This window comes from Chelonia mydas, chromosome 2, assembly GCF_015237465.2.
Source record: "Chelonia mydas isolate rCheMyd1 chromosome 2, rCheMyd1.pri.v2, whole genome shotgun sequence".
Classification (NCBI taxonomy): Eukaryota; Metazoa; Chordata; order Testudines; family Cheloniidae; genus Chelonia; species Chelonia mydas.
In genome coordinates, this window is record NC_057850.1 from 141,028,429 (window position 1) to 141,100,517 (window position 72,089).

Consider the following 72,089-nt stretch of genomic DNA (forward strand, 5'->3'; position numbering starts at 1 on the left):
TTTTGTTGCCCTCCGCTGGATGTTTTCCAGTTTCTTAACATCCTTCTTGCAGTGTGGGGCCCGAAACTGGACACAGTACTCCAAAACGCTGCATGAGAATTTGGGAGAGTTTGATTTAAGGGGACTTACTTTGTATATTTTGCCATGTGATGTTGACAATTTGTGTTTTAACAGTAAAAAACTCTCACTTTTTAAATCTCAGCATTTACTGTCATTAAATAGTTGTCTGACCCCCTCCCCCAGCCCATAACTTCCTGCAACTGTGCACATTTAAATAAATAAAAAATTTAAAAATGCTTAAAAATAAATATTGATATTATCCATCAAAATTATTTTAAAAAATTGAATTCTGCCAAGCCAAGGCACAGTCTACTGTGGTTTTTTTCCTCAGTCTCTCCATTTGAAGCTGTGCCACTGGGTATGAATAGTTAAATAGTCATTGGAGCAGGGACATGAACTTGCATCACCTATGTCCCAGGCGAGTGCTCTAACCACGAAGATATGTAGTCATTCTTATTTACACTCTTGGGCCCTCTGATTATTTATTTACTCATAAAAAGTATAACTGTATCAATAGGAGAGACTGAGAATGATCCACCCCAGACTACCCTATAACCCATGAATTACGGCACTCTCCTGACATGTGCAAGACCCACATCGCAAATCCCTGCTCCTAGTGAGTAGTTCACCCAGTTCCATTCACAAGGGTGACCAGTTTACCTACATGAGTGCTTCCAATGAAGTCAAGAGGACTGGTCACATGAGCAACTGCTCATCAATGTGAGTTAGAGGTTCCCAATATTGGCTATGATTGCTAGTGAACTTAGCTATGACTGGTTTCAGAGTGGTAGCCATGTTAGTCTGTATCTGCAAAAAAAAAAAAAAAAAAAAGAGGAGTACTTGTGGCACCTTAGAGACTAACAAATTTATTTGGGCATAAGCTTTCATGGGCTAAAACACACTTCATCGGATGCATGCGTGGAAAATACAATAGGAAGATATATATGTACACAGAGAACATGAAAAAATGGGTGTTGCCGTACCAACTGCAATGAGACCAATCAATTAAGGTGGGCTATAATCAACAGGGGAAAAAAAAACCTTTTGTAGTGGTAATCAGGATGGCCCATTTCAAACAGTTGACAAGAATGTGTGAGTAACAGTAGGGGGAAATAGCATGGGGAAATAGTTTTTACTTTGTGTAATGACCCATCCACTCCCAGACTTTATTCAAGCCTAATTTAATGGTGTCCAGTTTGCAAATTAATTTCAATTATGCAGTTTCTTGTTGGAGTCTGTTTTTGAAGTTTTTTTATTGGAGAATTGCGACTTTTAGGTCTGAAATTGAGTGACCAGGGATGTTAAAGTGTTTTCCAACTGGTTTTTGAATGTTATAATTCTTGATATCTGATTTGTGTCTATTTATTTTTTTGCGTAGAGAATGTCCGGTTTGGCCAATGTACATGGCAGAGGGGCATTGCTGGCACATGATGGCATATATCACATTGGTAGATGTGCAGGTGAACCAGCCTCTTATGGTGTAGCTGATGTGATTATGTCCTATGATGGTGTCCCTTGAATAGATATGTGGACAGAGTTTGCAAAGGGCTTTGTTGCAAGGATAGGTTCCTGGGTTAGTGTTTTTGTTGTGTGTTGTGTGGTTGCTGGTGAGTATTTGCTTCAGGTTGGGGGGCTGTCTGTAAGTGAGGACTGGCCTGTCTCCCAAGATCTGTGACAGTGACTAGATCTGATTTTTCCTGGTGTAGGGAGAAATTATTCTGATAGAAAGAAATTACAAGATTAGTATAATTTCTATCTGATCAAAATTTTCAGTTTTGTCATTTTAATTAAATGATAAAAAAGATTGAAGATGTAGTTACACAAGCTAAAGCCTCAAACCTACAAAGATTTGTGCACATACTTAATTGTGTGTATTGTGTGTGAGCAATTGAATTCAGTGGGAGTATACACAATATGTAAAGGTAAACGTTTGTGTAACTGTTTGCAGGTTTGGGGCCTAAATTAGTAGCTATCAAATCTTAGTTTTCAGAATATAAATTATCACATGTGGGGATGAGGATTGAATTTTTAAAGTCTCCCGTTTTCAGTCATATATATATATATATATATATATATATATATATATATATATATATATATATATGACATTTTCATCTTCTATATAGGAAGAAGTATTGGTTAGTGGTAGACTAGATGGAACCAATCATTTGAGAAGTAGAGAAAATCCCTGGTTTTTTTAGAGTAAGTAATATTGGCTTGAGTTATATAAAGACACCTCATATAGCTTAGAGATCCCCCAACACAAGATAAAATGACTTCATTTAAGGCTTGTTACCACTAGCATAAAATTAAAGTAGCTTTGGAAATAGTTTAACTAAACAGTCAGATGTGCTTTGCAGCAGATAGAGTAATGGGCTAAGGTAAGATCCTATCCCATGATTCCTGACACTTCCTATACTGAGCTGCACTGCACTATGAGATCATTCAGATAAACACAGATGCATTTGGTTGTCTGTTTAAAACCTCAAACACAAACACCTGCACTTATTTGAATGATTGCCTATTCATATAACTGCAGGTGCATGTCAGCAATTATCCAGAAGTATGCATATTCAAGTATACAGAAGTGAAATCATTCAAGTGCATGCACCTGGGGGATATGCATCTTTAGAGGAGTTCATATTCAGATGTATTAACTTGTACACTGTACTGTTTATTTGATTAGACAGAAATTGAATTTTCTCAGATAAAGCACAGAGGTGTTGTTCTGTTTCTGAAGTATAATTGTACAGTTTTTTCTCACTTATGTAAATCCCTGAACTGTGTTTGGCAGAGTTTGCCAGAATTTCATGCTCACTGTACTTCTCAAGAACCATACAGTGTGCAAATCACTGAATTCTGATTGAATGAAGCCTATTATTATTCAGATACAAGGATTTACATAATGGCTGTATGCTTATTTTTCTTCCCTGAAGGTTCTCAAATGCATGATATCATAAGGTTCCATCTTGTCAACGCTCCTGTTCAGTGTAAACATCATATGGTCACTAGTGGAGAGAGTGTGAAATGCTGTGGACTGCAGTATTCCCAACATTCAAATGAGACTCATATTTAATTTTTTTGTCAAATCTGGATGCTACATTCTAAATCTGTCAGCTCTGCTGATACTTCAGGTGTCAGCTGTGACATGCAGAACCTTTTCCATCTATGTCTGGCCAGAGAATATGGTTCTGTGCAACAACTAGCAATTTAAAATTTCTGAATCTCCTAGACTGTAATAGCTTCATTTTGGGGATAAAATGTAAATTATTTCACTTTTACCTTTCCCCCTCTTTCCCCATTAGTAGCCCTTACAGAAATTTGAGAGTATATAATAAAATCCTGGGATTGTCACCTGCCTATGTAAACAACAAGGAGTCTAGTGGCACCTTAAAGACTAACATATTTATTTGGGCATAAGCTTTCGTGGGTAAAAAACCCCACTTCTTCAGATGCATGTGTCACTTCTTCACTACCTATATGTCATTATGTGTCAGTATGAAGTGATGGAAACAACTAAAAGCATGATCAAGATCTCTTTTTTTCAGAATATCACCTGGTTCAGTCATCACTGGGATTCACAGTCTGTTGCCATCCAGTTTTTAATTTCTCAGCCACTTGTACTTTACAGATTACAACTGTGCAGTGTGCTGCTACAGTAAGGCATACCATGCCAAGAGTCCTAGACCACTGTGGTTGAGATCAATCAACCAGTGATCACCCTTACTTTTCAGCTAATTTGTTATATGAGGGAGACTGCACAGACGGTGGATTACTTGGCCCAACTGCCACACCCATGTGACAGCACGGGCGTTCAGCTACTAGTGAGAAAACAATTAATGGAGGCTGCTAGGAGATCAGCACTTTCTGATCACTGTTTGAGGTATCTTAGCCAAATTTTTTATGTACCCATTTTTGAAATTTGTAGTCAATATTTCCGAAATACAAAGTTATCAATTATTATTTATATTACAATGACACCTGGAGGTCCCAGCCAAGGTTATGGGCCCAATGTGTTAGGTGCTATACAAATGCATAGTAAAAGATCATTCCTGTCCCAATGAGGTTTTCATTCTCACTAGACAAGACAGGTAAAGATTGGGAGGGAAAATACAGAGACTGGTGAAGTGACTTTTTCAGATCCAGAAAGTCTATGGTGGAGTACCCAGGAATACAACGCAGTTTTCTTGACTCCCAGATGAGAGCCCAAAACAAAACAAGCATAAGTAGTACTTTTTGTTATTTTGTAAAGAAAGGCATTCTGATTTTTTTCTTGCAAGTTCATAATTTTGTATATTAATATACATATTTTGTGACAATATGGTTTGTATACTTTGTGTAATTCTGTACAAGGCAGTGTGTATATATATACATATATATATACCACGGGTGGGTAAACATTTTGGCCTGAGGGCCATATCGGGTTTCTGAAACTGTATGGAGGGCCAGTTAGGGGAGTCTGTGCCTCCCCAAACAGCTAGGCGTGGCCCAGCCCCTCCCCCTATCTGACCCCCCCTGCTTCTTGCCCCCTGACAGCCCCCCCCAAGACCCCTGCCCCATCCACCCCTCCCTGTCCCCTGACTACCCCTGGAGCCCCCACCCCTGACTGCCCTCCTCCCCCCATCCAACCCCTCTTCTCATTCCTGACTGCCCCCCCGGGACTCCTGCCCCATCCAACCACACCTTCTCCCTGCCCCCGCCCCCTTATTGCGCTGCCTGGAGCACCGGTGGCTGGCAGCGCTACAGCTGCGCCGCCCAGAGCACCAGGACAGGCAGCCGCGCCGCCCGGCTGGAGCCAGCCACTGCACAGCACAGAGCACTGGGTCAGGACTCGGCTCTGCAGCTGCGCTGTCCGGCAAGAGCTCACAGCCCCGCCATCCAGAGCATTGTGCCGGTGGCACAGTGAGCTGAGGCTGCGGGGAACAGCGGGGAAGGGGCCAGGGGCAAGTCTCCCGGGACAGGAGCTCAGGGGCCGAGCAGGCGGGGCCCGCGGGCCGTAGTTTGCCCACCTCTGATATATACAAATTTCAGCTACATTGTGATAATATAACTGTTCAGTTTTGTAGAGTTCCTTGAAAATGTAACTGTAAACAGGAAATACTCATTAATTGGATGTGTTTCTAGTGAGGTCTCTCAAAAATCAATTCTTGGCTCTATGCTATTTAATATTTTTATCAGTGACCTTGGAGAAAACATAAAAACTTCACTGATAAAGTTTGCTGATGACACAAAAATTGGAGGAGTGGTAAATAATGAAGAGGACAGGTCACTGATACAGAGCAATCTGGATCTCTTGGTAAACTGGGAGCAAGCAAACTGTGCATTTTAGTGCAGCTATATGTAAATATATGTAACAGTTCAGGGCAATTGCAATTATATTTCCCCTTAGTGATTCAGCAAGGGCACCCACTCTCTGGCTTCTGGCTCCTTATCTATTGCCTTTTTGGGTGGAGACCTTCAGACAGCTGTAGTGGCACAGGAGGCAGCAAACTGAGCTGTAAACAGGGGAGTTTCAGTGGGAGTTTGAAAGGGGAGTTTGTCTTGTGGTGCTTGTTTGGGGTTTGTTTTTGCTGTGGGTGGTGGTGTTTTAGTGTGGTTTGTGTTTCCCAGATTAACAGGATTTAGGTGGGAAGGCTATTACAGAGGCAGCAGTGGGAGTGACCCATGTAGTGGAAGACACAATGAAGATGACTGGATGTGGAAGCTGCGGTATGTACATGATCCTGGAGGGGGTACCTGGTAAGAGTTCTGTCTGCATGAAATGCCGTCTGATAGAGCTGATGGAGGAAAAGATCCGAGGTTTGGAGATGCAGATGGAAAGTCTGGTTGAGTTTAGAAAGGGGTTCAAGCAGATTATGGAGCAAAGACATGAGGATCTGAAGGGAAAAGCTCAGACTTGCAGACGGAAGCAGGACTGAGGAATTCTGAGGGGAGACTGCTGGGTGAGGAAAGTGGTCAGTGGAAGCATGTGACTAAAAGAACCAGACAGAGGAAAAGACGGGCTAGTGAAGGAGAAATAGAGCTCAAGAACAGGTTTGCAGAGTTGGAAAATGAAGAAGGGGCACAGCAGGTGGTCACTGAAGGTGGAAGGGCAAGGAAGAAGAGAAGAGCGGCTACTCCTATAGGAAAAGGGGAAGAGTCAATGGAGACTACACCAAATGTGAGCCCCAGGAGGATACAGGAGAGGTTGAAGAGGATTACAAGGGAGAATAGGAATGGAAAGAACTTGCAGCCAGAGGGAACAGGGGATAGACTGGAGAATAGCACTGTCACCAGGAAAAGGCAGGTCTATGTGATCGGGGACTCTTTACTGAGAAGAATAGACAGGCCTGTAACCAGAGCTGATCCAGAGAATAGAAGGGTGTGCTGTCTTCCAGGTGCTAAGATAAGGGATGTAGACCTGAGGTTGAAAAGGATCCTAAAGGGAGCGGGAAAGAATCTCCTAATTATCCTTCATGTGGGAACAAATGATACGGCTAGATTCTTGCTGGAAAGTATTAAGGAAGACTATGCTAGGCTGGGGAAGACGCTTAAGGAAATTGAGGCTCAGGTGATCTTTAGTGGGATTCTGCCTGTTCCTAGAGTAGGGCAACAAAGGTGTGACAAGATTATGACCATCAACAGATGGCTTAGGCAGTGGTGCTATAAGGAGGGCTTTGGGATATATGGCCACTGGGAGGCATTCATGGACAGAGGACAGTTCTCTCGGGATGGACTTCATCTGAGTAGGGAAGGAAATAGACTTCTAGGATGGAGGCTGGCACAACTAATTAAGACAGCTTTAAACTAGGAATTTGGGGGAGATGGTTGGGAGATGTGCAGGTAATCTGCATGCCGGATTTTAGCATTGAGAGGGAAGAAAACGAAGTAAGAAAGGATACAGCCATGGGTAGGAGAATGTATATAAGGAGGAAAGGCAGTGTAGATACCAGACTAACAGATTATACTGGCTGTAGAATGACAATGCCTAATAGGGTACAGAATGTCAGCGAGGCCAAACAGCAAAAATTAAGATGTCTGTACCCCAATGTGAGGAGCCTAGGTAACAAAATGGAGGAACTAGAGCTATTGGTGCAGGAAGTGAAACCAGATATTATAGGGATAACAGAAACATGGTGGAATAGTAGTCATGACTGGACTACAGGTATTGAAGGGTATGTGCTGTTTAGGAAAGACAGAAATAAAGGTAAAGGTGGTGGAGTAGCATTGTATATCAATGATGAGGTAGACTGTAAAGAAATAAGAAGCGATGGAATGGATAAGACAGAGTCTGTCTGGGCAAAAATTACATTGAGGAAGAAAACTACTAGAGCCTCCCCTGGGATAGTGTTTGGGGTGTGCTATAGACCGCCGGGATCTAATTTGGATATGAATAGAGCCCTCTTTATTGTTTTTAATGAAGTAAATACTAATGGAAACTGTGTGATCATGGGAGACTTTAACTTCCCAGATATAGACTGGAGGACGAGTGCTAGTAATAATAATAGGGCTCAGATTTTCCTAGATGTGATAGCTGATGGATTCCTTCATCAAGTAGCTGTTGAACCCACTAGAGGGGATGCCATTTTAGATTTGGTTTTGGTGAGTAATGAGAACCTCATAGAAGAAATGGTTGTAGGAGATAATCTTGGTTCAAGTGATCGTGAGCTAATTCAGTTCAAACTGAACGGAAGGATAAACAAAAATAAATCTGCTGCTAGGGTTTTTGATTTCAAAAGGGCTGACTTTCAAAAATTAAGGAAATTAGTTAGGGAAGTGGATTGGACTGAAGAATTTATGGATCTTCAGGCAGAGGAGGCCTGGGATTACTTCAAGTCAAAGCTGCAGAAGCTATCAGAAGCCTGCATCCCAAGGAAGGGGGGAAAATTCATACGCAGGAGTTGTAGACCAAACTGGATGAGCAAGCATCTCAGAGAGGTGATTAAGAAAAAGCAGAAAGCAAACAAGGAGAGGAAGATGGGAGGGATCAGCAAGAAAAGCTACCTTATTGAGGTCAGAACATGTAGGGATAAAGTGAGAAAGGCTAAAAGTCAAGTAGAGTTGGACCTTGCAAAGGGAATTAGAACCAATAGTAAAAGGTTCTATAGCCACATAAATAAGAAGAAAACAAAGAAAGAAGAAGTGGGATCGCTAAACACTGAGGATGGAGTGGAGGTTAAGGATAATCTAGGCATGGCCCAATATCTAAACAAATGCTTTGCCTCAGTCTTTAATAAGGCTAATTTTAGGAGCTTAGAGATAATGGTAGCATGACAAATTGGAATGAGGATATGGAGGAAGATATTACCATATCTGAGGTAGAAGCAAAACTTGAACAGTTTAATGGGACTAAATCGGTGGGCCCAGATAATCTTCATCCAAGAATATTAAAGGAATTGGCACATGAAATTGCAAGCCCATCAGCAAGAATTTTTAATGAATCAGTGAACTCAGGGGTTGTGCCATATGACTGGAGAATTGCTAACATAGTTCCTATTTTTAAGAAATGGAAAAAAAGTGATCCGGGTAACTACAGGCCTGTTAGTTTGACATCTGTAGTATGCAAGGTCTTGGAAAAAATTTTGAAGGAGAAAGTAGTGAAGGACACTGAGGTCAATGGTAAATGTGACAAAATACAACATGGTTTTACAAAAGGTAGATCATGCCAAACCAACCTGATCTCCTTCTTTGAGAAAGTAACAGATTTTTTAGACAAAGGAAACGCAGTGGATCTAATTTACCTAGATTTCAGTAAGGTGTTTGATACCGTGCCACACGGGGAATTATTAGTTAAATTGGAAAAGATGGGGATCAATATGAAAATTGAAAGGTGGATAAGGAACTGGTTAAAGGAGAGACTACAGCAGGTCATACTGAAAGGTGAACTGTCAGGCTGGAGGGAGGTTACCAGTGGAGTTCCTCAGGGATTGGTTTGGGGACCAATCTTATGTATTCTTTTTATTACTGACCTCGGCACAAAAAGTGGGAATGTGCTAATAAAGTTTGCGGATGATTCAAAGCTGGGAGGTATTGCCAATTTAGAGAAGGACTGGGATATCATACAGGAGGATCTGGATGACCTTGTAAACTGGAGTAATAGTAATAGGATGAAATTTAATAGTGAGAAGTGTAAGGTTATGCATTTAGGGATTAATAACAAGAATTTTAGTAAAAAGCTGGGGATGCAGCAATTAGAAGTAATGGAAGAGGAGAAGGACCTTGGAGCATTGGTTGACCACAGGATGACTATGAGCCGCCAATGTGATATGGCCATGAAAAAAGCTAATGCGGCCTTGGGATGCATCAGGTGAGGTATTTCCAGTCAAGATAAGGAGGTGTTAGTACCGTTATACAAGGCACTGGTGAGACCTCACCTGGAATACTGTGTGCAGTTCTGGTCTCCCATGTTTAAGAAGGATGAATTCAAACTGGAACAGGTACAGAGAAGGGCTACTAGGATGATCCGAGGAATGGAAAACCTGTCTTATGAAAGGAGACTCAAGGAGCTTGGCTTGTTTAGCCTAACCAAAAGAAGGCTGAGGGGAGATAGGATTGCTCTCTATAAATATATCAAAAGGATAAATACCAGAGAGGGGGAGGAATTATTTAAGCTCAGTACCAATGTGGACTCAAGAACAAATGGATATAAACTGGCCATCAGGAAGTTTAGACTTGAAATTAGATGAAGGTTTCTAACCATCAGAGGAGTGAAGTTCTGGAACAGCCTTCCAAGGGAAGCAGTAGGGGGAAAAGACCTATCTGGCTTCAAGATTAAACTCGATAAGTTTATGGAGGAGATGGTATGATGGGATAACATGATTTTGGCAATTAACTGATGTTTAACTTTTCAAGGTAAATAGGCCGAATGGCCTGTGATGGAATGTTAGATGGGGCGGGATCTGAGTTACTACAGAGAATTCTTTCCTGGGTATCTGGCTGGTGAATCTTGCCCATATGCTCAGGTTTTAGCTGATCGCCATATTTGGGGTCGGGAAGGAATTTTCCTCCAGGGCAGATTGGAAGAGGCCCTAGGGGTTTTTCGCCTTCTTCTGCAGCATGGGGCATGGGTCACTTGCTGGAGGATTCTCTGCTCCTTCAAATCTTTAAACCACAATTTGAGGACTTCAATAGCTCAGACATAGGTGAGAAGTTTTTCACAGGAGTGGGTGGGTGAGATTCTGAGGCCTGTGTTGTGCAGGATGTCGGTCTAGATGATCATAATGGTCCCTTCTGACCTTAGTATCTATGAATCTATGAATCTCACTCCCTTCTGACCAGAGTATATTCAGCCTGAACAGTTCCCTGCCTTTACTGTATTATTGCCAGTGTGTTGCCAAGTCTGAAAAGAGAACAAAGCTGCACTACCTTTCACAGCAAGCCCAGAACAAACCAAACCATTGCAGAGGCACCGTCCCCTACCAACAACCCTCCCCCCCACAGCCCAAACATCATAGGCATAGTTTTTGACTTCTATATTTGGGAGGGGTGGCTGTAGTCAAACCAATGGGGCTGTGCGGGGTTGGGGGGGTGCAAATTCTGTGCTGGTTAAAAGGGGCACCATATCAGATTTTTTTGGGGGGGAGGGGTCAACTTTAACCGTGATTCCAAGGGCTACTTAGGAAACTGAAAACTCTAAAAAAAATTTGCAGATAATGTAGAAATGATCTCACAGGAGCACTGTATCTAATTCCTACATCAAGAAAGAAAATTAAATAAATATTTGATTCACTCAGCTGTAATATAACATGTTCTGACATCTTGTGGCAAGGCACTTAAGGGACTCTGGTTAGGTTTAAAATTGTAATATATATTCTTACTCAGATGCTCTTACTAAAGTCAGAACACGTAGGCACTGACTTTTGTTTTTGCCGGTGGATGCTTCTGAAGAGGTGTGTGTGTTTTGGGGGGGCACTCTGCCAGTTTTCGGGGGACACTATTTTCAGCATATTTATACACTTCTTTCATATTCTAGTTATTGAATGTGACTATCATTGGTATCTTTACTATTTTAATAATGATTAAATTGTTATGAACTGCATAATTCATTATCATGAATTACAGTATATTAAAATCATTGCAATCACAAGCAGTCTTCACTAACATCCCAGTTTAAAGACATTATGTCTCACTGTAGCTTTCTGGATGAAATCGTCAGCAATCTTATTTACCTCTAGGTTCCCTGGTATTGTTTTGATGCACGTTAAGGACAGTTACGTTATTCAATTGCGTCTGTCCCATTGATGATGGGAGATAATTTTTAGTCTTCAGAAGCTGGAGAATGAGTTCAGGATGAGGATACCGGCTCATTGAGAAGGATTCTTATGAATTTGCAGAGTACTGCAGATTACTCCAATATCTCTTTTTTGATGGGTAACATTGAATTTCATCTGCCATTTTGTTGCCAAGTCATCCTGTTTTGTGAGATCCCTTTGTAACACTTTGCAGTCTGTTTTGGACTTAACTATCTTGAGTAATTTTGTATCATCTGCAAACTTTGCCACCTCACTGTTTACCCATTTTTGCAGATCATTTATCAATATGTTGAACAGCACTGGTTCCAGTGCAAGCCCCTCAGGGGACACCACGATTTACTTCCTTCCATTCTGAAAACGGACCATTTATTCCTACCCTTTTTTCCTATCTTTTAACTGACGTGCCTGGCAATGCTTTCAAGATCATCTAAAGATTCTTCATTTAATTTAATGACACGCATTTTGTTATATGAATCACCCTGCCTCTGTTTATAAACAAACTCCCTGCCCCAAGGACAGAAGTTGTTAGCAGCACAGAACTCATCACATTCCACAGTCAAGCTCTGGCTCCTGGGTGTTGAGCACCCACTATTTTTTTTCCATGGGTGCTTGAGCCCTGGAGCACCCACACATGTAGTCGGTGCCTATGAATGGGAGACCAGAATTGCACACAGTACTCTAGGTGAGGTCTCATCAGTGCCTTGTATAATGGAACTAACACTCCCTGTCTCTACTGGAAATACCTTGCCTGATTCAACTGAGGACCATGTTAGCCTTTTTCATGGCCGCATCACATTGACAGCTCATAGTCATCCTCCTGTGATCAACCAATGCACCCAGGTCTTTCTCTTCCTCTGTCACTTCCAAATGATAAGTCCCCTGGTTATAGCAAAAATTCTTGTTATTAGTCCCTAAATGCATTACCTTGCACTTTGCATATTAAATATCATCCCATTTCTATTACTCCAGTTTACGAGGGTCATCCAGATTTTCTTGTATGATATTCTGGTCCTCCTCCGTATTGGTCAACTTTGTGTCATCTGCAAATTTTATTAGGACTCCCACTTTTTGTGCCAAGGTCAGTAATAAAAATGTTAAATAATATTGGTCCCAAGACTGATCACTGAGGAACTCCACTAGTAACCTCCTTCTAGCCTGACAGTTCACCTTTCAGTATGACCCATTGTAATCTCCCCTTCAACTAGTTCCTTATCCACCTTTCAGTTCTCATATTAATCCTCATATTTTCCCATTTAACTAACAATTTCTCATGTGGAACTGTATCAAATGCCTTACTGACATACAGGTAGATTAGATCTACTGCATTTCCTTTGTCTAAAAAATCAGTTATCTTCTCAAAGAAAGATATTAGTAACTTTGTTACCACCTCTTCAATCCAACAATTGAGAAATTGTAGAAAAATCTTCAATTATTTTCTATCATTTAGGCTACTCACTTTTTGCAGTTCACAAGCTTGGAACAGGTCATTTAACTTCAGAAAACATCCTAACAGCCCTTTCTTATCTTAATCACCCATTAATCACTCTGTTTATAAACGCAATTCTGACTCGGAGCCAGTTAACGGTGAGACTGTCCATACTTATAAATTACAAGTTATAAATTACCAGCCAGTTATTTCAAAGCAAGCTTATTTCATTCTAAAGGTAACATGCATTACAGAAAAACATATTAAAAACAAAAGAACCTACATGATTGCTAATAAATAAGGCTATGATTATGTCACAGAGGTCACAGAAACAATGACTTCCATTGACCACCGTGACATTTTCTGCCCTGGGTTGGAGCTCCAAGCCATCCCCGCCCTCACAGCTCCCAGCACCCAAACTGGTTGGGGGACTGCACAGCTGCCCATCCGCAGTCAGCAGGCAGGGGACCCTGTAGCTGCCCAGCTGCAACGGGCAGCTGGTGGGATCCTGTGCAGTTGCCCAGTCACAGCGGGCAGGGGGAGCCCTCACAGCTGCCCAGCTACAGCAGACAGCAGGGGGTGTGGGGAGGGATAGCTCAGTGGTTTGAGCATTGGCTTGCTAAACCCAGGGTTGTGAGTTCAATTTGGGATCTGGGGCAAAAATTGGGGATTGGTCCTGCTTTGAGCAGGGGGTTGGACTAGATGACCTTCTGAGGTCCCTTCCAACCCTGATATTCTATGATTCTATTACTCCCCGGAGCTGACCAGCTGCAGCCAGGGCCAGCGGCTGGGGTACCCTGCAGCTACCAGCTGCCCAGGTGAGGGGACCTCACAGCGTCCCAGTGCCAGGGGGACCCCAGAACTCCCATGTACCGCATCGGTGGGGGACCCAGGAACCTTAGGTGCAGGGGGTGCTGAACCCACCTAGCCCTTTTGTCAGGGATATTGTTAGTGAAAGTCAGGGACCGGTCATGGGCTGCTGTGAATTTTTGTTTATTTCCTGTGATCTGTCCATGACTTTTACTAAAAATATCCGTGACAAAAACTTAGCCTTACTAATAAACTTACCAGAGATCGCCCCAACTCTAACATGGGCTCTGGCTGGAGCAGTCCTTCCAAACCCAACCAAGGGGTTTCCTTGTGATTTCAAGTTCATCATAGCTTCATCTCAGAACAAGCATCCAGTCTTTGGCCCAGTAGCCCCAGTCCTTCCATTGCTTCCCTAAGGGCTGGGGCCTTGCCTATCCATTGGCTGGCTCAGGAAGAAGGCCCTGTTTAAAACCAGGCTATTATCAAAAAACTTTTCTTTGTCTGTTAGTTCCTGGAGAATCCAGTTGAACTAGTATATGTGAACCTCTCCAGTGGGGGCTTCAAAATGGCTAATAAATGACATAATTACATTTGCATGCCCCTCGTCCTAGATATAACATTTCACAATAACACATACACAATTGTATTTTTAATAAGTAAATCCCAAACATATTAAACCAAATTCAGTAAGGTTTAATTTAAATTCAATAAAGTTTATCTTAATTCCATAAATCCATTATCTAGGGTGTTGCAGGATATTGACAGTCTGTCACAGTATAAATCTAGGGAAAAAAATGTAGACAATATTTACACAATTGGGGGCTCTAGTCTGGGAATCAGTGACTTTGAAAAAGATTTGAAGGTCATGGTGCATAACCCCATGAATCTCTGGCATGGCCCTGGGTGCAGCGCCAAGTAAAGCCAGGGCTGGAGAGTTTTAAAGAGCAGTGTGCTAGGGTGTTTTTGTCCATCCTAGCAAAATGGCCAAAGAGCGTGCAATGCCATTTTTTTATATAATGAATAACGACTGAAGGGAGGCCAGATCTTTGAGCAAAATGTCACTATCTCATGAAGTCAAACCACTCTATACTCAGAATCTGGCACTGATAGTGCCTACGGAAGGAATCTAACTCCCACATGTCTGCCTGTAGGAGGGTCCAGATTTCTGACTCATGTAGCAATACAAGTGGACTTCATGCAGGAAGTGGCAAGACTAAAAAGAACATCTGGTTTGCTACAACCATTTGAACTCTACTGGCAACTTAAGTCAATTAACTTGTCAACGCTTTCCACAGTACTCAATCTCACTTACACCGGGGGTGGAGGTTGGTCTTGGTGACCCAAATCTGGGTTTCTGGACCTTAGTCTTATGCCATGAGATATTCAATCCTATAGTGTAGGTGGTATCTGTCAAGGTTCCTCCCCTACTCTGAACTCTAGGGTACAGATGTGGGGACCTGCATGAAAACCTCCTAAGCTTACTTTCACCAGCTTAGGTTAAAACTTCCCCAAGGTACAAATTAATTTTATCCCTTGTCCCTGGATCTCCACTGCCACCACCAAACTCTAACTGGGTTTACTGGGAAATGTAGTTTGGACACGTCTTTCCCCCCCAAATCCTCCCAACCCTTGCACCCCACTTCCTGGGAAAGGTTTGGTAAAAATCCTCACCAATTTGCATAGGTGACCACAGACCCAAACCCTTGGATCTGAGAACAATGAAAAAGCATTCAGTTTTCTTACAAGAAGACTTTTAATGGAAGTAAAGAAATCCCCTCTGTAAAATCAGGATGGTAGATACCTTACAGGGTAATTAGATTCAAAACAGAGAATCCCTCTAGGCAAAACCTTAAGTTACAAAAAAGACACACAGACAGGAATAGTCATTCTATTCAGCACAGTTCCTTTCTCAGCCATTTAAAGAAATCATAATCTAACACATACCTAGCTGGATTACTTATTAAAAGTTCTAAGACTCCATTCCTGTTCTATCCCGGCAAAAGCAGCATACAGACAGACACAGACCCTTTGTTTCTCTCCCTCCTCCCAGCTTTTGAAAGTATCTTGTCTCCTCATTGGTCCTTTTGGTCAGATGCCAGCGAGGTTACCTTTAGCTTCTTAACAAGTGCTTGTATACAAATGCACAAAGCCTTGGAAACAAGCAGGGAGAACTGGAGGTCCTGGTGATGTCAAGGAATTATGATGTCATTGGAATAACAGAGACTTGGTGGGATAACTCACATGACTGGAGTACTGTCATGGATGGTTATAAACTGTTCAGGAAAGACAGGCAGGGCAGAATAGGTGGTGGAGTAGCACTGTATGTAAGGGAGCAGTATGACTGCTCAGAGCTCCGGTATGAAACTGCAGAAAAACCTGAGTGTCTATGGATTAAGTTTAGAAGTGTGAGCAACAAGAGTGATGTAGTGATGGGAATCTGCTATAGACCACCGGACCAGGGGGATGAGGTGGATGAGGCTTTCTTCCGGCAACTCGCAGAAGCTACTAGATCGCACGCCCTGGTTCTCATGGGTGACTTTAATTTTCCTGATATTTGCTGGGAGAGCAATACAGCGGTGCATAGGTAATCCAGGAAGTTTTTGGAAAGCGTAGGGGACAATTTCCTGGTGCAAGTGCTAGAAGAGCCAACTAGGGGGGGAGCTTTTCTTGACCTGCTGCTCACAAACAGGGAAGAATTAGTGGGGGAAGCAAAAGTGGATGGGAATCTGGGAAGCAGTGACCATGAGTTGGTTGAGTTCAGGATCCTGACACAGGGAAGAAAGGTAAGCAGCAGGATACGGACCCTGGACTTCAGGAAAGCAGACTTCGACTCCCTCAGGGAGCGGATGGGTAGGATCCCCTGGGGGACTAACATGAAGGGGAAAGTAGTCCAGGAGAGCTGGCTGTATTTCAAGGAATCCCTGTTGAGGTTACAGGGACAAACCATCCCGATGAGTCGAAAGAATAGTAAATATGGCAGGCGATCAGCTTGGCTTAACGGTGAAATTCTAGCGGATCGAGCAGATCAAGGGACGTGATCGTTCCCCTCTATTCGACATTGGTGAGGCCTCATCTGGAGTACTGTGTCCAGTTTTGGGCCCCACACTACAAGAAGGACGTGGATAAATTGGAGAGAGTCCAGCGAAGGGCAATAAAAATGATTAGGGGTCTGGAACACATGACTTATGAGGAGAGGCTGAGGGAACTGGGATTGTTTAGTCTGCGGAAGAGAAGAATGAGGGGGGATTTGATAGCTGCTTTCAACTACCTGAGAGGTGGTTCCAGAGAGGATGGTTCTAGACTATTCTCAGTGGTAGAAGAGGACAGGACAAGGAGTAATGGTCTCAAGTTGCAGTGGGGGAGGTTTAGGTTGGATATTAGGAAAAACTTTTTCACTAAGAGGGTGGTGAAACACTGGAATGCATTACCTAGGGAGGTGGTAGAATCTCCTTCCTTGGAAGTTTTTAAGGTCAGGCTTGACAAAGCCTTGGCTGGGATGATTTGATTGGGGATTGGTCCTGCTTTGAGCAGGGGGTTGGACTAGATGACCTCCTGAGGTCCCTTCCAACCCTGATATTCTATGATTAACCCTTTACAGGTGAGAGGATTTTTCCTCTGGCCAGGAGGGATTTTAAAGGGGTCTACCCTTCCCTTTATGACACGCCCCCCAAATCTCGGCTAGGGTGAAACGCTGGCTGGGATTTCTTCCTGGAGCTCTAGGAAAAACAGAGTTAATAAGCACATGCACCTCTAAATATACTACCAAGCACATAAAGACTAACAATATTTTCCACATCTCAAGGACGATTTTTACCAGTTGATTCTGGGAAACTTTCATGGGAGAGTGCATCAGCCACTTTGTTAGAAGCTCCTGAGATGTGTTGGATGTCGAAATCAAAATCTTGGAGAGCTAAACTCCACCGAATAAGTTTTTTGTTATTTCCCATGGTGGTATGAAGCCACTGTAGTGCAGCATGGTCGGTTTGCAGGTGGAAACGCCGTCCCCAAACATATGGGCATAGCTTTTCCAGAGCTTAGACAATGGCGTAACATTCTTTCTCACTGACTGACCAGTTGCTTTCCCTCTCAGACGGTTTTTTGCTGAGAAACACTACAGGGTGGAATTCTTGATCAGGTCCTTTCTGAATTAAAACTGCTCCCACACCACGCTCGGACGCATCTGTGGTTACTAGGAACGGTTTGTCAAAGTCTGGGGCCCTTAGTACAGGGTCAGACATGAGTGTCGCTTTAAGCTTGTTAAAGGCCTTCTGACACTTTTTGGTCCACTGAACAGCATTTGGCTGTTTCTTTTTGGTTAGGTCTGTCAGTGGGGCGGCGATTTGGCTGTATTGTGGTACAAATCGTCTGTAATAACCGGCCAAGCCTAAGAAGGATTGAACCTGTTTCTTTGACTTTGGGACAGGCCACTTTTGGATAGCATCCACTTTGGCCTGTAGAGGGCTGATAGTTCCTTGACCCACCTGGTGTCCAAGGTAAGTCACTCTGTTTAGGCCTATTTGACACTTCTTACCCTAACAGTTAGTCCTGCCTCCCTTATGCGCTCAAGGACTTTTTGTAGATGTTCCAGGTGTTCTGCCCAGGAATCCGAAAATATGGCCACATCGTCAAGGTAGGCGACTGCATATTCTCCTAATCCCACTAGGAGAACATCTACAAGTCTTTGGAAGGTGGCGGGTGCATTTCGCAGCCCGAAAGGGAGTACATTAAATTCATACAGCCCGAGATGTGTGGTGAAGGCTGACCTTTCCTTGGCAGATTCATCTAGCGGTACCTGCCAGTACCCCTTGGTTAAGTCTAAGGTAGAGATGAACTGGGCCCGTCCCAGTTTCTCTAATAGTTCATCTGTGCGTGGCACTGGATAGTTGTCTGGGCGAGTTACAGCATTTAGCTTACGGTAGTCCACGCAAAAACGTATTTCCCCATCTGGTTTGGGAACTAGAACCACTGGAAATGCCCATGCACTTCCAGAGGGGTGGATTACACCCATCTGTAACATATCCTGGATCTCCTGTTCTATAGCAGTTTTAGCTTGAGGAGACACCCGGTAAGGCTGGACTTTAATTGGGCGAGCATTACCTGTGTTAGTGGAGTGGTATGCAGGTTCAGTCAGTCCTGGGGTGGCTGAGAATGTCGGCGCATAGCTAGTGCACAGCTCCTTGATCTGCTGTCGCTGCATACGCCCAAGGGTCATGGAGAGGTTCACCTCTTCCACACCACTAGCACTTTTCCCTTCGTAGTAGACACTTTCAGGCCACTCAGCGTCGTCTCCTCCCTGGGCTGTAAACTGACAAACCTTTAATTCTCTGGAATAAAAGGGCTTTAGAGAATTAATATGGTACACCTTAGGCTTTCGGTTGGAGGTGGGGAATGCTATGAGATAATTAACAGCTCCCAGGCGCTCCTGGACCGTGAATGGCCCTTCCCACGATGCTTCCATTTTATGGGCCTGGAGCGCCTTTAAGACCATGACCTGGTCCCCTACTTTGAAGGAACGCTCTCTGGCATGTTTATCATACCAGGCTTTTTGCTCTTTTTGAGCATCCGGTAAGTTTTCTTTAGCAAGGGCTAAAGAGGTTCGGAGGGTGTTTTGTAGGTTGGTTACAATGTCCAGAATGTTAGTTCCTGGAGAAGGTGTAAATCCCTCCCATTGCTGCTTCACCAACTGTAATGGCCCCTTAACCTCACGGCCATATACAAGTTCAAATGGGGAAAACCCTAAACTGGGGTGTGGTACAGCTCTGTAGGCAAAGAGCAACTGCTGCAACACTAGGTCACAATCATTGGAGTGCTCATTTACGAATTTACATATCATGGCCCCCAAAGTTCCATTAAACTTCTCCACCATGCCATTTGTTTGATGGTGGTAAGGAGTGGAAACCAAGTGATTTACCCCATGAGCTTCCCAGAGGTTTTCCATAGTTCCTGCCAGGAAATTAGTCCCTGCATCTGTGAGGATGTCGGAGGGCCAACCTACCCTGGCAAAAATGTCTGCTAGTGCCTGGCACACACTTTTAGCCCTGGTGTTGCTTAGAGCTACTGCTTCCGGCCATCGGGTGGCAAAATCCATGAAAGTCAGTATGTACTGCTTTCCTCTGGGTGTCTTTTTTGGAAAAGGACCCAGAATATCCACAGCTACTAGCTTAAATGGAACTCCAATGATGGGGAGTGGCTGGAGAGGGGCTTTGACCTGGTCTTGGGGTTTTCCCACTCTTTGGCATACTTCACAAGACCGGACATAGGTAGAAACATCCTTGCCCATTCCATCCCAGTGGAATGACCCCCCCAAACGGTCTTTGGTCCTGTTCACCTCAGCATGGCCACTAGGGTGATCGTGGGCTAAGCTCAAGAGCTTGGCCCGGTATTTAGTTGGAACTACCAACTGTCTCTGAGGGTGCCAGTCTTCCTGGTGTCCAGCAGAAAGAGTTTCCTTGTATAAAAGTCCTCTTTCTACAACAAACCTGGATCGATTAGAAGAGCTGAGAGGCGGTGGGTTGCTCCGTGCCACCATCCAAGCTCTCTGGAGGCTTTCATCTGCTTCCTGTTCGGTCTGGAACTGTTCCCTTGATGCTGGAGACATCAGTTCCTCAGTGGATTGTGGACCTATGCTTGGTCCCTCTGGAAGCAATGTAGGGGATGGGGCTGTTTCCGTTGACTGTGAACCGCTTTCCGCTGGGACACTCTGTTGGGGTTCAAGCTCTGGCTGAGCCTCTTGTGTAGGGTTATGGGCTGCTGCCGGTTCAGGTTCTGTGGGGCCCTCTGGTGTTGAGGTTGCAAGTACTGGATTCAGTGCTGGCAATGGGTCTGGTGTTGGTTCTTCGGCTGGTTCCGGTTCTGGGACTGGTTCCGTCTGGGTCTCTGGGACTGGATCCACTACTGCTGTTGCAGACATTGACCTGGGGTCCGGGTCCATCACCTCTGACCGGGTCCTGATAGAAGTTTCCGGAACAAAGCTAGCCTCACGGCTTGTTTAGCCTGGCTGCGGGTGACCATTCCCACCCTCTTGGCCCACTTCACATGATTGGCCAAGTCTTCCCCCAACAGCATGGGGATGGGATAATCATCATAGACTGCAAAAGTCCACGTTCCTGACCAGCCCTGGTACTGGACAGGCAACTTGGCTGTAGGCAAATCGAAAGAGTTGGACTTGAAGGGTTGAATTGTCACTTGGATCTCTGGGTTGATTAAATTGGGGTCCACTAAGGAAGCATGGATAGCTGACACTTGTGCTCCGGTGTCCCTCCATGCGGTGACCTTCTTCCCGCCCACACTCACAGTTTCCCTCCGTTCCAAGGGTATCTGGGAGGTATCTGGGCCTGCGGACCTCTGGTGTGATTCCGTTGCAATGAACTGTAATCTGTTGGGGTTCTTGGGGCAGCTGGCCTTTACATGCCCCAGCTCGTTACAGTTAAAACGTCGTCCAGCTGACGGGTCACTGGGGCGAGGTGGGTGCTGGAGAACCGGGTGGTGGGATGATAAGGGGTCTGGAGGGTTCTTTGGGAGGTAGGTGGGGCCTTGGACGGCCCCCCGGTAATAGGGTGTGGTCTGGGGTTGTCCCTTCTGGTCTCCGCTCCAACTGCGACAAGTTTTCTTCTTCTCTGCCACCTCCACCCATCTGGCTCCAATCTCTCCTGCCTCGATTAAGTTTTGGGCTTCCCATCTAGGATGTATCTTTCTATTTCCTCAGGAACACCCTCTAAGAATTGTTCCATTTGCATTAGGAAGGGCAAATTTACTGGAGATTCAACACTTGCTCCTGATATCCAGGCATCCCAATGTTTCACAATGTGGTAGGCATGTTGGGTAAATGACACGTCTGGTTTCCACCTTAGGGCTCTGAACCTCCGACGAGAATGCTCGGGTTTTATCCCCATTCTGACTCTCGCCTTGGATTTAAACAGTTCATACTTGTTCATATGTTCTTTAGGCATTTCAGCCGCCACCTCAGCTAAGGGTCCACTGAGCTGCGGCCTCAGCTCTACCATGTATTGGTTGGTAGAGATGCTGTACCCAAGGCAGGTCCTTTCGAAGTTTTCTAAGAAGGCCTCAGTATCCTCGCCTGCCTTGTAGGTGGGGAACTTTCTGGGATGGGAAGTGGTACCTGGAGAAGGATTGCTAGGGTTTGTTGGCATATTCTGCTGAGCCTTTACCTTCTCCATCTCCAGTGCATGCTTCCTCTCTTTTTCCCTCTCCTCCTCCACATGCTTCCTCTCTTTTTCCTTCTCCTCCTCCACATGCTTCCTCTCTTTTTTCTTCTCCTCCTCCACATGCTTCCTTGCCTCCATTTCCCTCCTGTGGGCAGCCTCCTGTTCCTCCTTCTCGAGCCGCATGAGTTCTATCTGTCTTTCATGTTCCTTTTGTTTTTCCTAAGCCAGAAATCTGGCTAATTCCAGCTTTTGTTGAGCCGTGGATTTTGTCATCCTAACCTCTCTGTTTTTAACTAACTTTACACCCGAGGTTTAGAAATAAAATAAACAAAACTTGGCTTTAAAATTTTGCTGTGCTGGAATAGGATACCTATTTTCTGATAAAAAGAAAAGGAGTACTTGTGGCACCTTAGAGACTAACCAGTTTATTTGAGCATGAGCTTTCGTGAGCTACAGCTCACTTCATCGGATGCAAGCTGTAGCTCACGAAAGCTCATGCTCAAATAAACTGGTTAGTCTCTAAGGTGCCACAAGTACTCCTTTTCTTTTTACGAATACAGACTAACACGGCTGTTACTCTGAAACCTATTTTCTGATAGTGATTGTCAGCCTACAGAAAAAGACAATTCCCTTTGTCTCTGCTCTGGCCCCAAATCAAAGCAAAAAACCTCCAACTACTTGGAAATCTGCTTACCAGCAGCCTAAAGGAAAAAAAATTCCTTTTCAAACCTGTGCTCCTTGTAAAAAAATCAAAATCCTAAAAAAAAACCCTGCCACTTTTGTCTCCAGGCAAATGGGTAGAACACCCCTCCCTGCTTACTTTTAGGGGAAAAAAAACCTCTGGGTTGGAAGACTGTGAATTTCCCTGCAGGAGTTAAGTACCCTGCCTCCAGGCAAAGAAAACCTGCAATTCACAAAGATAATCCCCTATTGTCTCTGCTCTGGCCCCAAAGCAGAGAAAAAACTAGCTGCTTTCCAGCAGCCCCAAAGGAAAAAAATATTTCCTTTTTAAAATCTGTATTTCTAGTTCAAAAAATCTCAAATTGATCTCAAAATGATTTCAGGTTAAACCCACCACTCTGCCACCATGTCAAGGTTCCTCCCCGACTCTGAACTCTAGGGTACAGATGTGGGGACCTGCATGAAAACCTCCTAAGCTTACTTTCACCAGCTTAGGTTAAAACTTCCCCAAGGTACAAATTAATTTTATCCCTTGTCCCTGGATCTCCACTGCCACCACCAAACTCTAACTGGGTTTACTGGGAAATGTAGTTTGGACACGTCTTTCCCCCCCAAATCCTCCCAACCCTTGCACCCCACTTCCTGGGAAAGGTTTGGTAAAAATCCTCACCAATTTGCATAGGTGACCACAGACCCAAACCCTTGGATCTGAGAACAATGAAAAAGCATTCAGTTTTCTTACAAGAAGACTTTTAATGGAAGTAAAGAAATCCCCTCTGTAAAATCAGGATGGTAGATACCTTACAGGGTAATTAGATTCAAAACAGAGAATCCCTCTAGGCAAAACCTTAAGTTACAAAAAAGACACACAGACAGGAATAGTCATTCTATTCAGCACAGTTCCTTTCTCAGCCATTTAAAGAAATCATAATCTAACACATACCTAGCTGGATTACTTATTAAAAGTTCTAAGACTCCATTCCTGTTCTATCCCGGCAAAAGCAGCATACAGACAGACACAGACCCTTTGTTTCTCTCCCTCCTCCCAGCTTTTGAAAGTATCTTGTCTCCCCATTGGTTCTTTTGGTCAGGTGCCAGCGAGGTTACCTTTAGCTTCTTAACTCTTTACAGGTGAGAGGATTTTTCCTCTGGCCAGGAGGGATTTTAAAGGGGTTTACCCTTCCCTTTATATTTATGACAGTATCTTAGAGACCTTGCAGGACTGGTCTGAAATTTGCAGAATTCTTCACAAGCAAGGCAGCATCATTGGAATAGTTTTGATCAGTAATCACTTCTTGATCAACCTTGATTCTAATGTGTGGAGCAGCAGTCCTAATATCCAGTTGATAGCTTGACAGAATGGTTCTGGGGCAAGAATGCCTCCCTGCCACATGTCTGAGGTTGTGCAGAAATGCAGCAAAAGCACACTGTGCCACTGGCACTGGCATGAAGATTGTGCACCAGATTTAGCAAAACATTTGGAACATCACCCCTTTCAGTATGAGCCAAGGTGCAGACCTGTCAATTAAATCAAAAGCTGCTTTGATGTAGATGTATGCCACATGAAGCAAGCTGCTCCCTTAGAAGCTGGAGGGTACGGACTCATCCATTGCTGACCACCATACAGTGAAACCTGATTATTCTGGATTATGATGTCTGTTAAGGAGTGGTTGCATCCTACCAAGCAGAATGAACAAAAACCTTCCCAGGGACAGACAACAATGAGATTGGCTTATAGTTGCTACACTTGATGTGAGAACCTTTGGCCTTGTAGAGGGACACTATAGTGTCATCTTTCCATTCTGCTGGTACTTTGCCTGATGCCCACACTTTTAAGAACAGTTGATGCAGACCAATGCTCACTGGTTCCAAGGCCCCTTTGAGCAGTTCAGGTGGAATTCCATCAGGTCCAGCAGTTCTTCCTTTACACAGTTTTTGAATGATCAGCATTTGGCCCTGGATCTGCAGTAAACCAGGTCACGTGACTCTGGACAGTCATCAACAGGTCTATGGTTCACCATGCTTTCATAATGTGTCTTCCATCTGTCCAAGACCTCATCTATTGAGGAGCAGGGGGTGCCATCTGGTTTTGTAACAAGGATGATAGAGAGCTGTTTATGATTGCCAGCCAGATGCGTGAAGATTCTACACACAGGATGAAGCTTGTTGTTATTTACGCTGTCCTCTGCTTTGTCAGCCAGGGAGTTGACTTAGATCTCACAGTCATATTTTGCTTGGAAAATATCTTTCAGCTGTTTACATTTTTGGACATCTCCCTACCAGTGTTCCCTCTAATTTTTTCCATCCATGTGTGGAATTAATTTTGTTATATGCACCAGTATCGAGGTAATGTGTGGATGTGCGCCACCAGTAGAAATAAAAAAATCTATATATAATATAGATTTTTAGAAAGTAACCATAGGGATAATTACTCCAGCCAGGACAGATTAGGCATTTTAGAACTGACTACTCAAAGAATTAAATTTAAGCATAAGAGAGAAATCAAATTATGAAATGTATAGACCAGTCAAAATAAAATAACAGTGCTTTGAAAGAATAAAATTACAGAGAATATATGTGCATTGAAGGAAGTATCAAATAATAATAAAAACAACACAAGTATGTGTTGGAAGGTAAGTGTGAAAGAGACAGTGTGTGTGTGTGTATGAGACACAGAATGTGCATGTGTGTGTGAAACAGTGTGTGTGTGTGTGAGAGAGAGAGAGAGACACACACACACACACAGACAGTGTGTACGCTGGCTGCGGGAGAATTCTATGAGAGACCATGCACTGTTTCTTTAAGGCATTCACATCAGAAGGCCCAGACTACAGCAGCTGAGCTCTCCTGCTCCTGAGCCCTGTCCCCTCTTCCCCACTCTGCGGAGATGGGGTACATGGGCAGGGGTGGAGGCGGGGAAGGGGGAAACCCTGACATCAGAGGCCCCCCCCTTTGCTCTGCACAGCAAGCAGGAGGGTCCCGGGAGCAGCTGGCCAGGGCCACCAAGGCAAAGGGCAGGAGCAATGTGGCGCAGAGCAGTGGGGAAGGGGCACCTGAACACACGCCACTGGCTGTGCATGGATCTGCTAATCAAGTGTGTGGCACTTGATTCTCTCCTGAGCAACCATGCGACCATGCAGGTTAGAGGGAACACAGATCCCTGTAGGGATCTGTGTTCCCTCTAAGCTGCATGTGTGATTCCATCTTTTTTGCTCATATATCATAGGCCTCTTCAGAAAGCCAAGGTTTCTTGTGCAGTCACCTGAAGCCAATTGTTCCAGTGGTGGCATGTGATATCGTGTTATATATACCACTCCAGGTGATTTCCACATTATCTGAGAGGGTATTGAGGTTACATAAGTGATCCTTGATGGCTTGTGTGTATTTCACAGCTTCAACTGGATCCTCAGAAAGATGCTGGACGTTGTACTGTTAATAGACTTGCAAGGAGATGGAAGATATAGAGACAGCTGATCAACAATAAGTCTATGGTCTGTGTTTGCTGGTGCTTTTCCACCACTGGAGAGCAGATGAGATTTTACTATGGAGTGATTTCTGATGAGGATGTGGTCAATTTCATTCATGGCACATCCATTGTTTGAAATCCAGGTTGAACAATGAATGTTAAAGGGCCTGAACCAGAAGCCCATAACAGAAAAGCCCTCAGCTCTATAACAGCAGGGCGTGAATAGAGTTCTGTAAGGTAATTATAACATGGTTTTAAAACGGTGTAGCAGGGATATGAACCATTTTAAACACTCTGATATCATATAATGCTCTTTGAAACCTGTTTTTCAAACTTGGAATGAACATCTGGCAATACTTTGACTATAAACGGCTACTCACATGACTGATCTATAGCGAATTTCTCTGACGGTAAAGGTAAACAACACTTTATCCCTTTCGATTTAATCCATTGTGAATGAGCTTAGCCTGTTGTTCTAGTAGTATCTCTAGGCATCTCATATTTTAATAGCCCAAATGGAGGAAAACACTTAATAACCTAACCTCAGAGGGAAAGAAATATGCTCTTCACACATTTCAGTGATTACTTCCAAAGCTTCTGTCTATTCTTGAATATTTTATAATTTGCCACTTGCAAAGAAGTATTCTTTGGGCAGTTTTACAGCATGCTCAATAAGTGTTCTAACTGTGACTTAATTAACAGTTCTTTTAACAGTGATTTATTTTCTTTTACTCTGTTCTTTAACAATATTACACAATTTGGAACTTTATAGAATACCTATAATTTCCACAGTTCTGTTTAATGGTCAATTGTGTTGGTGAATATAGTAAGAATATAAGTGAAAAAAGTGTCAAATGAGATTAAAAAAAATTTCAATCCATTTAATCTTTTGTAAAAGAAGATACAGATTATGTGTTCTTTCTCTTCTTGTAATCCAAAGGTAATACTTAGTACACTGAGAGGACTCAGAGCATGACAAATATCTTGAAGTTACTGTGAATTAATTCTGATCTCCAGAAGATTAAACAAACATTTATATAAAAGTATGTAGAGAACTTTATATTATTTATCTAGTCACACACACACACACAAAATGTACTCATTTTTTTCCATTGATGTGTAATCACTTTTTATACAAAACCAGCTTGATATTTTTTGTTGTTAAAATGAAGTGGAAAAAATAACCTTCTTCTCCAAATATAATACAGTACATGTTCTATAATTTAGTGCAGATAATATATTATGATCACTCACCAGCCTAAAAGAATTAGCGTGTCCCATTCAGTTTGCAGCAAAGCTTGTATTTTGTCAGACATTAAAATTGTTAAAATAATAAACAAGACACTTTTCAAATATGCTATATGGATTGGAAAGTGAGTTCTTTGCATGATATATTTTCTTTTGCGTATCAGAAATACATACAGATGGAGTTCTGGTGTCTATGGAGGTTTCCGGGGGAATACTAAAATATGGTTATAGGGATTGCCTTTCATGCATGAAAAATAACAACACTTCACACTTCTACAGTGTCTAAGATACCATGATTATAATGCTATACTTGCTTTTGGTAAGGATATATGTTTAAGTGTGTTGTAAAACTCTGTTCTGTGCTGCACTTGCCACATCAGTTCTCAGCCTAGACATTTTTGTCCCATATACATTTTGTAGATAATTGATTTTTAGCCATTTAAAAACACAGAAGGTGTTCCAAAAGCTTTTTGAGCTCCTCTATCTTAACTATAGCTGTGGGTACTGGTCAAATTCCCACTCAAGTAAATGCATTCTGTCTACCTAAAATCCCCTTCCAGTTTCAGCTGGATATGATATATTTTTTCTGCCCCTGTCCTATCTGTGCTGGGCTTGGAACCACTATGAAGAACGGAGTTTGACCTTGCTTAAACTTGATTCCAGCTAAACCAGTTTCAAACATGGTTTGTGTAACCAGAGTAGACAAGACCATAATGTTTAGCTTTTTTAAAGTAGTTCAAAAGTAGTTTCTGAAAACTGCTTTAAAGCAGTTTTGCACTGACCAAACACATTCTCCATGCATTAGTATGTTACAGAACAGAATACAGCTAAAATGAATATCCAACATCCTAAGCTGTCAAAGTAACACATTTACAGATAAGTTAAGAGGTCTCCACAATGAGCAGAGGTAGTAAAAACTGCAATCAATTCATATTGATTATTAGCATCTGTGTTGAGCTCAACACTTTGTTTCCCCTTTAGAGTGTGAGCATGAGCCAATGTTCTGAAGAACTAGAACATTGGCTAAGTACCTTCTATCTTATTGTGTGGCTATGCCAAAAGAAGGACAGGAGACATCTGATATGGGTTTAATCAGGCCTCAACTTTATTATTAGATGTCTGGGACTACCCAGCAGATAACTGTGTACAGTGCAGGTAACCCCATGTTTATTTCATAATTATCTGGGGGGCTTTTACCAGCTCCTCCTCTTTTTCCATCCATGTCCCTCAGGCAAATCCATTGCCGGGACCTTACCATACCTGGGGTGAGGGGCTTCCACCAGGTCCCCATCTTTTTCCCTCCAAGACTCTCCAGCAAATCCATTGCTGGGATCTTACCATCCACCCCCGCTTCGTAGGAGGGTAAAGGTGGGCTATAAGAATGGGGAGGTTGACTCCCGGCCGTACCAATCATAGGAGTCCCCAACTGCCCCCCCATTCATTCCTTTAATGAACACCTCTTTTTAAGTCCTTTTCCAAGCCATTTATCCAGTCACTGTATACCTTTCCTATGGAGTACCTGCATTGGACATCCGCCACAAGGAGGTGCCAGCAATTAGCTTGGTCAGGTTCGCAGACATCTCCTAATGCCATCTTTCATATCAGTTAAAAGCATGACAGCACCTTAGTCTGACAGGTGAACCCTATGCTCCCAAAACAACTCTGCTGCCCCATATACTATGCCAGGATGAGACATTACTGTCCCTCCTATGGTCCCAAGGAATTTGGCCACCTCCCTGTTCACATACCTCCTTGCCTTGTCCAGCCGGAGGTGTGGGGGGGGGGGGGCTTACTGCTCCCTGCCAAACCCTGTGCTGAAGCATGTCTGACCAAATCATGTTAATTCCTGGAAAAAGTTCAAGGATCAGCCCCCAAGTCCCTCCTTGCTCTGCGCATTAATTCTGCTCCTTTAAACATTCCCAAATCATTTTCCCCAAGATGCATCACAATTATATCTGGGGGCCGCTGATGGGCTCACACAGCATATAGTATTAGTATTAGCTGATCCCATAACATGCCCCTCCTTGCATGCCAACTGAGTATTGCCTTATCACCAAAGCTCAGCTGTGAACCCTCGGGCAACCTGGACACGTGCCTATGGGCCCAAAAGACAATACTGTGCCTGCAGAGCCACACCGCCATCTGCATGGCTGCTTGTCCAATATATGTAATGAGATTACAACAAATTAATGCTGACTTACCACCTGAGGTCTTATATACATTCGGTACGCATCCAAACGCTAACTCCTGATTGCCTGGATTGCCTCTGCTCCCATACCTAGCTGTCCTGCTGCCATTGCTGCCCCAATTCTCAATGAGTGGGAGCCAAATTCATCAGCTGGCAGCCCCAACCTCAACAGCCTCCATCTCAACACAGTAACAAATTGATATGCTGTGAGGGGACTCCTGTCACCATGCATAAAAAGGGGGCCTTTCCCCTTTGGTTGTATAACCCTGTATGCCTTCAAAGCCCAAACTGGGCAGACCCCAGGCTCACCACCCTGCTGGAGGATCACAGATTCACTCTGGCTGACTTGATCTGTCTTTGACCATCACAAGTGTAATATCATTGAATGCTTATGCCATTGTATATCCCGCAGTTGCCAAGCCGTTCCTGTTGAGTCCCTACCAGAACCAGGTACTAGCTCACTGATCCTGAAAGTGCCAAAAACTGCTGACAAGAATGCAGCCCTGAACAAGGCTGTCTCCTGTCCATTATGATAATATGTCACCAAGGATCTGCACAAGATCCCTAAGTATGTAATCCATGATGGGATGATGGGAATCCACCCTGGGGCCACTGGTATGCGACCACCCAGCCAAAAACCTTCGAACTAAAAAACCACTGCAAGGATCAGGATAACCGTTTAGCCCACTGATTAATGTAATGGCAGAATGACGATTCAAGATTGTGGAGGATGCCAGTTGATGGTTTGCCAACAACAGTTGGTTTAGTTGGTATTGGTCCTGCTTTGAGCAGGGGGTTGGACTAGATGACCGCTTGAGGTCTCGTCCAACCCTAATCTTCTATGATTCTATGACAGTATGTACTGCAGCACCTGTGCCTTTGTAATAGCCGATATTGCTGACCAGCCTTCCTGATCCTGAAATTGCATGAACTCATTTAAACTTCTCTCATAGCCCTGCCACATGCAAGGAGCAACTGATCTCCACACCACACTGACAACCATCCTACGCCCAGGTTCCATAGCGCTAGTGGCATCTGCCTGGGTTCCCGGCTGGCTCCTGGTGCCAAGTTTTTGCAGGTTGTCTTATTAGACTACTTACTATTAAAACGTTTTGAAAATAAAATTTAAAAAAGAGAGAAAGAAAGGATTACCCTGGGAGGAAGGTTTAGCTGGGAAATAAAGATTTCCTTCCAGGACTGAGAATTTCCTCTTCAGTTCAATGTTTTGAGCTCTTGGTCATCTGTCTGGATTGACTCTGAGCATCTAGTGGAGTAAAACAAATATAACTTTTGTTTTATAACCTCTGTAACTCCAACGTCCGCCCAGAGATCTGACTGCAATGTGTGGCATTGCTGCATGTTTCTCGACAAACCTGTGGACATCAAGTTACTAGAGAACTGGAAACATTAATTCAAAGTTGAGTTTTCTGCTATTCTCTACCAGCTGTATTGTGGCTACAAACTCAGAAATTTGCAAATTCCTGTCTACAGTAAGTAGGAAATGAAGATAATGGATCACATTTGATTTTATTTATATCGTGTAGCTTCCAAGTAAGTGTCACGGAGTCACCAAGGCGCTGCTCTGGAACTACTCCCTACGAAGCCAGTCAGGACTCTGGGGGAGCATGCCTCCTCATTCTGAGCATACTGTCTCCAGGGCAAGAAGCTTACACAGCTTCCACCTTCCTGGGTCTGACCTCGGAGTATTCAGCATTCCCTTCCACGCCGTTCACTTTCAGCATCAAGTCCACCAAGGCACGGCTCCTGGGGAAGCCAGAGGGCCCTGCACCCCAACTCCACAGTCAGATGTGACTCTCAGCCAGCTGGTAAAACAGACTCTGACACAACTGTCCAAAGGGGCCCTCCCTGAAGGAAGGGAGGACCCACCTCAGAGACAACCAGAGAGGGAAGTATCCTGTGGACCTGGGACATTGGTAACCCCCTCTTACTTATTGTGGTTTGGGTTTTCCCCACTAGGGGAAAGCCTTGGACTAAGCTGACCCCAGGGGGATGGGGGACAAGAGGAAGAGGCCCAATGAGGACAGACTTAAGCAGCCTTGGTTGCCAGACAAGCCCAAAGGGCCCTGAGTCGGAGCCCAGTGGAGTGGGAGGGCCTGGGCTCCCCTCCCCACAACCCTCTTGGTAGTCAGAGTTGCAGCCATTACCACTAGGCCATACTCCCCAAGTAAGGACCATTACAGGAGGGTTAAATTCCAATGCCAGAGTTGTACGCTGTCATGTTTCATGTATATTCGCTCCAAGTCCAAAATCTGGAACATTGACCTATTCCCTGTATTTTGGAGGCAGGTAATAACCCCCTTCCTAGAATTCTCATCCTCTACTCCTGTGCAGGGGGCAGACTCATGGTCTCTACTTGGCCTTGGCAATTTTTAAGCCTTATCAAAACAAAAATAAAATTTAATTTTCTTGGTTGAAACAGACAAAAAACTGAGATTGCTGGGCTCCTTGGAAGATAGAAACCCTAATCCTACAACTGTTAATGGAGGTTTTCCTTTACCACAAGTGGTTTCAGGAGGCAGAAGTTCTGTGCTCTGTACTCACTGGTAACTATGACTGCTGATTTTCATGAGGCTAGGGGATCACTACCCCAGGGAATGAAGGAATGAGCCCTACTCTTGTATTTGGATCTCAGCCAGTGGAAAAAGTAATGATAACTTTTGCGAATGTGAAAAACTTTGCAGGAAAATCTGCTTTTTAGCAAAGGTTCCACAAACTCAAGAAGGGGAAACTTTGAATAGAATTTTAAGTCAAATATTTTACACAGATGTATCACTAAATAATGGCAAGGGAACAGAAGCTCCTCCACAGCTGCAGGAGAGATAATCCTGGGGAACAGCAGGTTAGAGCAGCAGGCTGTCAAAGAGCTGTAATGTAGGGAGCATTTACAGAGAGGTTTAGGAATTAGCCAACAGCAGTGCAGGAGGGCTGGCATCCAGAGGCCATAATATAGGCAGATTGTTACATGGGGGTCAGTTATTCACGATAAAGCCATGTCAAATATACTTGGATATCTTAATGTTGGCAATGGATGGCTTATATCTTTGACTTAAAACATCTGCCTTTATTCTGTGACTGGATCAAACTACTGATAGCAGTTCAAATCTGTTTGATCAGATATCCTCCATGCAGTGAAAATTTTGCAATGACTAATGATTTTTGCCTGATTCAGGGGTAAGAGTAAACATCAAAGGGATGTTAGCTTGTATCTATTTGAATGAGAATAGCACACCAAATGAGAGCTGTGATATGAAACATGCAGAGGAAAATAATACTGATTAAAACTGAAATTACTGTAAGTAGATAATATCTGTAACAAACTCAGAATATAATTTTATGCTTTGGAAAATTGGAGTTATTAGCAATTACACTGCATCAGCACTCATTTTATTACCAAAGTTAATGTGATGCCATAACTGAATGACAAACGTGATAGATCTAGTAATTCTGATAATTACTGATAATTATAATAAAGCAGTTTCTCTTTAAAGATTAAGGCTTCATCCAGGTGCCTGCTTGCAGTGGTAGCTGCATAAAAAGCATTAAAACCTCAACTTTAATTTTTCCATTACAAATGAAGGAGTCTTCTTAATGTTTGTAGAAAATCCATGTTGAGTTTTTTTTTCCTCCCCATTGAACTCTATATTTTTGTCCAAGTTCAATGTCTAATTTTTAGTTTTGTTACATTATGTGTTCTGGAAAGAAAAACAGTGAATTAGATTCATGCATACATCTGATGCAAAAACATTTTCCTGCTCACTGATGCCAAGCTCTTACTTGTCTAATAATATGTTTTCATAATCTTTTTCTAGGAAGAGATCAGTTTGAAAATTGAGGCATCAATTCCACTAAAAATAATAGCCATGATTTTCCTCTTATTTCCATTGGAATAACTCAGGAATAACTCCACTGAGTTAAAAAAAAACTGGATTTGGATTCAATTTCTAGATTTGCCACAAATTTTGTGTGACCTTGGGTAAGCTGCAAATCACTTAATCTCACTGGGTATGTCTGCACTGCAAAAATACCTGAGTTACTGAGTCTCGGCACGTGGCTCAATTGACATGGGTTTGTGGGGCTCAGGCTACAGGGCTAAAAATAGTTGTGTAGACATTCCTACTCAGTCTGGAGCCCAGGCTCCAACAACCTCCCCCTTGCCAGGTTTCAGAACCAGAGCTCCATCCCAAACAGGAACTTATACATTGTTATTTTTAGCTCCAAGGTGTGAACCACTTAGGCCTGAGTCAGCTGGCTTGGGCTCTGGGACTCTATGCCACAGGTTTTTCTTTGCAGTGCAGACATTCCCTTTGTGCCTCAGTTCCCCATCTGTAAGGTGAGGATGATGATTTGGACTTCCTTAGTATTTATGTTTTGTCTATTTAGATATTCAGAAATTGTCTTTTATGTTTCAGAGTAACAGCCGTGTTAGTCTGTATTCACAAAAAGAAAAGGAGTACTTGTGGCACCTTAGAGACTAACCAATCTCTAAGGAGCCACAAGTACTCCTTTTCTTTTTGAGAATACAGACTAACACGGCTGTTACTCTGAAACCTGTCATTATGCAAGGCACTGCATTTAGCCGTATGGAGTGGAAATCTATCAACTGCATGAAATAAATTGGTTAGTCTCTAAGGTGCCACAAGTACTCCTTTTCTTTTTGTCTTTTATGTGTTTGTATCACACCTGGACATTGGGGCTCTGATTGTGGTTGAGGCAATTATACTCCACTGTAATACAATAACTATTAGTAGTAATAATTCAGAGGAGTTATCTGTGTGTAAAAGGGATATAAGTGAGAGGATGATCAGACCCATTGTCTTTACAATTTCTCTCTTTTAAAAATGCAATACAGAATCCTGCTATTTATTTCAGCTATCAGTGTCTGCCTTTATCCTTAGAATTGACACATGAATGGCCAAATTTTGTTCTTAAATGTGTTTTTCCAACTGAGAATACTATTTGGCCACAAGATTTTTAGAACCATGAAATTAACATTTATAAAAATAAATAAATCTTATAATCTTGAAACAACCTCTGTGTACAGAAAATGTCAAAAAAGTCAATTGTCTGACAAAGGCATAATGCTATATATTAATTGCATAATGATTAATTGCTTGTCTTTAATGGTTCTCTAGTCTCAATACAGCAATTTCCATGGAAATGTTAGGAGATATAAAATGAAGATTAATATTGATTATACAATATTTGATGGACAAAAAAACAACCACACTTTTACTGCTCGCCATAGCAGGATGGTGTAGGAAAAGCACTTTGAGCCATGGAAAGATTTGCAGCACAAAAATTAGATCCTCACAAATGATAAAAAGATGTGGATATTGGAGGGGAACATTGAATGGAATACCATTCCCTTATACTCACAGGCAATATGGAAAGGTAGAATAAGGAGGAAGAACATTTCTGAGCTAATGAGAGAGCTATTCTGTCATGTTTATATCACATTATTATCTTTTAAAATTAAGTGGCATGGATATTTCAATATTTTAGATGACAACACTGGATTAGTTTTCGAGAGATCTGATTTCATTACCTGTCTTGGCCACAGACTGTCTGTCCCAACGAATTGAGTGTCAGAATTATTTATACAGCCTTAGTTTCTTATTTCCATAATCTTAAATATTTGGGATTTATTTATTTTTTCATGGAACCTCTGCTCTTGCATTTAGGAAATTTTGCTATAATTTATCAAAATATTTATTTTTAGTGCTCAGTGAATGAGTCCCTCTGAGTTACACTCCTTTTCCAACTCCTGTTCACCCCCACCCAATCACCCCCCTCATGCTCCTCAGCAATAACTGTCACTCCTGCTTGTTGGAGGAGAAAAAAGTGCCTAAATTAATCAACTATATTGTTCATTCAGCCCCAACTCCTAAATTAGCTGTACATTTAAAGTACTGTTAATATATTTTCATATATCCTTTGTTGTTACAAAGGCACTGTTGCTCTCACACCTTTCAGCCCTGGGGAATGGTCTTGGTATGCTACCATATTATTCTTGTGCTGTCTAAAGCAGTCTCAGCTCAGTTTATGGATTTGACCTTTGAAGAGTTAAAGAACCATGTCAGCAAAGATCTTAAATTGGATATTTTCAAATATTGAATAAGACTCAGAGGAAACTCCCTTTTCCCGCACTATCTCCTTTTTCCCCATTCTTTTTCTTCTCCCTGAAGAAGTACAGTAAGTCTCCCCCTTTCATCAATCATTAAATCTTTCAGCTGTATCAGCATTCAGAAATAAAGCACATCAGTAGGTTGCAGCAGTATAATGTTCAGATACGGTGTTTAATGATGTTGCTGCTGCTAAGTACCTTGAGTCATCAACAAATGTAACCAGGGCCAGAGCTCAACACCTATGAAGACTTTTTAAAAGCCAAGAGAAGACAAGAGTAGCAAATAAAAGCATTATTAAATCAGCAGATTTGACACAACTAAGTTTTGAGCAGTTAAAATAGACTGTTGAATTTGGTGATGTTCTGAACCAGCACATTCTGCAGAGGATTCCAATAGCATCAATTACAACTGTGTCAATGGAAAAGATTCTAGATTAACTCATTTCATGTAATGTAGAAGCATTCCACACACCGATTTCTCAGATCTCTGCTTTTGGGAGGTTGGTGTGGCAGTGATGGGGCTGCATAGTAATTGATGACTACTCTACGTTCTGTATGTTTGTCTGACTGTTGTAAGGGGGTTCCTATGTGAATATATGGGATTAATTCAAGAAGAGGCTGTCTCCAATATAGACAGGAAAGTACAATGGCTTCAGGTAGCTGTCCATCTGCCAACACTTAGGAGATGATGCAAGAGCCATTCAATTTGACATCCTAATTCCGAAGTCCTGCTGAGGTCACTGGACTAGCTCATCAAGGTGTGTGCACACACATTCCATTCATTAGTCACTAAAACAAATGCAGCATTACAATAATGTACTATTTTTCTGACAACTGAGTAAATGACTGTTTCTTAACTGGAGAAACTGTTAAGTCTGAATCATTTGCCAAGAACTACAGGTATATTTTTGGTAACTCTAGTCCTTGTGATCAAACATTAAAAATGAACTTGGGAAGATCATTAGAATAAAGTTGAGTTATGCAAGAGCATTATGAATGAAATAATAAGTTCCAGAAAGGGAGAGATGTCTGTAGTTTTTAGATGCATTTGTATTATTATTAGAACTCTATTTTGTGTGGTCCCAAAATGTCCAAACTGCCCCCCAAATCTAAAAAACCAAAAACATTTTATGACAACTTTTAGTGTTCAAAGCCTTTAACAAAGTTAGAATTAGGGGTACATGAAACAACTGGGATAAAATAAGAATTAACCTGAACTGCCACTTAAAACATGAATTGTTCAAAACCTAACCTCTTTTTGAGGTACTTTAAAACATGTGGTCATCTTTAAGTTTTATTTTCCTTTATCTCTGTGCACTTCTTAGCTTCAGATAAGATGAGAAGAGGATATGCCAAAAAATAGAGAGACAGATACTGTCCCTGAGGTAGTTTTGACTAGTAAGTACTGCTAATTTTGGATTGACTACTTTGGTTCAGGCCCCTCTCTAAATGTATATTGTATTTCTGCTAGCTTGTGTTCTAATGACTATACATTTTCACTTTTTTATGTACTTTTTTAAAAAAAATACTTATACAGTACAGAATGCATATGGGTGATTGACTATATTAAAGATGGCCCCAAATCAGATCTGAAACATACCTAAACCTCAACAATCTGGATATGGTTTCAGTTTTGGATCTGATCTGTATGATTCTGGCCTCTGTAAAAAGCAAAAATTGAACACCAATTTCAAACACCCACAACCCTACTTTAGTGTATATGACATGGGCCAAATTCTCTGGTATACATTGGGGCATTTTTGTACCATGTCACTTGACCAGGGTAGTGTCCTTGGCCACTAGAAGGCGGCCCTTCCATAGAAGTATCCTCACTTACATGCTGTATGTATATTAGAGAAGCCTTCAGACTACTCTAATTTACACCAGGAAACAGACCAGGATCAGGGGAGCACAAAAGTAGAAGTCCAAGTGGGTATCAACCACACTTACTCTGCCAGTCTAACTGAGTTTAGACACTTCAGAGAATCATATAAGATTAGGTCTGGAAGAGACCTCGGGAGGTCATCTAGTCCAAACCCCTGCTCAAAGCAGGACCAACCCCAACTAAATCATCCGAGCCAGGGCTTTGTCAAGCCAAGCCTTGAAAACATCTAAGGATGGAGATTCCACCACCTCCCTAGGCAACCCATTCCAGTGTTCACCACTCTCCTAGTGAAATAGCTTTTCCTAATATCCAACCTAGACCTCCCCCACTGCAACTTGAGACCATTGCTCCTTGTTCTGTCATCTGCCACCACTGAGAACAGCCTAGCTCCATCCTCTTTGGAACCCCCCTTCAGGTAGTTGAAGGCTGCTATCAAATCTCCCCACACTCTTCTCTTCTGCCAACTCAATAAACCCAGTTCCCTCAGCCTCTCCTCATAAGTCATGTGCTCCAGCCCCCTAATCATTTTTGTTGCCTTCATCTGGACTCTCTCCAATTTGTTCACAACCTTTCTGTAGTGGGGGGCCCAAAACTGCATGCAGTACTCCAGATGTGGCCTCACCAATGCTGAATAGAGGGGAATAATCACTTCCCTCAATCTGCTGGCAATGCTCTTACTAATGCAGCCCAATATGCTGTTAGCCTTCTTGGCAACAAGGGCACACTGTTGACTCATATCCAACTTCTCGTCCACTGTAATCCCTAGGTCCTTTTCTGCTGATCTGCTGCTTAGCCAGTCAGTCCCCAGCCTGTAGCAGTGCATGGGATTCTTCCTTCCTAAGTGCAGGACTCTGCACTTGTCCTTGTTGAACCTCATCAGATTTCTTTTGGCCCAATTCTCGAATTTGTCTAGGTAACTCTGGACCCTATCCCTACCCTCCAGCTTATCTACCTCTCCCCTGAGTTTAGTGACCCTTGGGGCACTCTGCTTGATACTGGCTGCCAACAAGACATCGAGCCATTGATCACTACCTGTTGAGCCCGACAATCTAGCCAGCTTTCTATTCACCTTATAGTCCACTCATCCAATCCATACTTCTTTAACTTGCTGGCAAGAATACTGTGGGAGACCATATCTAAAGTCAAGATATATCACGTCCACTGCTTTCCCCATACCCACAGAGCCAGTTATCTCATCATAGAAGGCAATCAGGTTAGTCAGGCATGACTTGCCCTTGGTGAATCCACGTTCACTGTTCCTGATCCCCTTCCTCTCCTCCAAGTGCTGCATACCTTGAGGACCTGCTCCATGATTTTTTTCCCTTGGGGACTGAGGTGAGGCTATAGTTCCCCAGATTCTCCTTCTTAACTTTTTAAAATATGGGCGCTATATTTGCCTTTTTCCAATCATCCGTGACCTCCCCGGATCACTACAAGTTTTCAAAGATAATGGCCAATGGCTCTGCAATCACATCAGCCAACTTCCTCAGCACCCTCGGATGCATTCCATCTGGCCCCATGGACTTGTGCAGGTTCAGCTGTTCTAAATAGTCCTGAACCACTTCTTTCTCCACAGAGGTTTGGTCACCTCCTCCCTATGCTGTGCTACCCAGTGCAGCAGCCTGGGAGCTGACCTTGTCTGTGAAGACAGAGGCAAAAAAAGCATTGAGTACTTCAGCTTTTTCCACATCATCTGTCACTAAGTTGCCTCCCCCATTCAGTAAGAGTCCCACACTTTCCCTGGCCTTCTTCTTGTTGCTAACGAAACTGTTCTTGTTACCCTTCATGTCCCTTGCTAGCTGAAACTCCAGTTGTGCTTTGGCCTTCTTGGTTACACCCCTGCATGCTCGAACAATATTTTTATACTCCTCCCTAGTCATCTGTCCAAGTTTCCACTTCTTATAAGCTTTCATTTTGTGTTTAAGCTCACTGAAGATTTCTCTATTAAGCCAAGCTGGTCGCCTGCCATATTTGCTATTCTTTTTGCATATCAGGATAGTTTGTTCTTGTGCCCTCAATAAGGTTTCTTTAAAATACAACCAGCTCTCCTGGACTCCTTTCCCCCTCATATTAGCCGCCCAGGGGATCCTGCCCATCAGTTCCCTGAGGGAGTCAAAGTCTGCTTTTCTGAAGTCCAGATCTGTAGTTCTTCCCTTCAGGAGTTTGTGACCAGTGATTAATAGAATGACCAGCCACCCCTAAACCAAAATATTGTTTATTTTGGAAGTAGGAACCAAAGCATTTAGGGGAAAAAAGATTTTAAATTCAATGAACAGTCTACACACAGGTATATCTTACCTAAAGGCATACCATCTCTGATGGTGACCTACGCAGATCTACTTTCTTCACACATCCCAGTGGTGCCTGTGACTAAGGCCTGGTATACAGTTAAAAATTAGGTTGACCTACCTATGTCACAAAAGGCTGTGAAAAATTTCATACTCTGAGTGCCACATTTAGGTTGACCTCACCCCCTGTGTAGGCACAGCTCAGTAGATGGAAGAATTCTCTTGGACATGTAGATTAAGTACTAGTCATAGTATGTCAAAGGTGTTCTGAAAAGATATGGTAGGTGCAGGAGACAGTGAAATCTGTTTCTAAGATATCAAAGAAGGAAAAATTATATTTCTGTTGAAACATAAGTAGCACTGGTCAGGCTCTGAAGACTGTGAGCTGCAGACGTCCTGGTTGCTCTATAAGCATGAGTGGCATCACAAAACATGGATTTGAAAAAGCATTTCCAGTCCCACCTCCAATTTTCACTCCCTCAGTGAAATTGAAGAATTTGTATAAACTTCTAAAATCTGATTCAGAGACTTGGAATAGAAAGATGTCATGTGACATGTGTCCAATCAAAAATAACCAGCACACAATTTCAGATATGGAATACTCACACCAAACTGTCTGATAACAATCTACAGGCCAGAATTTTTTACAGAAATTATATGCTGAATGACTTTAAATTCCTAATATACTAGTGATAATTGCAATATGCCTGTAGCTAACAACAAATAGATCAAATTTATTTACCATAACTTATTCATTAGTAATTGTTTACCCAGTTCTGTTAGACAGACTCTGTGGCACAAGACATAACAGACACACACAACTCAAGTAGGGTAGTTGTCCCTTAGGGATATATAGTCATACAAGTTACAGGGAACTATTACTGGGATGTCTGACTCCTAACAAGAAAAGACAATATGTAATTACTTCCTGCTAAGCAGGTGTCAAATAATTTGCATAGTTTAGGATATTTACACATCCTACCGCCATACTATTAGTTGATTTTCTTTTCTCTTTAATATCATATACATTCTTAATACTCAGTATATTATAGCCCTTCCATTGAGGGGCATCATTTTTTTACAAACATTAATATATTAATAATAATAATAATAATGTGTAGTTATATTACAAGTGCAACTTTGAGGATCTAAAAATGTTTTACCAAAATGATAAATAATATTAGTTCAGTTTTATCAGGAGACAAATGGAGGTACTTAGGCACTGAAACACAAACCGCAAATCCCCTTTGTGAATCCCACCAAATTGTTAGGAACCCCACTGCCTAGTGGAATGCACAACCCTGCGTTAGGCACTGCAGCTCCCCGTACAACGCATGAGGGAGAGTTTGGCACTGAAAAAGGGGATTCACAGAAGTCAGCTGCATCAATTAGCCAATAGGAAATGACTTAACCGCACCCTCAAAGGGAGTTGGGTGCCAGACTCCAGACTGGCAGAGAGAGTCTTCCTCCATTCACATCTGTGCATCCTCTCCTGGAGTTAGATGCCTAAACCAGTTCAGATCTTTTTTGAGAAAAATGGAGCAGTCCCCCCACCACACCGTTTTTACCCAATAGCTCAGTGGCTAGTGCACTCATACAAGATGTGTAAGACTTGGGTTCAAATCCCCACCCTGCCTGATGTGGAGCAGGGATTTAATCTTGCATGAGTGCTCTAACCATTGGGATTTGGAGTATTTTGGGGTATCTTTCAGTCGTTTCTGTTGAAGCTATTTCACTGTCTACTAGAGTGATCCTATAGTCCAATGGTTAGGCATTTATGGGGGAGACCTGGAATCAAGTTTCTGATCCACATGAGGCCCTCTACACCACTCCTGTTTCACCAGGATAGCCCAAAGCACCCTAATGACTGTTAGTGCAGATTGGCAGGGTCCACATGGAAGCCAACACCCAGTGAAGTCAATTGAAATATTGTACCCCATTGTTAATGGGCATTGGAGCTGCCCATTGGAGTTAAGTGACCTGCCTAAGGACCTCGGTCAGGACTGGGCAGAATCAGGAATATAATCTTAGATCTTCATGCTTCCCAATCCTATGCTCTAACCACTAGGATACGCTCTCTCCTTTTTAATTACACGCTCACACACATGCTTCCAGGTAAAACCTTGCCAATTTCTCTATTGAAATAATTTATGTTGAGGTTCAATATCTTTAGCGTGTCACTTATGATTTGCAGAGGACTGTATTCATTACACCAGTAGAACATCTTTAGGGGAATTACTCTTTAGCTGAGCAAAGTTATTTATAAAATACTCTAGATAGAATGTGAACAGGCAAAATTAGCATGGCATGAATGACAGCAGTGGAATGAATGGCACTTTAGAATATATAAGAAACACAATTTGTGAATACATGAGTTGTGGTAAAAGCAAGTGAGAATAATAATTGATCATATTACTTAGCACAGCTATACCCATTTATACCTTCAAAGCGCTAACATTAGCAACTTAATCCTCACAACATCCTTGTAAAATAAGTACCTCTATGAAAATCATCTTAACAGCTAGGTAAAAGGATGCAGATAGGCTGATTGAGAAGATGTAAAATATTACTGTAGTTGTATACAACACCATAAAATATGGTGGCAGATTATAGGACTGCATAGAGATGCAACATCTCAGATTATATCATCATCATGTCAAGTGCTGAGTCACTCAGAGATTAAATCAGCGTCTAATTGACTCCAATCTAGGAGAATAAAGCTTAGTCTACATGAGGAACTTGCAACTAAGTATCTATAGAAATATTTATGAGGAAGAGGAAGAACTGGGCATTATTTCTGACAATCTCAGGACTTCACCCTCTTTTAGAATAAAATTCACTTCTCACAACCACGTTAGAACTCAAGTAGGACTTAGGTATCAAGGTCTGCTTATGTAGATATGCAGTACTAAGGCACTCAAACACCCCCATGATAAGAGTGCGTTGCTATGTTTAAAGTGAAGGATAAGTCTGAGGAGATCTTTTGCCCTTAAACTGTAACTATCAGCTGTATTTCCACATCTGGAATATTCTCGCTGAACAAAATGAAAACTGGTTTATTCTTGATAGATTGCAGCACTATGATTCAATATTTTAATGAAAAGAAGATGTCAGTGTTAGGATATAGATATTCAGGTCTGTCTGCAAAGGCCTATACTTTAAGAATTTAGGTATATGTTTATCATTTACCTAGTTATAGAGGTATAAAAGAAAGAATCAGAATCACAGTCTGCCGGTGTAAGGGCCTTTTCTCACTGTGACAGTCTGAGGCCCTGTTCTTAGGCTAAGGCCTCTGACTAAGGGTAAGTCTACACTACGAAATTAGGTCGAATTTATAGAAGTCAATTTTTATAAAAGCAATTTTATACAGTCGATTGTGTGTGTCCCCACTAAGCGTATTAAGCCGGCAGAGTGCATCCACAGTACTGTGGCTAGCATCGACTTTCGGAGCGGTGCACTGTGGGTACCTATCCCACAGTTCCCGCAGGCTCTGCCACCACTGGAATTCTGGGTTAAGCTCCCAGTGACTGAGGGACAAAACATTGTCGCATGTGGTTTTGGGTACATGTCATCAGTCGCCCCTCCCTCCATGAAAGCAATGGCAGACAATCGTTTTGCGCCTTTTTTCTGTGTGGACGCCATACTGCTTTCAGCAGACGGTGCAGTAGGACTGCAAACCGTCATCATCGAACCACCACTTCCGCTGGAACTCTGCTCTCCTGCTCTTGTCTCGATAGCGAATTTCTCCATGTTGGCTGTCATGGGCTCCCACTTCCGCTGCAACTCTGCTCTCCTGAATCCACCTCGCCGGTCGTCCCACTTCTGCTGCAACTCTGCTTTCCTGCTCTCCTACAGACGCCATACTACGGCAAGTGTGCAGCCCGCTCGGCTCAGCTCACTGACACCGCTGCTGTTGTGTCCTGGTGCTGCTGGCAGCAGACGGTGCAGTAGGCCTGCTAACTATCATCATTCACTGCTTCTGCTGCAACTCTGCTCTCCTGCAGTTGCCATACCACAGCAAGCGTGGAGCCTGCTCAGATCACCGCAGCAGTTATGAGCATTGTAAACACCTCGTGCATTATCCTGCAGTATGTTCAGAACCAGAACCTGCAAAAGCAGGCGAGGAGGCGATAGCTGCGCGGTGACGAGAGTGATGAGGACATGGACACAGACTCCTCTCAAAGCATGGACCAGCAATTTGGTCATCCTGGTGGCAATGGGGCAGGCTCATGGAGTGGAATGCCGATTATGGGCCCATGAAACAAGCACAGACTGGTGGGACTGCATAGTATTGCAGGTCTGGGATGATTTCCAGTGGCTGTGAAACTTTTGCATGTGTAAGGGCACTTTCATGGAACTTTGTGACTTGCTTTCCCCTGCCCTGAAGTGCAAGAATACCAAGATGAGAGCAGCCCGCACAGTTCACAAGCAAGTGGAGATAGCCCTCTGAAAGCTTGCAACGCCAGACAGCTACCGGTCAGTCGGGAATCAATTTGGAGTGGGCAAATCTACTGTGGGTGCTGATGTGATCCAAGTAGCCAATGCAAGCACTGAGATGCTGCTATGAAGGGTAATAACTCTGGGAAATGTGCCGGTCATAGTCGATGGCTTTGCTGCAATGGGGTTTCCTAACTGTGGTGAGGCGATAGACGGAACGCATATCCCTATCATGGGACCAGACCACCTTGGCAGCCAGTACATAAACCGCAAGGGGGTACTTTTCAGTGGTGCTGCAAGCACTGGTGGATCACAAGGGACGTTTCACCAACATCAACGTGGGGTGTCCGGGAAAGGTACATGACGTTTGCATCTTCAGGAACTCTGGTCTGTTTGAACAGCTGCAGGAAGGGACTTACTTTCCAGACCAGAAAATAACCATTGGGGATGTTGAAATGCCTATAGTTATCCTTGGGGACCCAGCCTACCCTTTAATGCCATGGCTCATGAAGCCATACACAGGCACTCTGGACAGTAGTCAGGAGCTGTTCAACTATAGGCTGAGCAAGTGCAGAATGGTGGTAGAATGTGCATTTGGACATTTAAAAGCGCGCTGGCGCAGTTTATTGACTCAGTTAGACCTCAGCAAAACCAATATTCCCATTGTTATTGCTGCTTGCTGTGTGCTCCACAATATCTGTGAGAGTAAGGGGGAGACGTTTATGGTGGGGTGGGAGGTTAAGGCAAATCGCCTGGCCGCTGATTACGTGCAGCCAGACACCAGGGCGGTTAGAAGAGCACAGCAGGGTGTGCTTCGCATCAGAGAAGCTTTGAAAACCAGTTTCATGACTGGCCAGGCTACGGTGTGAGAGTTCTGTTTGTTTCTCCTTGAAAACCCGCCCCCTTGGTTCTTTGTTCTCTTTACTTCCCTGTAAGCCAACCACCCTCCCCCCTTCGATCACCACTTGCAGAGGCAATAAAGTCTTTGTTGTTTCAAATTCATGCATTCTTTATTAATTCTTCACACAGATAGGGGGATAACTGCCAAGGTAGCCCAGGAGGGGTGGGGGGAGGAGGAGAGGAGGGAAGGACAAGGCCACACTGCACTTCAAAACTTATTGAATGCCAGCCTTCTGTTGCTTGGGCAATCCTCTGGGGTGGAGTGGTTGGAAGCCCAGAGCCCCCCCCACCCCGCATTCTTGGGCGTCTGGGTGAGGAGGCTATGGAACTTGGGGAGGAGGGTTACACAGCAGCTGTAGCGGCGGTCTGTGCTCATGCTGCCTTTCTTGCAGCTCAACCGTATGCTGGAGCATATCAGTTTGATCCTCCAGTAGCCTCAGCATTCCCTCCTGCCTCCTCTCATCACGCTGCCTCCACCTATCATCTTGCTCCTGCCACCTCTCCTCATGTTCATTTTCTGCTTTCCTGGACTCAGCAATTGGCTGCCTCCACACATTCTGCTGGGCTCTTTCAGTGCGGGAGGACTACATGAGCTCAGAGAACATTTCATCGCGAGTGCGTTTTTTTCACCTCTTATCTGTGCTAGCCTCTGGGATGGAGATGATAGCTGCATTGAAACATTTGCAGCTGCGGGAGGAAAAAAAGGAAAATTAGTATTTAAAAAGACACATTTTAGAGAAGAATGGGTAGACTCTTTCACCGTGAATGGTTTCAAACAGCAGCGCCCTCCTTTCCCATTTCAAGCATCTGTTGGGTTGGCCATTTCACAATGAATGGTTTGAAACCATTTCATGGTGAATGTTTTCAATCAGCAGTGCCCTCGTTTCCCATACCAAGCACCCATTGGGTTGGCCATTTAAAAGGAGGGGCTGCGGTTTTCGGGTTAACGTGCAGCACAAACCCAACTAAACCCAACTAACTAACCCCCCCCACCCAATTCTCTTGGATGATAGCTTCACCCCTCCTCCCACCACTAGTATCAGGGAAGATCCCTGCCAGACAAACGCGAACAGCTCAGTGTGAACACACCCCCCCACCCCCAGCATGGCTAACAACAGGGATGATTTCTTTACAGCCACAGGCAAACAGCCCAGCAGGAACGGCCACCTCTGAATGTCCCCTTAATAAAATTCCCCTATTTCAACCAGGTGACCATGAATGATATCACTCTCCTGAGGATAACACAGAGAGATAAAGAACGGATGTTGCTTGAATGCCAGCAAACAGCAGGACCATACGCTGCCATGCTTTGTTATGCAATGATTCCAGACTACATGTTCCTGGCCTGGCGTGGTAAAGTGTCCTACCATGGAGGACGCAATAAAGCTGCCCTCCCCAGAAACCTTTTTCAAAAGCTTTGGGAGTACCTCCAGGACAGCTTCATTGTGATGTCCCTGGAGTATTTCCACTCCATCCCCAGACACGTTAACAGACTTTTCCAGTAGCTGTACTGACCACAAATTCATTCCAAGTCTTCAGGGCAAATTAATCATTAAACACGCTTGCTTTTAAACCATGTATTATATTTACAAAGGTACACTCACCAGAGATGCCTTCTCTGCCTTTAAGGTCCAGGAGCCTGCCTTGGGAGGGTTGGGAGGGTATTCGATCCAGGGTGATAAACAGTTCCTGGCTGTCGGGGAGAATGGTTTCATCCTCTGCCTCATCATCATCTTCCTCATCCCCAAAATCCTCATCCCTGTTGGGTGAGACTCCCCCCTTGCAGGAGTCCATGTACAGGGGTGGGGTAGTGGTAGGGGCACCACCTAGAACTGCATGCAGCTCATCATAGAAGTGGCATGTCTGGGGCTCTAACCCAGAGTGGCCGTTTGCCTCTGTGGTTTTTTGGTAGCCTTGCCTGAGCTCCTTAAGTTTCACGCGGCACAACTGTGGGTCCCTGTTATAGCCTCTGTCCTTCATGCCCTTGGAGATTTTTTTCAAATATTTTGGCATTTCGTCTTTTGGAACGGAGTTCTGATAGCACGGATTCATCTCCCCATACAGCGATTAGATCCAGTACCTCCCATTCGGTCCATGCTGGAGCTCTTTTGCGATTCTGGGACTGCAGGGTCACCTCTGCTGATGAGTTCTGCATGGTCACGCCACGCTGGCCAAACAGGAAATGAAATTCAAAAGTTCCCTGTGCTTTTCCTGTGTACCTGGCTAGTGCATCTGAGTTGAAAGTGCTGTACAGAGCGGTCACAATAGAGCACTCTGGGATAGCTCCCGGAGGCCAATACCGTCAAATTGCATCCACACTACCCTAAATTCAACCCGGTGATGTCGATTTCAGCACTAATCCCCTCATTGGGAAGGAGTACAGAAATCCATTTTAAGAGCCCTTTAAATTGACAAAAATGGCTTTGTCATGTGGATGGATGCAGGGTTAAATCGATCTAACGCTGCTAAATTCGACCTAAACTTGTAGTGTAGACCAGGGCTAAGCAGCAGAGGCAGCAATAAGCTGGGAAGTGTATGGTCACATCCTTACCTTCCAAACTAGTCACACTGAAATAAGGTGCTATTGGGCTATTAGGAATGCAGTCCTGTCCTGATAATGCCCATCACCTCCAGAGAAAGGGAAGTGCCTAGAAGATGTAAAAGGAAACAGTCTGATAGCATCCTGTCTGGCAAGAACTCACTTATCAATAGCTGGGATTTGAAATCCTCATTTCTTTGTTGTTCTATCACTGTAGTCCCCATTTACCTATTGTTTGTCTGTATAATCTCTGTCTGGTTCTGTAATTGTTTCTGTCTGTTGTATAATTAATTTTGTGGGTGTAAACCAATTAAGGTGGTGGGATATAATTGGTTAAATAATCATGTTACAATACGTTAGGATTGGTTAGTTAAATTTCAGTAAAATGGCTGGTTAAGGTATAGCTAAGCAGAACTCAAGTTTTACTATATAGTCGGCAGTCAATCAGGAAGTAAGGGGGGGAATGGGAATGGGAACAGGGAATGGGGTGGGGGAATTGAAATCATGTTTTGCTAAGGGGGCGGAAAATTGGAATAATGTTTTGCTAAGGGGTGGAACGGGAACAGGGAATGGGAACAGGGACACAGGCAAGGCTCTGTGGTGTCAGAGCTGGGAAGGCGGACACTAAGGAAGGAAATTGAAATCGAAATCATTGCTTGCTGGAAGTTCACCCCAATAAACATTGAATTGTTTGCACCTTTGGACTTCGGGTATTGTTGCTCTCTGTTTATGCGAGAAGAACCAGGGAAGTAAGCGGGTGAAGGAATAAGCCCCTAACAGTCAAGTGCCTTTATTTCATTTAATGACAAGTTCCACATTTACAACTTTTGAATGTTTGTTGCTTAGGAAGACTGTGCATACAGAATGCAGAAATATGTACTGTGACTTGAAGTTCATTTGAAAAATATTTGATTTATTAAAATAAATCTTTATTAAAGTCCCCCAAATCATCTTAGAGATATTTAATGGAAGACTTTAAATAAAATTTTGCAATATTTTGCTCCTGTGGTTGGCTTTATTGTACAGTACTTCTTTATTCTAATTCAGTGAAGCCTTTGTGGATAGACATTTTATGGAAAACAGTATAAAGACAAATCTGAATTATATTTTATTCATTTGTTTTCTGGATTAATTTAATTGTATGTGTAATTGGTTATGTGTCAGTACCTACTAAGCTTATTGGAGTCAGTGGCAAAACTCCCATTGACTTGGGTTCAGAATTTCTTTACTATCATTTTCTTTCACTTTCATGACAAACATTGTACAGACCGATAAACACATAGACTTTAAGGTCAGAAGAGACTATCATGATCATCTAGTCTGACCTCCTGCACATTGCAGGCCACAGAACCTCACCCATCCATTCCTGTAATAGACCTTTAACCTCTGGCTGAGTTACCGAAGTCCTCAGTCATGGTTTCAAGACTTCAAGTTACACTGGATTCACCATTTACACTATACGTCAGTTCATGAGTCTATTAGGAGATGATAATACTCAAGTCAATAGCCCATTCAAGTCTTTTTCTTTTTTTTTTTTTTGGATGGTCTGGTGGATAAGACTTTCCTGATAGACTTTATTCCCATCCTTCCACCAAACATACTAACCAGATTAATAGATTCCAGGGCTAGAAAGGACCATTGTAATAATTTAGTCTGACCTCTTGTGCAAGGCAGGCTATTGAACTTCCCCAAAATAATTCCTGAGAATATCTTTGAGAACAAACATACAACTTTGATTTAAAGATTGTCAGTGATGGAGAATCCACCACGAACTTTGATCATGTTTTACCTTTCTCTGATAGACTGAAGAGACTATTATTAAACATTTATTCTTAATGAAGGTACTTATAGACCAGGGGTGGGCAAACTTTTTGGCCCTAGGGTCACATCGGGTATAGAAATTGTATGGAGGGCTGAGTAGAGAAGGCTGGGAGAAGCTATGCCTCCCCAAACAGTGGGGCATGGCCTGGCCCCTGCCCCCTATCCAGCTCCCCGGAACCCTCACCTCCATCCAACCCACCCTGCTCCCCACACCTGACTGCCCCCCAGGACACCTGCATCCTATCCAAACACCCCTGTTCTCTGCCCCCGACCATCCCCCCGGGATGCCCATGCCCTATCCAATACCCCCTGCTCCCCACCCCCTGACCACCCCCAGAACCCCTCCCCTAGCCAATCTCCCCTGATCCCCACCCCCTGACCGTCCCCCTGGGGCCCCGCACCTCCTATCCAATCCTTGCTGCTCTCCGTGCCCCATGTTACCTGTGAGGTGGAGGAAAGGAGGGCTCAGTCCTTTCACTGTGTGTTTCCCCTGCTTGTTTGGCTGCTCTCCCTGGCAGTCAGGCAGGGCTCGCTCCCTGTCTGGGTTTAGCTGCTGGGGACAGGGGCCAAGTATGCTGGGGGTGGAGGGGAACCCTGGCTTGCTCTGCCGCTGTCCCCAGCAGCAGGGCCTAGGCCCCTTGATCGCGCCCCTGCAACCACCCCCTGCTCCCTGCCCCCTGAATGCACCACCCTGGAGCACCAGGTCTGAAGGCACTATAGCCATGCCACTTGGCTGGAGCTGCAGCCATGCTGCCCAGGCACTGGGGGAACTCTGACTGCGAGGGAGGGAGGGAGAGAGGGGCCAGGGGCTAGCCTCTGCCCCGCTCACTGTGCTGCTGGGGAGTTGGGCTGGCTCTTCTGCAAGCCCATCCTGACCCCATTCCCTGGCAGGAGCTTGGGGGCCAGAGGGAAGGATCCTGCAGGCCGGATGTGGCCCACGGGTCGTAGTTTTCTCCCCTCTGTTATAGACTGTAATCAAGGCACTCCTTATCTTTCTTTTTGTTAAGATAATTAGATGGAGCTCCTTGAGTCTCTCATTATAAGGCTTGTTTTCTTATCCTTTCATCATTCTCATGGCTTGTCTCTTAAACCTCTCCAGTTTATTAAAATCCTTCCTGAATTGTTGACACCAGAACTGAACACAGTATTCCAGCAGCACTTACAACGGTGCCAATACAGAAGTAAAATAACCTCTTTACTCTTACTTGAGATTTCCCTGATTATACATCCAAACACCAGATTAGCCTTTTGGCCACAGCGTCAAACTGAGAGCTCATGTTCAGATGATTATCCACTGCTTCCTAGGATCCCCCATCCTGTAAGTATGGCCTGCATTCTTTGTTCCTAGATTTATACATTTAGCTATATTAATATGTACATTGTTTGCTTGTGCTCAGTTTAGCAACTGATCCAGATCACTCTGAATTAGTGACCTTTCCTCTTCATTACTTATCATTCCCCCAGTCTGTGTCATCTGCAAACTTCATCAGTGATGATTTTATGTTCTTTTCCATTTAACTGATTAAAATGCTAAATAGCATGGGGTAAGAACTGACCCCTTTGGGACCCCACTAAAAACATACCCATTTGCTGGTAATTCCCCATATACAATCATACAGTGAGATCTATCAGTTAGCCAGATTTTAATCTCGCCATTTATTTTGTTGAACCCATACATTCAGTAACATTTATCAGTACATTTCAGATGTCCTTCTGGAAAGTGGCCATCTCTGAAAGATATATATTTGAAAAGGCATGTAGTGACAAAGTGTCATCCACGCATCAATTCTAGTTTTGTTAAGCCATTGGTATGTCACTTGATCTTCAAATCCACCCACCTTATTGGCAAGTTCTCGCTATACATTTGCTGTCTCTCCTGATATCCCTAAATACAACCACATAAAAATTCAACTCACATAATTGCAAAATTAAATAATGTAGAAGATTTATTTTTAATGAGTGTAAATGCACGTAAATATATGCTTTTATCCCACCAATTTCCTGGCATGTGCTTACATAAAACTGAAACTCTCTTGCTAAATCATGTCTAGAATCTGCTCCTTGAGTATGGAAAAACATAAAAAAACCGCACATGAACTGAACTTGTTAGCAGTGATTTTGCTAATAATGCCCTAAAGTTACAGTGGCCTGAAGCTCTGTTTTCATTATAACCCACAACAGGGTTGTCTATAATCTGTACTTGAATGCACAGGAGAACCCAGGCTGCTGCACTAGATAGTATATGTGTTTCAGCAGTATTGGTGTTTCCTTCTAAAATAGCTTTCTAGTGTGGTATTAGAGGCTGCTAGAAGTGGTATAATTTGAGACATACACTTAGAGGCTGACCCTTTTTAGTCATCAAAGATCGCCCCCACAGAAAAAATAAAAATAAGGGCAGAAGGCCACATGTCTTGATTAAATTGCAACTAGGAGTAATTACATTCTTGTGTCAGTGTAGCGTTTCCCCTGAAATTTCATTTGGTTATAATTGAATATAATCTTTACATACTATTCTACTTTATTGTGGTGGTATGTGCTGTTAAATGGTTGCCACATTCCACCCTAGCACTGTGTGCATTGCAGGATCAGTGACATAATTTTTTATGTTTGTGCTGAGTTATATTGTGCTCTTAGATAAACTGGTATAACTGATAAACATATAACTGATCTATATGACTTGAATAACTCAGTTGAGAATATGCTTATCCAATTTTCATATGATACCAAGCTGGGCAGGGCTGCAAGCACTTTGTAGGACACAATTAGAATCTAAAATGACCTAACATTGGAGAACTGATCTGAGATTAACAAGATAAAATTCAATAAAGTCAAGTGCAAAGTACTACATGTAGGAAGACAACACTGAATGCATGAAGACAAAAATAGTGAATAATTAGCTAGGTAGTTTTACTGCAGAAAGAGATCTGGGGATTAGAGTGGATGATACATTTAATATGAGCTTTTTTTCCAAAAGAAAAAAAGAGGTTAATATTCTCCAGAATATTAACAGGAGTGTTGTATGTAAGACATGGGAGGTAATTGTTCTGCTATACTCGGTGCGGGTGAGGCCTGAACTGGAGTGTTGTGTCCAGTTTTGCACATCACACTTTAAGAATGATGTGGACAAACTGGAGAAAGTCCAGAGGAGAGAAACAAGAGTGGTAAAAGGTTTGGAAAACATGACCTATCAGGAAAGGTTAAAAAACTGGATATATTTAGACAAGAAGATTGTCATCATGTTCCCTCTCAATCTTCAAACATGCGAAGAGGACTATGACCCATTGTTCTTCATATCCACTGAAGACAAGATGTAATGGGTTTAGTCTGCAGCAAGGGATATTTAGGTTAGATATTATGAAAAAAATTCTAACTATAAGGATAGTTAAATACTGGAACAAGCTTCTAGGGGCAGATGTCGAATCCCTGTTATCACAGTTTAAGAGGCCCTGCACGTGTATTGCCCCTGCATGGTCTTAAAGGCACTCACTTAAGGTTTATGGCTCCCATCCATCATCTCTCTTGGGCAGAGACCCACATCTCTCTCCCTCCTGACTATGATTTTAAGGCTGCAGGGTTCCCTGCCATATACTTTGCTGTACCCAGAAAGCTAATCCATCTAGAGGCCAGTGTCAGTGCTTTGCTTTCTGTCTAAGGGCTATGAACAGTGCATTGCCAGCAGTTACTAGTGACCACACAGCTCCTGCTAAGCAAGCATATTTATTCTTAAGGTAAAAGTAATGCATAGAAAAAGATATAAAAACAATTAAAGTTCCACTATACCTGTTAAAAGCTCACCAGAGGTCACCTATCAGTCTTATTCAGCCCTGTTTGGCCAACATTTTTTTCAACCCTTCCACAAGGTTTGGGGCCCTTGGATAGAAGGTCCTGTCTATTTGCTTGATCAGAAGGAATTTCCTCAGTTAGCTTCAACTCAACCTCTGTTGGCCTCTGGAAAAAAACAAATTCAGCCAGTATATGCAAGTCTCCCCAGATGGTGGTACTCTTTGGAGGTGTTTACAACCCAAGTGATTCACTTTAATCACCTCTCATGGTTTTTAGTTTCTGGTGGAGCTGTAGTAACCGTACCCCATAGAGTAGAACACAATCATATACAGTAGAACCTCAGAGTTACAAATGCCTCAGGAATGAAGGTTGTTCATAACTCTGAAATATTCATAACTCTGAACAAAACATTACTGTTATTCTTTCAGAAGTTTACAGCTGAACATCTACTTAATATAGCTTTGAAACTTTACTATACAGAAGAAAAATGCTGGTTTTAACCATCTTAATTTAAATGAAACGAACACCAAAACAGTTTCCTTATTTTGTCAAATCTTTTTTTAAACCTTCCCTTTGTTTTTTAGTAGTTTACGTTTAACACAGTACTGTACTACACGCTACTTTTTTTTTTTTTTTGGTCTCCGCTGCCTGATTGCATACTTCCAGTTCTAAATGAGATGTGTGGATGCCCGGTCAGTTTGTAACTCTGGTGTTCTTAACTTTGAGGTTCTACTGTATAAAGCATTCATAAATTTAATACAATGGTTCCCAAAGATACAGATGAGATTGCAATGTCTACAACACCCATCACTAGAGGTTTTTCAGAACAGGTTGGACAAATAACTGTATGGTATGGTCTAGGTTTACTTGGTCCTGCCTCAGCATGGGGGAAAGGACTTGATGTCTTCTTAAGGTCCCTTCCAGCCCACATTTCTGTGATGCTATCATTTACTGCTCCCAAAAATCTGTTTTCAGATATACACATGTATCTCCCAAGGAGCTGGGTGCAGGTATCTCAGAAAGCTGGAAGCTTTAAGGATGAAGGACCCTGCAAACGTGTAGGATTATTATTATTCTGTTCTATTACTGTGTAAATAAAAAGATAGTCAGGAACTTAATGACATGACAAATCAATTTGGTGCTTTTGAACTGAACTCTTACGTTAATATGCAATGTGTTTATTACAATTATTAGCCCTACCTAATCTAGAAAATAAAAAGAGAGTAAACACTGAACATCTCCAAGATCTTTGCAAATATTGACAACATCCCTGTGGGGGAAGTGAATAACCCCACTTTACAGATGGGCAAACTGCATCAGAGTTACAAAGGGAATCAGCGGCAGAGCTGGGATTCTTCCTTTAAATTATATTGCTTCCTCTATTTCGCTAATACATATAGATCAGACTAGACATTTTGTTTGCACATCATGTATGACTTGTAAATATGCCAGTCATTGAAAAGCCTTGAATCAAAAGAGCTCTGAGCTGCTTGAGTTATAGGGTTGTTGTACAGAGGAGTATTTCTGTCCCTCTCTCTTGTTCAGACTGTTTTCAGTCACTTGTTTTGCATTTTGCCAACTGAACTAGAAGTGATTTTGAGAAAGGGAGTTTGCTTTTATAAATCATTCAGCAAACCCAAAGTGTCCTGCTGATAAAACACAGATTTTGTCTATTTAATAAGATGAACCAACAACCATTTACTGCTGGCCTCACAATTGCTTACCATGGAAAATTACAGGCCGTACTTTGGAGGAGGAGAACACCCATATATGGGTTTGTGTATTTGTTCTCTTCTTTGAGTAGTTTTTGACCATGGCTTCTTGACTGACATCTCATTTGCAAGGTGACCCAAAGCACAAAACCTTTTAATTAGTCTGAAAATCCAACCTGCTTTGTGTACATGATTATCAGCCTTTTGCCTTCTGCTGCCCTTTGTCGCTATGGCAACACTTTCATAACAATGGATTTTATATTACAGAAATGGGGAATGCAGAGCCAAGATCTGCTTGTGCTTAAAGCCACATAATATTCATAATGGGACCATGAGGTTAAAATCTTCTCTGTCAATGAGTTTTATTTTTCATGTTCAACATCAAATGCTGCCAAGAAAAAAATAGTTAAAAAAATCTAGAAATATTTTCCAAAGGTAAAATCAATGCTATGCAATGAGAATGCTAAATAAAAACAAAAACAAACAAAAAATGGGCCAGATGCTCAGCTGATGTGAAGCTATACCAATTTATGCCAGCTGAGGATCATCATCCTGACCGTTACGTTTCATGGTAGTCAAAGGCAGAATCATTTTAATGAATGTGAAAAGGATGCATGATATACTTTTAATATTTAATTTATACTTAGTACAAGTTTATTTTTAAAACACTAGTAACAAGGGGACATAAATCAATATCCATATCTGAAAACATTAAGCTATCAATCTGCTTTCAAATACTTTGCATTCTTATGTGAGTGTCTCTACAGTACATATCTTCATAAATTCAAAAACTTTGGATCATCTGTTGGTAAACATTAAAAATGCATGAATTAATAAAGTACAAAATAAGGTATTAGTTGCCTGCCAGAGACCACCAAATCACACTAAGGACCAGGATGACCAGCCCCTTATGCATCTATCTGTAATGTGTAAGGGGAAAAAAACTATGTGATCACAGAGGACTTCAATTTGGGTGAAATATGTGGAAGGTCTCATGCTGCCCATACAAAACATCCTTAGAATTTCTAAATATTATAGATGACAATTTCTTAACTGAAAAAGTATTGCATCCAACATGGGGAAATTCTATATTAGACCTCATCTTGATAGATAATGAGAACCAACTGATCACAGAATTAAAAATGAATGATAGCTTAGGTACAACTGATCATGACTTGATCACATTTATAATATGCAAACAGAATAAAGTCTCTCTATATATACTTGGTGATTTTAAAAGGGCCAGTTTCACATAGCGGAAACAATTGAGCCAAATCAGCTGGGGGGAAGAATTTTATCAGAAAAATGTGAATGATATGGGAAATTGTTTAAGAACACTTTATTAGATGCCCAAAAAGCCCTAATCCCACAGTTGCAGAAGACAATTGGTTAAAAACTGTGTAGAGGAGAGATTAAGGCAGCTAAAAAAGTTAAAATATATATAACAAATGGAAGAAAGGGGAAGCTGATAGTAATGAATATATACAAATATACAAATGCCTATATACAAATGCACAAAGCCTGGCAAACAAGCAGGGAGAACTGGAGGTCCTGGCAAAGTCAGGGAATTATGATGTGATTGGAATAACAGAGACTTGGTGGGATAACTCACATGACTGGAGTACTGTCATGGATGGGTATAAACTGTTCAGGAAGGACAGGCAGGCCAGAAAAGGTGGGGGAGTTGCACTGTATGTAAGGGACCAGTATGACTGCTCAGAGCTCAAGTATGAAACTACAGAAGAACCTGAGAGTCTCTGGATTAAGTTTAGAAGCGTGAGCAACAAGGGTGATGCCGTGGTGGGAGTCTGCTATAGACCACCGGACCCGGGGGATGAGGTGGACAAGGCTTTCTTCCAGCAAGTCGCAGAAGCTACTAGATCGCAGGCCCTGGTTCTCATGGGAGACTTCAGTCATCCTTATATCTGCTGGGAGAGCAATACAGCAGTGCAAAGACAATCCAGGAAGTTTTTGGAAACTGTAGGGGACAATTTCCTGGTGCAAGTGCTGGAGGAACCAACTAGGGGCAGAGCTCTTCTTGACCTGCTGCTCACAAACCGGGAAGAATTAGTAGGGGAAGCAAAAGTGGATGGGAACCTGGGAGGCAGTGACCATGAGATGGTCGAGTTCAGGATCCTGACACAAGGAAGAAAGGGAAGCAGCAGAATACGGACCCTGGACTTCAGAAAAGCAGATTTTGACTCCCTCAGGGAACTGATGGGCAAGATCCCCTGGGAGAATAACATGAGGGGGAAAGGAGTCCAGGAGAGCTGGCTGTATTTTAAAGACTCCTTACTGAGGTTACAGGGACAAACCATCCCGATGTGTAGAAAGAATAGTAAATATGGCAGGCGACCAGCTTGGCTTAACAGTGAAATCCTTGCTGATCTTAAACACAAAAAAGAGACTTACAAGAAGTGGAAGATTGGACAAATGACCAGGGTTGAGTATATAAATATTGCTCGGGCATGTAGGAATGAAATCAGGAAGGCTAAATCACACCTGGAGTTGCAGCTAGCAAGGGATGTTCAGAGTAACAAGAAGGGTTTCTTCAGGTATGTTGGCAATAAGAAGAAAGCCAAGGAAAGTGTGGGCCCCTTACTAAATGAGGGAGGCAACCTAGTGACAGAGGATGTGGAAAAAGCTAATGTACTCAATGCTTTTTTTGCCTCTGTCATCACGAACAAGGTCAGCTCCCAGACTACTGCACTGGGCAGCACAGCATGGGGAGGAGGTGGCCAGCCCTCTGTGAAGGAAGAAGTGGTTCGGGACTATTTAGAAAAACTGGACGTGCACAAGTCCATGGGGCCGGATGCGTTGCATCCGAGAGTGCTAAAGGAATTGGCGGATGTGATTGCAGAGCCATTGGCCATTATCTTTGAAAACTCATGGCGATCGGGGGAAGTCCCGGAAGACTGGAAAAAGGCTAATGTAGTGCCAATCTTTAAAAAAGGGAAGAAGGAGGATCCTGGGAACTACAGGCCAGTCAGCCTCACCTCAGTCCCCGGAAAAATCATGGAGCATGTCCTCAAGGAATCAATTCTGAAGCACTTAGACGAGAGGAAAGTGATCAGGAACAGTCAGCATGGATTCACCAAGGGAAAGTCATACCTGACTAATCTAATTGCCTTCTATGACGAGATAACTGGTTCCGTGGATGAGGGGAAAGCAGTGGACGTGTTATTCCTCGACTTTAGCAGAGCTTTTGACACGGTCTCCCACAGTATTCTTGTCAGCAAGTTAAAGAAGTATGGGCTGGATGGATGCACTACAAGGTGGATAGAAAGTTGGCTAGATTGTCGGGCTCAACGGGTAGTGATCAATGGCTCCATGTCTAGTTGGCAGCCGGTATCTAGCGGAGTGCCCCAAGGGTCAGTCCTGGGGCTGGTTTTGTTCAATAACTTCATAAATGATCTGGAAGATGGTGTGGATTGCACCCTCAGCAAGTTTGCAGATGACACTAAACTGGGAGGAGTGGTAGATACGCTGGAGGGTAGGGATAGGATACAGAGGGACCGAGACAAATTAGAGGATTGGGTCAAAAGAAATCTGATGAGGTTCAACAAGGACAAGTGCAGAGTCCTGCACTTAGGACGGAAGAATCCAATGCACCGCTACAGACTAGGGACCGAATGGCTAGGCAGCAGTTCTGCAGAGAAGGATCTAGGGGTGACAGTGGACGAGAAGCTGGATACGAGTCAACAGTGTGCCCTTGTTGCCAAGAAGGCCAATGACATTTTGGGGTGTATAAGTAGGGGCATTGTCAGCAGATCGAGGGACATGATCGTCCCCCTCTATTCGACACTGGTGAGGCCTCATTTGGAGTACTGTGTCCAGTTTTGGGCCCCACACTACAAGAAGGATGTGGAGAAATTGGAGAGAGTCCAGCGAAGGGCAACAAAAATGATTAGGGGTCTGGAAAACATGACTTATGAGGAGAGGCTGAGGGAACTGGGATTGTTTAGTCTGCAGAAGAGAAGAATGAGGGTGGATTTGATAGCTGCTTTTAACTACCTGAAAGGTGGATCCAAAGAGAATGGATCTAGACTATTCTCAGTGATAGCAGATGACAGGACAAGGAGTAATGGTCTCAAGTTGCAGTGGGGGAGATTTAGGTTGGATATTAGGAAAAACTTTTTCACTGGGAGGGTGGTGAAACACTGGAATGCGTTCCCTAGGGAGGTGGTGGAATCCCCTTCCTTAGAAGTTTTTAAGGTCAGGCTTGACAAAGCCCTGGCTGGGATGAGTTAGTTGGGATTGGTCCTGCTCTGGGCAGGGGGTTGGACTAGATGGCCTCCAGGGGTCCCTTCCAACTCTGTTATTCTATGATTCTATGATTCTATGAATATAAGTCAGAAGTTAGGAACTGTAGAAAATTGATAAGTGAAACAAAGGAACACAAGGAGAATTATAGGGCCAGTAGAGTTAAGGACAAGAATGAGTTTTTAAAATATATTAGGAACAAAAAGAATCCTAGCAATGGTATTGATCCATCAATGATGGAAATGGTAGAATTATCAATAATAATGCAGAAGAGGCACGAATGTTCAATGAATATTTCTGTTGTGTGTTTGGGGAAAAAGCAGATGGTTTATTCTCATCATATGGTGAGAATAACTGTAGGATAAATATGAAATCAAATCATGGAAATTAGCTTAAGGGTTGGTTAAGAAAATGTGTTGTACAGAAGGGCTCAAATTAGCAAGTAGAAGCAAGGTCTTGAAAGTTATAAAGTGAAGCAGAATCAAGTAAGGAGGATGTCTGGTTAAAAACAAACAAACAAACAAAAAAACCAAAAACCAAACCAAAAAAATACCCTCCTTTCCCACCAATGAGCGAGATAAATTAAATTTTTTAAAAAGAGGGCCTCTAACCAGTTGGGATGTCTGCAGATGGTTTTAAATAAAACAAATAGAATCTGTCTTAGAGGAAGCCAAAACAGATTTTCCCACCCTACATATCAGTGTTATTTTATGAAGCAAGGCCTATGTGAACACAGCTGCCACAAAAAATCTATTGGTCAGCAAGAAGGATAAGAGGCCTTGGGGAGAAAAGAGGCTGTAAATCTTATCTGGACTAAGGCTATGTCTACACTGCACACCTTACATTGGCACAACTGTGCCACTCCAGCAGTTTTTTCACACCCCTGACCAATGAAACTGCTGTGTAGACATAGCCTAAGACTGAAAATAAGGATGCACGGTCTCAAATTGGTGTTAGCTGAAGTAGTAATTGGCTATGGCATCATTTGTTTGTTGAAGGGTATAAAAAGAGATATATATTTGAGGGTTCTTTGGCAGACCCTATCTGATCATGCTGGAAAATGCCAGGATGAAACAGTTTCCCCAGGTTTGGCCTATTTGTGATTATGCTGAATGTTACTGCATTGGGTCTAGTGACTGCTTATTATTTAGGATGTTAGACATGTTTAGTGCAATTGTATAAAATACCATTTGGCCTTTGGACTTAATAAAGAAATTTATGGTTAAATTAGTCTTGTGGTAATATCCCTGTATTACTAAATAATATTTTGGAATTATTATTAATTCCAACAACACTTTTCCATTCCACTAGTATTTCTGGAGCATGTTAAACAGAAGCTACTAAAGTTAGACATTTTAAAATCAGCAGGTCCAGACAACTTACATCCAGGAGCTTTAAAAAAAAGCTGGTTGAGGCACTTGCTGAGCCATTAATGTTGGTTTTCAATAAGTCTTGGCACAGTGGGGAACTTTCAGAAGGTTGGAAGAAAGCCCATGTTGTGGCAATTTTTAAAAAGGGTAATTGGGGAGATCCAGGTAATTATAGGCCTGTCAGCCTGACATCAATCCCAGGTAAGATAATGGAGCAGCTGATATGGGAGTCAATTAATAAAGAAGTAAAGGAGGGTATATAATTAATGCAAATCAGCACAGGCTTATGGAAAATAGATCCTCTCAAATTAACTTCATTTTTTTGGATGAGATTACAAGTTTTGTTGATAAAGGTAATGGTGTTGATGTAATATACTTTGACTTGGTAGCAAAAGACATTTTGATTAAAAAAACTAGAACAAAAAATGAACATGGCACACATTAAATTGATTAAAAGTGGATAACTGATAGGTCTCAAAATGTAACTGTAAATGGGGAATCTTCATTGAGCGGGTGTGTTCCTAGTGGGGCCCTGCACCAATTCATTCTTGGCCCCATGCGAGTCAACATTTTTATTAATTCCCACAAAGAACCTAAAATCATTACTGAAAGTTCACAGATGATCCAAAAATTGGGGGAGTGCTAAATGAAGAGGACAGGTCACTGATACAAAGTGATCTGTGGCCATGCTTTCCTTCCTTATGTGATTTCCATTTACTTCAATGGGAGAATATCCCCATATTCAATTTAAACTCATCAAATTAGCTTCAGCTTTTAAAGTCTACACATAAGATAAGGGTGATTTAGGAGGTCAGGAAGAAATGCAGTTACCTGCAGTATACAGATAGCTGTAAATATAACTGGCTATACATAACAGCTGAAAAAATAACAGTCAGCATGGATTTGTCAAGAACACATTGTGTCAAACCAACCTGATAGCTTTTCTGACAGGGTAACAAGCCTTGTGGATAGGGGGGAAATTGTAGATGTGGTATATCTTGACTTTAGTAAGGCTTTAGATACTGTCTCGCATGATCTTCTCATAAACAAACTAGGGAAATACAACCTAGATGGAGCTACTATAAGGTGGGTGCATAACTGGTTGAAAAATCATTCTCAGAGAGTAGCTGTCAGTTCACAGTCATGCCGGAAGGGCATAATGAGTGGGATCCCGCAGGGAGCGGTTCTGGGTCCGGTTCTGTTCAATATCTTCATCAATGATTTAGATAATGGCATAGAGAGTACACTTATAAAGTTTGCGGATGATACTTAACCTGGGAGGAGTTGCAAGGGTTTTGGAGGATAGGATTAAAATTCAAAATGATCTGGACAAACTGGAGAAATGGTCTGACGTAAATAGGATGAAATTCAGTAAGGACAAATGCAAAGTACTCCACTTAGGAAGGAACAATCAGTTGCACACACACGAAATGGGAAATGACTGCCTAGAAAGGAGTACTGTGGAAAGAAATCTGGGGGTCATAGTAGTGGATCACAAGCTAAATATGAATCAACAGGGTAATGCTGTTGCAAAAAAAGCAAACATCATTCTGGGATGTATTAGCAGGAGTGTTGGTAAGCAAGACATGACAAGTAATTCTTCCGCTCTACTCCATGCTAATTAGGCCTCAGCTGGAGTATTGTGTCCAGTTTTGGGCACCACATTTCAGGAAAGATGTGGAAAAATTGGAGAAAGTCCAGAGGAGAGGAACAAAAATGATTAAAGGTCTAGAAAACATGATCTATGAGGGAAGATTGAAAAAATTGGGTTTGTTTAGTCTGGAGAAGAGAAGACTGAGAGGGGACATGAAACTCTTTTCAAGTACATAAAAGGTTGTTACAAGGAGGAGGGAGAAAAATTGTTCTTCTTAACGTCTGAGGATAAGACAAGAAGCAAAGGTCTCAAATTTCAGCAAGGGCAGTTTAGGTTGGACATTAGGAAAAACTTCCCTTTTTTAAAGATGGGCACTACATTAGCCTTTTTCCAGTCATCTGAGACCTCCCCCGATGGCCATGAGTTATCAAAGGTAATGGCCAATGGCCCTGCAATCACATCTGCCAACTCCTTTAGTATCCTCAGATGCAGTGCATTCGGCCCCATGGACTTGTGCTTGTCCAGCTTTTCCACAATTTATTGTTGTGAACTCAATAGGTGGGCAATTTCTGTTAATTTGTCAAGAAACATATAAGTAAATGAGCAAATATGACTAAGTTTGGCTGAAAATAATGAAACAATGTCAGCAGGGGTGTGCACAAGGGGCGGAAGCAGGGACACAGGCCCCCATAAATCACTGGGGGCACAGAACTCCTCCAGTCCTGGGGCTTCAGTGGCAGGAGGGAGAGTACAAAACCAAACACCAAACACCCTTCCCTTGCCCCCTGCCCTGCCGCTCCTCCGAGGCCCTGCACGTGCTCCGCCCCTTCTCGAAGGCCCCACCATGCACTCATTCCATCCCCCTTCCCTCTTTAGCTTGCTCTCCCCACCCTCACTCACTCGCTCATTTTCACCAGGTTGGCTCAGGAGGCTGGGATACAGGAGGGGGTGAGAGCTCTGGTTGGGGATGCAGGCTCCGTGTTGGGGCCAGAAATGAGGAGTTCAGGGTGTGGGAGGGGGCTCTGGGCTGAGGCAGTAGGTTGGGATATTAGAGGGGGTGAGGGCTCCAGCTGAGGGGTGCGGGCTCTGGGGTGGGGCAGGGGATGAGGGTTTTGGGGTCCAGGAGAAGGCTTCGGGCTGGGGGGTGGAGCCAAGGGATTTTGAGTATGGGAGGCGGCTCTGGGCTGAGGCAAGGGGTTGCAGTGTGGGAGGGAGTACGGGCTCTAGGCTGGGAGTACAGGTTCTGGGATGGGGCCAGAAATGAGGGATTCAGGGTGCGGAGGGGGCTATGGGCTGGGGCAGGGGGTTGCAGTGCGTGGGGAGTGAGGGCTCCAGTTGAGGGTGCAGGCTCTGGTGTGGGGCTGGGGATGAGGGTTTTGGGGTACAAGAGGGGGCTCCAGGCTGGGGCCGAGGTGTTCGGAGGGCGGGAGGGGGATCAGGGCTGGAGCAGGGGGTTGGGGCACAGGATGGAGTCAGGGATGCAGGCTCTGGGTGACGCTTACCTCAAGCAATTCCCAGAAGCTGCGGCATGTCCCTCCTTTGGCTTCTATGCAGAGGCATAGCCAGGCGGCTCTGCGCACTGCCCCATCCGCAGGCACCGCCCCTGCAGTTCCCATTGGCTGCAGTTCCCAGCCAATGGGAGCTGCAGGGCCAGTGCTTGGGGCAGGGGCAGCATGCGGAGCCCCCTGGTTGCCCCTAGGCATAGGAGCTGGAGCGGGGACATGCTGCTACTTCCAGGAGCCACATGAAGCCACAGCAGGTGGGGAGCCTGCCTTAGCCCCGCTGTGCCACCGACTGGACTTTTAACGGACTGGTCAGCAGTGCTGACCGGAGCCACCAGGGTCCCTTTTCAACTAGAGGTTCCGGTCAAAAACCGTATGCCTGGCAACACCAAGTCCCCACAGTGGTTGTTTGCCAGACTTCCTGCTTCTGAAGTACTTAAAAGAAATTCTGTTAGTTTTTAAGTCTTTTGGTATTTGCTCGTCAAATTCTTTTTTGTCTAGCTTTATTATACTGTTACATGTGAGTGAAGGGTTGTGGACAGCACCAGCAATGCACAGAAAGGTAGTTCCTTTATCGACTCCTTGTGGTGGAGAACGGCAGAATACAGACCTGGACTTCAGAAAAAAAGACTTTGACTCCCTCAGGGAACTGATGGGCAAAATCTCCTGGAAGAATAACATGAGGGGGAAAGGAGTCCAGGAGAGCTGGCTGTATTTTAAAGAATCCTTATTGAGGTTGCACAAACAAACCAACCCGATGTGTAGAAAGAACAGTAAATATGGCAGGCGACCAACTTCGCTTAACAGTGAAATCCTTGCTGATCTTAAACACAAAAAAGAAGCTTACAAGAAGTGGAAGATTGGACAAATGACCAGGGAGGAGTATAAAAATATTGCTCAGGCATGCAGCAGTGAAATCAGGAAGGACAAATCCCACTTGGAGTTGCAGCTAGCAAGAGATGTTAAGAGTAACAAGACGGGTTTCTTCAGGTATGTTAGCAACAAGAAAAAAGTCAAGGAAAGTGTGGGCCCCTTACTGAATGGGGAGGTAACCTAGTGACAGAGGATGTAGAAAAAGCTAATGTAGTCAATGCTTTTTTTGCCTCTGTCTTCACGAACAAGGTCAGCTCCCAGATTACTGCACTGGGCAGCATGGTATGGGGAGGAGGTGACCAGCCCTCTGTGGAGAAAGAAGTGGTTCAGGACTATTTAGAAAAGCTGGACAAGCACAAGTCCATGGGGCTGGATGCACTGAAACCGAGGGTGCTAAAGGAGTTGGCGGATGTGATTGCAGAGCCATTGGCCATTATCTTTGAAAACACATGGCGATCGGGGGAAGTCCCGGACGACTGGAAAAAGGCTAATGAAGTGCCCATTTTTAAAAAAGTAAAGAAGGAGGATCCAGGGAACTACAGGCCAGTCAGCCTCACCTCAGTCCCTGGAAAAATCATGGAGCAGGTCCTCAAGGAATCAATTCTGAAGTATTTAGAGGAGAGGAAAGTGATCAGGAACAGTCAGCATGGATTCACCAAGGGCAAGTCATGCCTGACATACCTAATTTGCCTTCTATGATGAGATAACTGGCTCTGTGGATGAGGGGAAAGCAATGGACTTGTTATTCCTTGATTGTAGCAAAGCCTTTGATACAGTCTCCCACAGTATTCTTGCCAGCAAGTTAAAGAAGTATGGGCTGGATGAATGGACTATAAGGTGGATAGAAAGCTGACTAGATCATCGGGCTCAACAGGTAGTGATCATTGATCAACTATATCAACGTCTAGTTGGTAGCGGTATCAAGCAGAGTGCCCCAAGGGTCGGTCCTGGGGCCGGTTTTGTTCAATATCTTCATTAATGATCTGGAGGATGGCGAGTATTGCACCCTCAGCAAGTTTGTAGATGACACTAAACTGGGAGGAGTGGTAGATACACTGGAGGGTAGGGATAGGATACAGAGGGACCTAGATAAATTAGAGGATTGGGCCAAAAGAAATCTGATGAGGTTCAGCAAGGACAAGTGCAGAGTCCCACACTTAGGACGGAAGAATCCCATGCACTGCTACAGACTAGGGACTGAGTGGCTAGGCAGCAGTTCTGCAGAAAAGGACATAAGGGTTACAGTGGACGAGAAGCTAGATATGAGTCAACAGTGTGCCCTTGTTGCCAAGAAGGCTAACGGCATTTTGGGCTGTATAAGTAGGAGCATTGCCAGCAGATCGAGGAATGGGATCATTCCCCTCTATTTGGCATTGGTGAGGCCTCATCTGGAGTAGTGTGTCCAGTTTTGGGCCCCACAGTACAAGCAGGATGTGGAAAAATTGGAAAGAGTCCAGCGGAGAGCAACAAAAATGATTAGGGGACTGGAACACATGACTTATGAGGAGAGGCTGAGGGAACTGGGATTGTTTAGTCTGCAGAAGAGAAGAATGAGGGGGATTTGATAGTTGCTTTCAACTACCTGAAAGGGGGTTCCAAAGAGGATGGATCTGGACTGTTCTCAGTGGTAGCAGGTGACAGAACAAGGAGTAATGGTCTCAAGCTGCAGTGGGGAAGGTTTAGGTAGGGTATTAGAAAAAATGTTTTCACTAGGAGGGTGGTGAAACACTGGACTGCCTTCCCTAGGGAGGTGGTGGAATCTCCTTCCTTAGAAGTTTTTAAGGTCAGGCTTGACAAAGCCCTTGCTGGGATGATTTAGTTGGGGATTGGTCCTGCTTTGAGCAGGGGGTTGGACTAGATGACCTCTCGAGGTCCCTTCCAATCCTGATATTCTATGATTCTATGGTGCACAGAATCTTAGAATACTGCCTAACGTTGCGTAATAGCAGCAGCAGCAGTGTGGACTCAGGTTTATGCATGTATGCAATATGTGCTTTTTGTATGGGTATTAGAAGAACACAGGAACATTTGCACGATCCAGTATTCAGATATGTGCACAAGTACAGACATAGCCTGTACGGATAGTTAAGTACTGGAACAGTGTATCAAAGTAGGTTGTGGAATGCCTATTTTTGAAAATTTTAAAGAATAGGTTAGATAAACAACTGTCAGGGATAGTCTAGGTATACTTAATCCTGGCTCAAAGCAGGGGGATGGATTAGATGACCTCTCAAGGTCCCTTCCAACCCTACATTTCTATGATTTCTATGATTCTATATGGCACTAAGCATAGGTTGGAAGGGAACTCAGGAGGTCATCTAGCTCAACCCCCTGCTCAGAGAAGGACCAATCCCCAACTAAATCATCCCAGCCAGGGCTTTGTCAAGCCTGACCTTAAAAACTTCTAAAGAAGGAGATTCCACCACCTCCCTAGGGAACGCATTCCAGTGTTTCACCACCTTCCTACTGAAAAAGTTTTTCCTAATATCCAACCTAAACATCCCCCACTGCAACTTGAGACCATTACTCCTTGTTCTGTCATCAGCTACCTCTGAGAACAGTCTAGATCCATTCTCTTTGGAACCCCCTTTCAGGTAGTTGAAAGCAGCTATCAAATCCACCCTCATTCTTCTCTTCTTCAGACTAAACAATCCCAATTCCCTCAGCCTCTCCTCATAAGTCGTGTGTTCCAGATCCCTAATCATTTTTGTTGCCTTCCGCTGGACTCTTTCCAATTTTTCCACATCCTTCTTGTAGTATGGGGCCCAAAACTGGACACAGTACTCCAGATGAAGCCTCACCAATGTCGAATAGAGGGGAATGATCACGTCCCTCGATCTGCTGGCAATGCCCCTACATATACATCCCAAAATGCCATTGGCCTTCTTGGCAACAAGGGCACACTGTTGACTCATATCCAGCTTCTCGTCCACTGTAACCCCTAGGTCCTTTTCTGCAGAACTGCTGCCGAGCCATTCGGTCCCTAGTCTGTAGCGGTGCATGGGATTCTTCCGTCCTAAGTGCAGGACTCTGCACTTGTCCTTGTTGAACCTCATCAGATTTCTTTTGGCCCAATCCTCTAATTTGTCTAGGGCCCTCTATCCCTACTCTCCAGCGTATCTACCTCTTCTCCCAGTTTAGTGTCATCTGCAAACTTGCTGAGGGTAAAATCAACACCATCCTCCAGATCATTTATGAAGATATTGAACAAAACCGGCCCCAGGACTGACCCTTGGGACACTCCATTTGATAACTGCTGCCAACTAGACATGGAGCCATTGATCATTACCCGTTAAGCCCGACAATCTAGCCAACTTTCTATCCACCTTATAGTCCATTCATCCAGCCCATACTTCTTTAACTTGCTGGCAAGAATACTGTGGGAGACCATGTCAAAAGCTTTGCTAAAGTCAAGGAACAACATGTCCACTGCTTTCCCCTCATCCACAGAGCCAGTTACCTTGTCATAGAAGGCAATTAGATTAGTCAGGCATGACTTCCCCTTGATGAATCCATGCTGACTGTTCCTGATCACTTTCCTCTCCTCTAAATACTTCAGAATTGATTCCTTGAGGACCTGCTCCATGATTTTTCCAGGGACAGAGGTAACGCTGACTGGCCTGTAGTTCCCCGGATCCTCCTTCTTCCCTTTTTTAAAGATTGGCACTACATTAGCCTTTTTCCAGTCTTCCGGGACTTCCCCCGATCACCATGAGTTTTCAAAGATAATGGCCAATGGCTCTGCAATCACATCCGCCAACTCCGTTAGCACTCTCGGATGCAACGCATCCGGCCCCATGGACTTGTGCACGTCCAGTTTTTCTAAATAGTCCCGAACCACTTCTTCCTTCACAGAGGGCTGGCCACCTCCTCCCCATGCTGTGCTGCCCAGTGCAGTAGTCTGGGAGCTGACCTTGTTCGTGAAGACAGAGGCAAAAAAAGCATTGAGTACATTAATTTTTTCCACATCCTCTGTCACTAGGTTGCCTCCCTCATTCAGTAAGGGGCCCACACTTTCCTTGACTTTTTTCTTGTTGCTAACATACCTGAAGAAACCCTTCTTGTTACTCTTAACATCTCTTGCTAGCTGCAACTCCAGGTGTGATTTGGCCTTCCTGATTTCACTCCTGCACGCCCGAGCAATATTTTTATACTCTTCCCTGGTCATTTGTCCAATCTTCTACTTCTTGTAAGCTTCTTTTTTGTTTTTAAGATCAGCAAGGATTTCACTGTTAAGCCAAGCTGGTCGCTTGCCATATTTACTATTCTTTCTACACATCGGGATGGTTTGTCCCTGTAACCTCAGTAAGGATTCTTTGAAATACAGCCAGCTCTCCTGGACTCCTTTCCCCCTCATGTTATTCTCCCAGGGGATCTTGCCCATCAGTTCCCTGAGGGAGTCAAAGTCTGCTTTTCTGAAGTCCAGGGTCCGTATTCTGCTGCTCTCCTTTCTTCCCTGTGTCACGATCCTGAACTCGACCATCTCATGGTCACTGCCTCCCAGGATCCCATCCACTTTAGCTTCCCCTACTAATTCTTCCCGGTTTGTGAGCAGCAGATCAAGAAGAGCTCTGCCCCTGGTTGGTTCCTCCAGCACTTGCACCAGGAAATTGTCCCCTATACTTTCCAAAAACTTCCTGGATTGTCTGTGCACCGCTGTATTGCTCTCCCAGCAGATATAAGGATGACTGAAGTCTCCCATGAGAACCAGGGCCTGCGATCTAGTAACTTCCGTGAGTTGCCAGAAGAAAGCTTTGTCCACCTCATCCCCCTGATCCAGTGGTCTATAGCAGACTCCCACCACGACATCACCCTTGTTGCTCACACTTCTAAATTTAACCCAGAGACTCTCAGGTTTTTCTGCAGTTTCATACTTGAGCTCTGAGCAGTCATACTGCTCCCTTATATACAGTGCAACTCTGCCACCTTTTCTGGCCTGCCTGTCCTTCCTGAACAGTTTATATCCATCCATGACAGTACTTCAGTCATCTGAGTTATCCCATCAAGTCTCTGTTATTCCAATCACATCATAATTCCTTGACTGTGCCAGGACTTCCAGTTCTCCCTGCTTGTTTCCCAGGCTTCTTGCATTTGTGTATAGGCACTTGAGACAACACACTGATCGTCCCTCTTTCTCAGTATGACGCAGGAGCCCTGCCCTCTCGTGCGCTCCTGCTTGTGCTTCTTCCCAGTATCCCACTTCCCCACTTACCTCAGGGCTTTGGTCTCCTTTCCCTGGTGAACTTAGTTTAAAGCCCTCCTCACTAGGTTAGCCAGCCTGCTTGTTAAGATGCTCTTCCCTCTCTTCGTTAGGTGGAGCCCGTCTCTGGCTAGCACTCCTCCTTCTTGGAACACCATCCCATGGTCAAAGAATCCAAAGCCTTCTCTCCGACACCACCTGCGTAGCCATTCGTTGACCTCCACGATTCGACAGTCTCTACCCAGGCCTTTTCCTTCCACGGGGAGGATGGACGAGAAGACCACTTGTACCTCAAACTCCTTTATCCTTCTTCCCAGAGCCACGTAGTCTGCAGTGATCCGCTCAAGGTCATCTTGGCAGTATCATTGGTGCCCACATGGAGAAGCAGGAAGGGGTAGCGATCTGAAGGCTTGATGAGTCTCGACAGTCTCTCTGAGAATGCATAAACAAGGGAACCTTGACTGGAGTAGAGTGGTTATTTTAACCTCAATATTTGGCACTGGTGTGACTGCAGCTGTGACAAGTTCTTGTCCCCACAATTCAGGAAGGATATTGATAAACTAGAGAATGTTCAAAGAAGAGCCACAAGAATGATTAAAGGATTAGAAAGCATGCCTTATAATGATTGCCACCCTTACTTCTGCACTGCTGCCGGCAGCAGTGCTGCCTTCAAAGCTGGGTGGCCAGAGAGCGGTGGCTGCTGGCCGAACATCTGACGGGGGTCCTGTAAACTACTACAGACACAAAGAAGGGGCGACATGATCAAATAAGTTTGAGAATCACTGGTCTAGATGATCACAACTGTCTGTTCTAGCTTTGGGATCTATGAATCTATATCACAGGACATTAAATTACACCTAGTTACCCCTATATTGAGCCAAATAACTTGTGTTTAGCTAATGCTCCCCTTCCAGAAAAGCATCCAGTATTGATTTACAGACATCAAGAGATGGAGAATCCACCACTTCCCTTGGAAACCTTGTTCCAATGGTTAATCACCCTCACAGTTCAAAATATGTGCCTAATTTCTCATTTGAATTTTTTCTGATTTCAGCATCCAGCCACCAGTTCGTGTTATGCATTTTTCTGCTAGATTAAAGAGACCTTTAATACCCACTATTTTCTCCCTGAGAAGGCGTACACTGTAGTGAAGTCACCCCTCAATCTTTTTTTTTAGATAAACTAAACAGATTGAGCTGTTCAAGTATAGTGCTGAAAGGCATTTTCTCTAGCCCTCAAATCATTTTTGTACCTTTCCAACTTTTCAACATCCCTTTTAAAATGTGTATACCAGAATTGGACAGTGTTCCTGTACTGGTCTCATCAACACTGTATACAAAGGTAAAGAACACCTTCCTACTCACCACCCTGCTTTTATACATCCAATTAGACCTTTTTGCCATACCATTGTACTGGTTTGCATCAGACCTTAAGCTGTTTTGTACATGACTACTATCAGAAATGAAGTCATCTCAGGTACGTTACTGGCATAAACGTAGTTGTCTACAGTGTTAGGTGGCATCTGAGGAATGGGGTGAAAGGGGTTGGTATTTTAGTGATGTCTAAATGTTGGATTTAGGCACCTAACGTGGCAGTTAGCTGCCTAACTCCCTATGTGGATCTAGCCCCAAATGACTTCAATTTTCCCTTTTGACTAATATACTAGAAAACCTAATTTTTTCTGGTTCAAATAAGGTCAAATAACTTTTATACACAGTTATTCTTTTGCTTCTGCAATTTCTAGTTCCAGCTAGAACTAGGTATTACATCTGGCACATTCAGAAATAGGAAGTACTGGAAATCTCATGGGAAAGTCTGTTCATAATGATGCTTTGCTTTCATATAGCACTTTTCATCTGTAGCTCTCAAAATGCTTTACAAAGGAAGAGAATTATCATTATCCTCATTTTACAGATTAGGAAATGATGACACAGAGTGACCTGCCCAAAATCACAGTAGTTTAGCTGTAGAGCCAAGAACGTACTCTAATCTCCAGACACTCAGTCCTGTGCCTATCCACTGGACCATAACTAACTCCCTCTCCTACTGCAATATTTGGAAGTTCATTTTGTACCACCCAGAAAACCAGCTAGTTTTCCTGAAGTTTGATTAAGCAGCTGAACCTTCAGGTACTTATCCAAAGTAGCTCTCCAGATCTCTGTGGCTTTTCCCTCGTTACCCTGGATTAGGGTGACCAGACAGCAAGTGTGAAAAATCAGGACAGGGCTGGAGGGGTAGTAGAAGCCTATATTAGAAAAAGACCCCAAAATTGGGACTGTCCCTAAGAATCGGGACATCTGGTCACCCTACCCTGGATACACTGTAGAAGCTGAAGAAAGGGAGAGAATGAAAGTATTTCAGAAAACAAGCTGGGATGGGGAGGCATAAATTCCTCCCCTGGAAGTGCAGCTTCTTTTTCAGATGCAGAAACAGTGAATTTTATTTTGCTACTAATTTGAAGAGCAACAACTTGAAATGTTTAGCAAGTACTAGAGCTGCTGA